This window comes from Chiloscyllium plagiosum, unplaced genomic scaffold (assembly GCF_037043375.1).
Source record: "Chiloscyllium plagiosum isolate Xiang-an unplaced genomic scaffold, Cpla_swu_hap1 HiC_scaffold_5, whole genome shotgun sequence".
In the NCBI taxonomy this organism is placed as follows: Eukaryota; Metazoa; Chordata; class Chondrichthyes; order Orectolobiformes; family Hemiscylliidae; genus Chiloscyllium; species Chiloscyllium plagiosum.
This window is the reverse complement of record NW_028270143.1, coordinates 9,571,035-9,643,123: the sequence shown is the minus strand read 5'-3', so window position 1 is coordinate 9,643,123 and position 72,089 is coordinate 9,571,035. Positions and strand designations below refer to the sequence as shown.

Sequence of the window (72,089 nt, the reverse complement as noted above, 5' to 3'; positions counted from 1 at the left end):
CACCATTACACAAGGGGACACCTTCCACCATGTACATGGCAGGTACTCATGTGACTCAGCCAATGTTGTCTATCTTATTTGCTGCAGGCAAGGATGCCCTGAGGCATGTATATTGATGAGGCCCTCCTTCCCTCTTTTTCTGTCTCTGCATCTATCTCACTCTATATCCCCCCTCTAACTCACTCTCCCACTCTCTTTCGGTCTCCGTCTAACTGTATCTCCACCTATCCCTCTCTCTCTCCCTCTATCCCAAAACCGTTTCTCTCCCTCCATCATTGTTGGTCTGTTTTGCTCTCTGTCAAACTCTATTCCTCTTGTTGTCTCTTTCCCTCTCTGTCCCACTCTGTCTATCTCCCTCCATCTCTTTACCTTTCTCTATTCCCCACAATCAATCCCTCTCTATCACTCCCTATTTATCCCCCTCTTTATCTTCTCCCTTTCTCTATCTCCTCTTTTTATCCCTCTCTATTTCTCTTTATCTACCCCCTCTATCTCCCTCTATACCTCTCTCTCTATATTCCTCACCCCCAACTCTTTTTATTGTTCTACCTCTCTCTGCTCCTCACCCTCTCTGTATTTCTTTCCCGCCTCTATCTCTCTCTATCCCCTCTTTCTATTCATCTCTACCTTCCTCCCTCTCTCTATTCCTCTATCTTCCTCTTTATTTATCCCACTCTCTCTATCCCTGTCTGTCTCTAACTCTCTAACTTCTTTTATCACTTATTCTATCCCTTTCTACCCCATCACTTTCACTCCCTCTATCACCCTATCTTGCACTCTCTTTCCTCCTCTCTTACCCTGTATCACACTCTGCCCCTTGCTTTCCCTTTGTCTCTTTCTTTCTCCCTCTCTTTCCACCTATCCCTATCTTTCTACCTCACTTTATCCCTGTCTTGTAAATATTCCTCTCCCTCTTTCTCTCTATCCCCCTCTCTCCGTCGACCACTCCTCACTCTCTATAACCCTCTTTCCCTCTAACTCCCTCTACCCCCTTTCTCCCTTGATCTGTCTCCATCTATTTCTAGCTCTCTCTTCCTTAACACTCCTTCCCTCTGTCTATATAAATCTCTTCCTCTATTCTCCTCCATCCTTCTATTCCCCTCAATCCCTCTATTCCTGCCTTATCTCTCTCTCCCACTATCTCCCTCTCTCCATCTCACTCTTCCTTTATCCCCCTCTCTCTCCCTTTATCTCTCCCTCTCTGTCCCTCCTTCAATCCTTCTCTGTCTCACCTTCTATCATTCTCTCTCCCTCTATCATTCTGTCTGCATCGTGCTCTTCTCCCTCTCTTTATCCCTATCTCACCCTCTGTCTATCCCAGTCTTCCTGTCCTCCTTTCTCTTTCTGTCCCTTCATTCCCATTTCTATTCCTCTCTCTCCCCCATATCCTTCTCTTTTCATTCCCCTCCCATCCCCATACTTCTATCCCTCCCCCTCTCTATGCCTCTCCCTCTCTCTACCCCTCTTTCTATCCCTCTCTCCCTATCCCCCACTTTCTATCTCCCTCTCTATATCTCTTTCTCTACCCCTCTGTCTCTCCATCTTTCTACCCACCTCTCCATTTCTACCTCCCCCTCTATCCTCCTCTCCGTTTTTCTCTCCCTCGATCTGTCTCCCTCAATGCCTGTCTTCCTCCCTCTCCCTCAATCACTCTCACTGTCCCTATATCCCTCCCTCCATCCCTTTCTCTCTGTCCTCTCTACCTCTGTCTCTGTCCCGTGCCTCTCTCTCTGTTCCCCTGCCCCCCCTTATTCTGCATTTATCCCCCCCTCCCTCCCCCTCTATCCCACACTGTTTCTCCCTCTATCATTCCCTGTTTGTGTCACTCTCTCCAGCTCTCTCTTCTTCCCTTTCTATCCTTCTTTCTCCCAACGCTCTCACTCTCCCTGTCTTTTCCTCTGTTACTCTGTTTTTCTTCGCTCCTTCTATCATTCTCTTTCCCCTTCTGTCCCTCTTTCTCTCACTCCCTTTTACTCTATCTAACCTACTTTCTCTATTCCTCTCTCTCTCTCTCTGCTCCTCCTTCTATCCTTTTATCTAAATCTCTCTGTCTCCCTCTCCCTCTATCCATCTCTCTCCTTCTACCTGTCTCTTCCTCCCTCTATCCTCCCTCTACTGCAAAAAATACGGAGGTATGGCATTGAGGGTGAGTTGGAGGTTTGGATTAGGGGTTGGCTGGCTGGAAGAAGACAGAGGGTAGTAGTTGATGGCAAAGGTTCATCTTGGAGTACCGTCACTAGCGGTGTTCCGCAAGGATCTGTTTTGGGACCATTGCTGTTTGTCATTTTTATAAATGACCTGGAGGAGGGGTTAGAAGGTTGGGTGAGCAAGTTTGCGGATGATACGAAAGTCGGAGGAGTTGTAGACAGTGAGGAAGGATGTGGTAGGTTACAGTGGGAAAAAGATAAGCTGCAGAACTGGGCAGAAAGGTGGCAAATGGAGTTCAATGTAGCTAAGTGTGAGGTGATTCACTTTGGTAAGAGTAATAAAAAGATGGGGTACTGGGCTAATGGACGGATACTTGGTAGTGTGGATGAGCAGAATGATCTTGGTGTCCATGTACACAGATCTTTGAAAGTTGCCACCCAGGTAAATAGTGCGGTGAAGAAGGCAATTGGCGTACTGGCTTTTATTGGTAGAGGAATTGAGTTCCGGAGTACGGAGGTCATGTTGCAGTTGTATAAGACTCTGGTGTGGCCGCATCTGGAGTATTGTGTGCAGTTTTGGTCGCCATACTATAGGAAGGATGTGGAGGCACTGGAACGGGTGCAGAGGAGGTTTACCAGGATGTTGCCTGGTATGGTAGAAAGATCGTATGAGGAAAGGCTGAGGCACTTGGGGTTGTTTTCATTGGAGAAAAGAAGGTTTAGGGGTGACTTGATAGAGGTGTACAAGATGATTAGGGGTTTAGATAGGGTCGACAGTGAGAATCTTTTTCCTCGTATGGAGTCAGCTATTACAAGGGGGCATAGCTTTAAATTTAGGGGGGGTAGGTATAGGACAGATGTTAGGGGTAGATTCTTTACTCAGCGAGTCGTGAGTTCATGGAATGCCCTGCCAGTAGCAGTGGTGGACTCTCCCTCATTATGGGCATTTAAGCGGGCATTGGATAGGCATATGGAGGATAGTGGGCTAATGTAGGTTAGGTGGGCTTGGATCGGCGCAACATCGAGGGCCGAAGGGCCTGTACTGCGCTGTATTCTTCTATGTTCTATGTTCTATCCCTCTGTCCATCTCTCTCCTTCTACCTGTCTCTTCCTCCCTCTATCCCTTTCTCTATGCCCAACCCTTTCTCTTCCTCTCCATACCTCTTTCCCTTTCTTTCCACCTATCCATGTCTCTTTATCTTTTTCCCTCTTGCTATCCGTGTGTGTATGGAATGAGCTGCCAGAGGACGTGGTGGAGGCTGTACAATTTCAACATTTAAAAGGCATCTGGATGGATATATGAATAGGAAGGGTTTGGAAGGATATGGGCCAGGTGCTGGCAGGTGGGACTAGATTGGGTTAGGATATCTGGTCGGCATGGACGAGTTGGACTGAAGGGTCTGTTTCCGTGTTGTACATCTCTATGACTCTATGTGTCATTGTTTACACATTAGATGCTTTCAAGTAGTCTTGCATTTATCATCTTCCCTGAACACCCGTGCTATATTGCAAAGATTGTACTCAGCACTTTTGCTCAGGAGTAACAGACCACTGCTGTTAACTTTATCATTGCTACGTTTATCCAGAATTCCTTTCTACTGTGGTGAAAGATGCATTATATTTTGGGATTCTGAAATAAAGACAGGTTACTGTGGGTCAGTTCTTTTTTTTTTAGTAATTAAAAACAGATCAAGTTATTTGGACAGCAACATAACTGCATCAATTCCAAGATAGCAATGTAACGGTGGTCAAGTGCCTTACGAGGCCTCAGTGTTAATGGGTGGTATGTTTCTACTACTAAGTTTATATGTAACCAAAGAAGATATTAGTTTCAGCTTGGAGTTTAGTTCAGAAGGGAGAACAGTTGGAGACCTGTCAGCTACCCTCACCTACCTGTTGACACAGTTAGCGTTATGTGGTTGTGGCCACATTCAAGCGCCTTCTAGAAGCCACAGGTAAGAGTTGAGCGTTGGGTAGGTACCAAAGCAGGCAATCCACCCAACGCATGACAAGCTCTACCTGTCAGAGATGATTGAAGAGACAAAGTCACTCCTTTCTGATAGTTGCAAGCAATCTAATCATATTAGATATGAGCATCTAAACCTATATTGGTGCAAGGAGAAAGTGAGGTCTGCAGATGCTGGAGATCAGAGCTGAAAATATGTTGCTGGAAAAGCGCAGCAGGTCAGGCAGCATCCAAGGAGCAGGAGAATCGACGTTTCGGGCATAAGCCCTTCTTCAGGTGCAAGACCACTTAGCAAAATGGATCACACCACAACAAAGATGGCCCACAAGCCCATGTAAAATGTGGATTACATTTTTTGTCATCATTCTCTTGTGGGATCTGGGCATGGCTGGCCATGTAGCATTTATTTCCCATCCCGAATTGTCCTTGAGAAGTTGATGATGAGCTGCTTCCTTGAACCACTGCAGTCAATGTAGGTTGACCCATGAAGCCATTCAGGAGAGAATTCCAGCATTCTGATCCACCAACAGGGAAATATATTTCCAAGTCATGATGGTGAGTGGTTTGTAGGTGGTGGCATTCTCATCCAACTGCTGCCCTTGTCCTTTGATATGGAAGTGGTTGCGGGTTTGTAACGTGCTGTCCAAAGAGCCTTGGGGAATTTCTGCAGTGCATCTTGTACGTAGTACACGCTGCTGCTACTGAGCACCGGTGGTGGAGTGGATGCTACTAGATGTGGTGCTAAACAAGTAGGCTGCTTTGTACCTGGATGGTGTTCAAGCTTCATGAGTGTTACTGGAGCTGCACCCATCCAGGCAAGTTGGGAATATTCCATCACGCTCCTGAATTGTGTCTTGTGGCTGGTGGCCAGGCTTTGGGGAGTCAGGCAGTGAGATCCTTGGGGAGGCATTATCGTCTGTGACCTGGTCTTGTAGCCAGTGTTTATGTGGCAAGTCCAGTTGAGTTTCTGGTCAATAGTAAACCCTCAGGATGATGATAGTGGGGATTCAGTGATGATAACACCATTGAATGTTGAGTAGTGATTAGCCTGTCTCTTGGAGCTGGTCATTGTCTGCCATTTGTGTGACATGACTGTTACTTGCTACTTGCCAGCTCAAACTTAAATATAATCCATTGTATTTGAACATGGGCTGTAAATGGTGAGTTGCAAATAATGCTGAATATTGTGTAATCATCAACATCCCCACTTTTGACCTTAGGATGAAGGGAACATTGTCATAATGGCTCATATCCGTGGAAATGTCTAGTTTGATATCTACTTAAGTCCCCAAATATTCTCCAACTTCAAAGGATCCAGATGCTCCATATGACTGGCTCTTTATAACTATGCAAAATTAGATGTAATGATCTAGAAAACAGGGTTGTTTTGATTTGCTCGCTGCTGTTTTTCTGGGTTTTGCTAATATTCTGACAAGTTACCCCGGAAGCAAAATCACTGAAGCAGATTAATTTGCAATGCATCTCATTGGTCGTTTTGGTATCTTTCTGTGAACATTGTCAAATTGGAAACCGTGACAGTCAATCATTACTGAGCGCATGTAAATAAATGGTGGCTTCGTACTGGAACTGGTTTCTTCAAAGTTATTTCATCTAAAAAAAAACTTTTTCCTCCTCCTATTTCTGTTGGACACTGTACCACAACTGTAACAACTTCATAATTTATTAGACAAAAGCACAATATAAAAGGCAATTCAATTAATTATTAAAACAAAGTGGTCAGAAGCAGATGTAAAAATGCCTCGGCAAATACCAAATACAATATAAAGAAAACAAAAATGCTACTATTGTTGGCAGCGGAGTAAGACATTTTAGATGGAGCTCATCCGTTCCCTTTTCCTCTTTAGTGTTTTTTTCCACTCTTCTTCGCCTGGCCAGAGACTGTGCAAGCTTGACATGGCAGCCTCCTGGAGAAAGTGAGGGCTGCAGATGCTGGAGATCAGAGCTGAAAATGTGTTGCTGGAAAAGCGCAGCAGGTCAGGCAGCATCCAAGGAACAGGAGAATCAACGTTTCGGGCATAAGCCCTTCTTCATGCATCCTCCTGGCCCGGCATAGATTTCCAGTCTAAAGACTACAGCTTGAACTTTAAGTGTCATTTTTGACTTAAGAACAAAAAAAGGTGTCAGTGCAATGTTTAACTTTCAACTTTGTTTTTAAGATTCTGTACTTAAGTATACATTAGATGGCACTTTGTGTGGTGATATTATGCACTTTTCACTACTTTTGTACTTAAGTATTGTGACAAAATCAAAAACCAACCAATACAGTCCAAATGGTAAAAATGGATACCAGTCAATAAAGGTTATTTTATTTTTGGTATGCTTCTAGTGACAAGTGTTCTTTTCACAATCAGAGGTAGGAATCAAATTGCAGTGCTGAAGGATGGTTATTTCATCCTTATAGCACAAGATGTACATGCAGATGTTGGCCGTTCAGCCCATATAGTCTACACCAATCATCGTGGTTGGTCTGAACCCTCAACTCCACTTTCTTGCCCACTTCCCATAACCCTTTATTGCCCGATTAAAAATCTCTCAGCCTTGACTGTACTCCGGTTTCAGCCCTCTGCAGTAAAGAACTTCAGATTCACCAACTCAGATAAAACATTCTTCGTTATCTGTCTTAAAGGAGCAACTCCTTTCTGAGATTATACCCTCTGCTCCTGGACTTTCCCACAAGTGGAAACAACTTCACCACATCCACAATGCTAAGTCCCCTAAAATTCTTGTGCCTTTCAATTAGCTTCCCTCTCAATTTCTTACTCTCCAAATACAAGCTCCAACTACTCAACCTCAAAAACTTCCCTCCATACCCAAGACCAACCTATGGACTTTTCTCTGGCCTACCTACAATGCCAATATATAAGTTTACTTAGGTAAGTGAACCTGAACTACTAGCAGTACTTCAGTTGTGGCTTTCTTTATTTTAAAGCGAATGGAGGAAATAATAAAAGGTCTTGCCAAAACTAAAGGCCAAAATTCCATTTGTCCACTGAACTTGGATGCCAGATTTTTGACAATCATGTACAAGGACCTCAAATCCCTGTGCTGCAGCTTTTCCCACTTAAATATTCAGCTCTTCTTCCTGTCAAAGTGCAGAATGCCCTATTTCCTCACAATATATACCATCTACAAAGATTGTGCCCACTCGTTTACCCCTTCTATATGCCTGAATACACCACTTGCCTTTCCACCTATTTTGTCACCGAACTTGGTGATTATACATCCACTTTCACTATCCAAATCGTAGAGCTGTACAGCATAGAAACAGACCCTTTGGTCAAACTCATCTATGCCAACCAGATATCCTAAATTAATCTAGTCCCATCTGCCAGCATTTGGCCCAAAGCCCTTTAAACCCATCCTATTCATGTAGCCATCCAGATGCCTTTTAAATGTCGCAATTGTGCCAGCCTCCACCACTTCCTGCAGCAGCTCATTCCATACACACACATCACCCTGTGTAAAAAAGTTGTCCCTTAGGGCCCTTTTAAATCTTGTGCCTCTCACCTTAAATCTATGTTGTCCAGGTTAGGACTCCACTACTCTGGAGAAAAGATCTTGGCTATTCACCATATCCAAACCTCTATAAAGTCACCCCTCAGCCTCCGATGCACAAGAGAAAACAGGCCCAGCTCATTCAGCTATGGCTCAAAACCTCCAACCCTGGCAACATTCTTGCAAATCTGTTCTGAACCCTTCCAAGTTTCAAAACATCCTTCGTAAAGCAGGGGGACCAGAAATGAATGCGGTATTCCAAAAGTGGCCTACCCAATGACCTGTGCGGCCACAACATGACCTCCCAACTCCTGTACTCAAAGCACTGACCAATGAAGGCAAGCATACCAAAACACCTTTTTCACTATCCTGTGACTCCACTTTCAAGGAACTATGAACCTGCACTCCAAGGTCTCTTTGTTCAGCACTTCTGAACACCTTCCCATTAAATACAATTCCTCCCACCCCCCCGATTTGCCTGTCCAAAATGCAGCACCTCACATTTACAAAATTGAACTTCTCAGCCGACTGGTCCATCTGATTAAGGTCCTTTTGTAATCTAAAGTAATGTTCTTCACTGTCCACTATACTACCAACTTTGGTGTCATTGGCAAATGTATTAACCATACCTCCTATGTTCACACCCAAGTCATACCTTTGTGGCACATCACAGACCTCCAGTCTGAAAAGCAATCCTCCGTCACCCACCTTTGCCAGTTCTGTATCCAAATGGCTAGTTCTCCCTCTATTCCACGAGATCTAACCTTGCTCAACAGTCCTTGCTGAATGCCTTACTGAAGTCCATGTAGACCACATTTACCACTCTGTCATAAATCCTCTGTTACTTTTTTGTAAAGTTAGTGAGATACGATTCCCTAAACACAAAGCCACAGTGACTATCCCTAATCAGTTCTTGCCTTTCCAAAAACACATAAATGCTGTCCCTCAGGATTCCCTCCAACAACTTGTCCACCACTGATGTCAGGCTCACTGGTCAATAATTCCCTGGCTTTTCCTTACCACCTTAAATAGTGGCACCACATTAGCAAAGTCATTAACATATATTGTAAATGATTGAGTTCCACAAGGATCCATGATGGGTCACAGTTACAGGTTGGCATCCTGAAAATGCTCCCTTTATATCAACTATTGTCCTTTCGGGAAGGAAATCACCATCCTTACCTTGTCCTGTCTATATAGGACTCCAGACCAACAGCAAAGTAGTTGACTCTTAATTGCCCTCTGTGTAATTAAGAATGGGCAATGAATGCTGACCTCAGCAGCAATACTCTCATTGTGAGTTTGTTTAAAAAGTCTTATTGTTAGTCAATCCCCTATCCTTATTAAAATACTACCCCAACAGCATGGGTTCTTAAGTAATCTTATATGCAGCACCTGAATGACAAAATGATTAGTATGCAGATACAGTGTGCAATTTGGAAGGCTGATACACTAGCACATTAGGAATTAAATACCAAAGTACAATGTTACGCTTCAATCTACAAAACATTGGTGAGATTATGTCTGGGGTATTGCATTTAGTATCTGTCACCTTATTCCAGCAAGGATATAAACAAGCTGGAGGTAATTTGGGGAAGGTTTAAAGTGAAACCTGAATGGGAGGGTTAGCTTATGAGAAGAGTTTGGACAGACTACCCTGGACTCTGGAAGATGAAGAGGTTATTTGACGGAAACAAAAATCCTGAGGAGTTTTGACACAATAGATGTGGAGAGATTATTACTTTTGCGGAATAATCTAAAACAAATGGTCATTGTTTAAAAATCAGGGAGTGCCCATTTCAAACAGAGATGAGGCGATTTGTTTTTCCTTCTTCTGATAGTCATGAGTCTTTGAAACTGTTTCTGAAAAGGTGGAGATTCAAGTCCTTGGATACTATTAATAAAGAGTCAGAGTTGTACAGCATGGAAACAGACCTTTCAGTCCAACTTGCCCAAGCTGACAAGATATCAAATTAATCCAGTCCTATTTGCCAACGTTTAACCCACTCCTCTCTAAACCCTTCCTATAAATAGTTGTTGAACAAAGAGACCTCGGAGTGCAGATACATAACTCCTTAAAAGTAGCATCACACGTACAAAGTGGTGCTTGGCATGCCTGTCTTCATCAGTCAGAGCATATAGTATTGGAGTTGGGATGTCATGTCATGGCTGCACAGCACAGTAGTAAGGCCACATTTGGAATACTCTGTACAATTCTGGTCACCCTGCTATAAAGGAGGATGTTAGAAAACTGGAAAGGGTGCTAAAAGGATTTACAAGAATGTTACCAAGACTGGAAGGTTTGTGAAATAATGAGGCTGGACTGGCTGGGACCTTTGCCCCCTGGAGTGTAGGAAACTGGGGTTGATTTTAAGAGATTTATAAAATCATGAGGGCATAGATAAGGTGAATAGCCAAGCTCTTTTCCCCAGGAGAGTTTGGGAGACAAAAACTAGAGACACAGTTATAAGGTGAGAGGGGCAAAATTTAAGAAGGGACCCAAGGGGCAAATGTTTCCACACACAGTGGTACATGTATGGAATGCGCTAACAGAGGAGCTGGTTGAAACAGGTACAATTATAACATGTAAAAAACATTTGAGCAGGTACATGGATCACAAGGTTTTAGAGGGACATGTGCCAAATGCAGGCAAATGTCTGATGTGTTTGACTTCAAAGATCTCAAACCCAGCACATGGTCAACAGAGCAGCCATGACCCCACCCCACTGAACCACATACAGCAGACATCTCAAATCCCTGAAGAGTTATCAGTTCCTTTTATGCATTCAATCTATCCTCAGTCAGCTTGTCCATTATCCATATAATTTTGATAATGATGGGTGCACAGCAGGCCAAATGACTAGAATCAATAGTTTGTCAACTAACATTGCCCAACAAGTTTATGACAGTGAGACAGTCTGTCTTCAACACTAGACTGGGGTCAACCACACAGGGTGGAAGAATTGTAAATGGTACACTTATGTTCAAAAGGGTGGAGAGATAAACACAGCAACTCCAGTTCAGTCAATTGAACCTCAGTAGTGGGAAGGCTGTTGGGAAATGATAATGCAAGGCAAAATTACACCTGGCCAAAAACAGTTAAGGAAAACTAACAGAACTGTTAAAGTCATGTTGAACCAATTTGCTTGACTTTTAAAAATGGAGATCACAGACGGTTTATGAGGATCATGTGATTAAAATGGCTTTCATTGATTTAAGTGGCATTTGGGGCTTTTGCAACACAATGGTAGCGTCTCTACCTCCAAACCAGGAAGCTTGGTTTCAAGTCCTACGTACTTCACAGGGTGTAACAACATAGTTGGACAGTTTGATTAAAAAATATTTTCAACAGGCATTTGGGACTCCTGTGGTGCAATGGTAATATGTTCAGGTTCCACAGCTTGATTAGAATTTTATTTTCTCAAGAGGAAAAACAACCCTCCACCACCACCCTCTGTCTTCTACCTTTCAGCCAGTTCTGTATCCAAATAATTAGTTCTCCCTATATTCCATGAGATCTAACCTTGCTCATAAGTCTCTCATGGGGGAACCTTGTCAAATGCCTTACTGAAGTCCATATAGATCACATCTACCATCCTGCCCTCATCAATCCTCTTTGTTACTTCTTCAAAAAACTCAATCAAGTTTGAGACACTATCTCCCATGCACAAAGCCATGTTGACTATCACTAATCAGTTCTTGCCTTTCCCTCAGGATTCCCTCCAATAACTTGCCCACCACAGACGTCAGGCTCACTGGTCTATAGTTCCCTGGCTTGTCCTTACCACCTTTCTTTAACAGTGGCACCACATTAGCCAACCTCACCTGTGACTATTGATGATACAAATATCTCAAAAGGTAGAATACAGAGGGTGACGATGGAGGCCTGTGACCAGTGGAGTGCCACAAGGATCGGTGCTGGGTCCATTACTATTCATCATTTATATAAATGATTTGGATAGGAGCATAAAACGTATAGTTAGTAAGTTTGCAGATGACACCAAAATTGGAGGTGTAGTGGACAGTAAATAAGGTTACCTCAGATTACAACAGGATCTGGACTAGATGGGCTAATGGGCTGCGAAATGGCAGATTGAGTTTTAGATAAATGTGAGGTGCTGCTTTTTGGAAAAGCAAATCAGAGCAGAACTTATACACTTAATGCTAAGGTCCTAGGGAGCGTTGCTGAACAAGGAGACCTTGGAGTGCAGGTTCATAACTCCTTGAAAGTGTAATCGCAGGTAGATAGGATAGTGAAGGCGGCATTTGGTATGCTTTCTTTTATTGGTCAGAGTGTTGAGTACAGGAGTTGGGAGATCATGTTGCGGCGGTACAGGTCATTGGTTAGGCCACTGTCTGAATATTGCATGCATTTCTGGTCTCCTTCCTATCAGAAAGATGTTGTGAAACTTGAAAGGGTTCAGAAAAGGTTTACAAGAATGTTGCCTGGGTTGAAGGTTTCGAAGTAGAGGGAGAGATTGAACAGGCAGGGACTGTTTTCCCTGGAGCATCGGAGGCTGAGGGGTGACGTTAAATATGTTTACAAAATTATGAGGGGCATGGATATGATAAATAGACAAAGCCCTTTTCCCTCGGGTGGGGGAGTGCAGAACTAGAGAGCATAGATTTAGGGTGAGGGGAATGATATAAAAAGGACTTTAGGGGCAACGTTTTCATGGAGGGGATGGTACACTTGAGCTGCCAGAGGCAACATTTAAAAGGCATCTGGATGGGTATATGAATAGGAAGGGTTTGGAGGGATATGGGCCAGGTGCTGACAGGTGGGACTAGATTGGATTGGGATATCTGGTCAGCATGGACAAGTTGGATAGAAGGGCCTATTTCCGTGCTGTATATCTCTATGACAAATGTGTCCCATGTTTGTCAATCCATTTAGGGGGGCAATGACAGCATGGATAGGAAATTTTCTTATATAGCACCATTTCAAAATCTTCAGATAGCAAAATGTGGAAGTACTGTGAAGAGGATAGTTGTACAATTGAGGGGACTTTAGGTTGTTGAAATGGAGAAAAGCAGATGAAATTTAATGCAGAAAGGTCATTCATTTTGAAGGAAGAGAGAAGACAGTCTATATGAAGTGTAGGAGCAGAGGAACCTCAGTTATTTGTGCACAGATTATTCGCTGCTTTAAAGTTAACTGTCCCCATCCACCAGTGACAGCTGTGTGAACCACAATTCACCAAGGACCCTTTGTCAACACTATTCAAAAACAGCTTTCCTATGAAAAGAACAAGGACAGCAGATGCAAAGAAACCTAACTGAAAGCTCCATCCATTTTAACTTTGAGTTGTAATATTCTTCTTTCTGGAACCCCTCCCTAACAGACCAGTGAATATACTAATCTCAGATAGCAGTTCAAGAAGGTGGCTCACTGTTAGCTTTAAGGACAAAGAGGGAGCGGCATTAAATGCTGACCTAGCCAGAACACATCCCCTGAAACAATCTTAAAACATGTTAGCAACAAAAGTTATTCAGATCCCACAAGTCAGCATAACTAGCTCTCAGACAGGTACCCACCTTTTATTTGAAGAAAACGAGTGAAATTGAAGTTGCTCAATTTGAAAACTGGAGCAATTTCAGCTTTTTTTTTTCAAATTTCCAGCATCAACTACTGTCTGTCTGATCAGAAGGGAGCACTGGTGCATGGTATCTGCACGGGTCTCCGTTCAAGGAAAAATAAGAGAGCATTTAAGTGTGAAGAAATTGAACACCTGTGAAAACGACAGTTAGGACCAGGAAATTTGTAACAGAGGGCAGTTCCACAAGCCAGGAATAGGTCAGGAATAAGTCTACTGGAACAGTCCATTTTTGGGTCTTAAGATATAGATGCTTGGGAATGGAAACAACACCCCTTCTCCTTCCCAATGTACCTTTCCACAGAAATATTGTAAATGCAACACCTTCCCTTTTACTGCCCCACTCATGGAGAAAAGTATTGATTAATGGATAGGAAGCAAGACAGAGGAGAGATAAAGAGCATTTTCAATTTAGCAGGCTACAACTTCTGGAGTGTTGCAAGGCACTAGGACCAGAGCTATTTGAAATCTAGATTAATGACCGAATAAAGTGATTGTACCTAATTCCCCCAAATTTGTTGACAATACAAAGACAGATGAAAATTCAATGAAACTCCAATTAGATGGAGGCAGGTTAAGTGAATGGGCAACCATCCAGTTGATGAAACAATGAAGACAATCAAACTATTAACAATTAGACTGTACAAATTTGAACAATTTGTTTAGAATTGTATAGAAACTTTCAAACTGTTCCTGTAGGGTCTCAAACATTGTATATGGGAATCTTTTTGTAAATGAAAACTGATGGCCATCCACTTTGCTGATTTGAAATGAGTGCTGAGACAAGCAAATCTATAAATCACTCATACTTTAAAAATGGAGTGCATGCTATTCCAAAAGGAGTTACCTAAACAACATTTAATCCCTTTCTAAGCTTCCAGACAAAACGATCATGTCATTCTTACCATCAGAAATATTATGAAACTAGCTGCACTAGAATACCTGTCAGTAAGATAAGCATGTGAAACATTAAAAAGTGACCAGCTTAATGTCTGTAGTCACTTGTGAATTTAATTTCAACTTTTTAAAAACAAAACACAATGGTCTTTAGTAGGGAACATTTTAATGTAAGTACTTCACTCTAACACTTCAAAAATGGCATCCAGTCGTCTGGTTGCTTGCAGTAGTTCAATATTAATGACAACAGAAGACTTACAAAGAGAGGATGTAGGGGATTCTAATACATACATTTCAGAGTTATCACTATTAGCCTTGCATATAGATTAGATTCCCTACAGTGTGGAAACAGGCCCTTCAGCCCAAACAGTCCACACCAACCCTCCGAAGAGTAACCCACCCAGACCCATTACCTCTGACGAATGCATCTAACACTATGGGCAATTTAGCATGGCCAATTCACCTGACCCACACATGTTTGGACTGTGGGAGGAAACTGGAGTACCCGGGGAGAATGTGCAAACTCCACACAGTCGCCAGAGGCTGGAATCAAACATGGGACCCCGGTGCTGTGAGGCAGCAGTGCTAACCAGAGTCTCGGCCTTTTTGGCTAATAACATGTGTTGTTCTGTTCTTGTCAGTTTTGATACTTCAACAAAATCTGGATCTTTAAGCAGGATTTTTTTTTAATGTGCACATTCATCAAAAGTTATGTAAATTGAGAATTATTTTCCAATTCCCATTGATTAACCGCAGTACCTGTTGTCTGACATATGGAGCTGAAAACAAAATCAAGCTTTTAGAGAACACTACCTGCCAATCAACTAGCTTTTCATAAATAATTGCTTTATAAGGTTCCATGTCAAATTCTATTCCTGCCAATGTTACAATATTTTCTCAAATTCCAGCTGCCCATAACAAATGTAGTAAACTACTTCATGTATAATTACACTTTTTAAGTCAAACCTAGAGTAAACAGCACTTGTCTTAACTTTGTATTGTTCAACTTTAGTGCATCAAGCTATCGTTTTAACCAATCTGGTGTTATTGAAGTACATGCACCTACTGCACAGGTCAAAATTATGACTGCTACAATTTTTTTTCAGGTTCATTTATCCTCTTCCTCAGAGTTCATTTCAAAGTTCTGCTTCTATGGATGGTTTACTTCATAATTGAAGCATCTAATAAAAGTGCCCGAGACTCCTTAGCCCATTTTTGTTCTTTTGTTTCCAGTCACAATTGTTGACTTTTGTTTCCATCCCAATCCTCTTTAAGCCTTCTCCTGTATATTTGTGTTTCTAATATTTGGTTTGCTTCTAAATCATTAGCATCTATGCTGTGTGTCACCACAGAATGCCTTGTTTGTTCTACGATGAATTAAGGATACTCATGTTTTTCCTGACTCTTAAATAAAGCAACAGATCTGACCCAAAAGTCCCTTCTGTAAACACTGGACTCTAAGAAGAACCAGTTGTCAATCAGTATTAGATATCTTGGCATAATTTAGCAATATTAATGCTTGTACAATGCAAAGATCCCCAAATCAAATGTCAACTATGTATGCAATCATTTATGGTACAAGATGTTTTCATGAACTATGTCTTCTGAAATCTGTTGAACTCCGACCAGACCTCAATGGCATTCAACAAATCAGAGACTGGACATATATCCAATGTGTTGGGAAACTGCAAATGTTCACATATGGTAAACTTACAATGGAATTTTCTACTTCTGACAAGTAATGTCCTGCTCCCCAGGATGCTTCAGACAGTTCTGTGACATTTTCCTTAAGTTGCTCAGGAAATATAGAAATCCTAACCTGTTCCTGGCTTGAGGAACTGCCCTCTTCCAATAACGTATTTTGTCTAGTCTCTCCCACATACGTCCACGACTCTTCATATGCAATCCCCCAGTCATACTCACAAGCACTTGACCACAATAATCCATGACCTGAGAACTCCACTAACTGATTAGTTTCTGATCCAATTACCCCTTTGATTCTAAACAGTTCCCTCACATTAATTGTCTACTGCTTCATTCATTCATTCACCAACACGGATATTCACAATGGACATTTAAACTTGTGGCGAGTTGTTGAAATAGGGAGGTCTAGGATCTTGATTTCTATATTGAGGCAGTTTTCCAGGATGCTACAGGTGAGATTGGATGAATTTATAAATCAGGCAAATGTAGTTTTCAGTTTGATTAAAGTCTGACACAGCAGCCCTCATTTCACAACATAACTTTGATTTTACATCTCAGGAATTAACATGCCAATACCTTAGGTTAAATCCTTTAAAAAAAAACCCAAGTCCAAGTCCGTATAACCATCATCATAGAATCACTAGTGTGTGGAAGCAGGCCATTTGGTCCATCAAGCCCACACTAACACTCCATTCATCTATTAGTCATAAAATAGAAGTATAATGTACCCCAATTTTCACTTTTTTTTTGCCATATTCTACAGTAGATCACAAAGATTTTAGTACTTGAGCTCATCCTAAAACTCTTGCTGCCCAGAAAGGTCCAACCTCAACCATGACCGATTATCATCTCCTAGTATGACAATATTTAAAATTAGGTATCTCATCTTCACTTTTCAATTCTTCCAGGACTTAACATATCCCAGCTCTCAATGAATCCAGTCATTCATCCCTCAAGATCTCTATTCTGTTGCAATACCAGCCTTTTAAGGATTCCTTATTCTCATAGTTCCACTGCTGGCAACTTCCAGCTGCTTAGGACCTAAATCAATTTTTTCTCTTTAAACATCACAAAGCAACAGCAGTTGGTAAAATTGACACTGTAAAAGAGGAATTCATTTCCAAAAGACAATTCTACCTGTTCAGATTCAGAAAGATGCTTTTAAATGGGGCTTGATTCCCATCCAAACAGCAAAGGAGTGGTAGAAGTGTTTAAAACAATGAGATTGAGGAGGATCTACAAGAAATGCAAGCAGACTGAATGCAATCAGGAATAGAACATTTAAAAAAAGAGACAATTGACAGCATAGGTATACTTATTGAAGGGGTCTAAAAATAGGATTTCCTCAAACAAGAATGAAACCACTTGTATAGCAATGCATTTCTTCACCAGACCAAGGGAGGTGGTGACAATCATGCATTTAATGGAAACAGGAGATATTAAGGACAACTGCTAAATGGCAAAGAAAGAAAAAAAACAGGACTTGGGAACTAAACATTACAGCATGGATTTAGAAATAGCATAAAAAGGAAAGTCTGAATAGCTACATTCACTATGTAGAACATTATGACAGTATAAAACAAAAAAGGGGCATTAACTTTCAGCACGGCAAAATAGAATCCATATGTATAATAAAAAAATATATTCTGCAAAAAGAACAGATTAATGTAATTCCATGGGTGACTGATGTCATAAGGAAACAACTGAGGATGAGGAAACATTAAGTAGCCTGACATAAGAAAGCCTAAAGAGGACACAAAGAGAGATAAGGACCATGTCAAAAAGCAGAGGAACTATTGTTGATAAATATAAAAAGCATTGTAAAGAATATGGAACTTGATACCACAGGGAGCAGATGAAGTTAAACAACCATTTGGGAGAAAATACATGGTACAAGGTTCAGGTGGCATGTAAACACTAACATGGCCGGTTTTGGTTGCCAGCAGTGGAACTATGATTCTATGCTGTGTATTCTAACTTCTCTTTTAAAAAAATGTTTTAATCAAACTTCAGTAGGTTATGTGCCTTAATTTAAGATTAACATTTACTAATATTGGTTGATGGACCCAAGGATGTTTTTACTACATTAATACCACAACATAAATAGCTGTTTATTGGACCCTAAATTTCAAGGCCACCACTTTGTCTTGTACATTTCTTTATTTGAAAATATCTCACCTTGATAAATTACTCGGGATGGTGAATGCAAACTAAACAAACCACGTTGTGCCACAGCCCACTACTGATACCTGTAACATGGAATACCCGTATAATAACATTAAAGCTATACTCCATAAATTGTGTTCATCATAAGCAATAGTTGAAATACTACAATCATGGGTTGAAAAATAATGTAATCACAGGATTTGGATTCACAGTCTAGAACAGTATCATCCATCCTAATTGCAGTTGAAAGGTTGCAATACCTTCTTGAGTTGCTTCAGTCCCTATGGTGTAGTTAAGTGTCTTCCAGGATTTTGACCCAGTCACAGTAAAGAAAGTGAAGTGGATGACTTGGTGGAAAACCTGCAGTCATGGTCTGCCTAGGCATCGCCTGCCCTTCTGTGTAGAGACTGCAGATTTGAAAGCTATGTCTAAGAAATCTTAGTGAACTGCTGCAATGCATTTTATGAACAGTACACATTTCTGCCACTGTGCATTGGTGATTAACATATATCAAAGGTAGTTCATAGTGGTGAAAGCAAGCTTTTCTCTGGATGGTGTCTTTTGAGTGTTGTCAGAGCTGCACCTACCCAGCCAAGTGGAGATATGTAAATGGTGTACACACAATTCAGGCAAGGTTCAGAAAACCTCGTTTTTGCTGGCACCTTATGAATTCTCAAAAAACCAGCAAAAATTACGTAACTGAAATACTAGAACTTTATTTTCACAATGAAGTCGGTTGAGGGTGTGAATGAGAAGGTTCTCTGCCGTTAAGTTTTATTTAAGGCAAAGTTGCATTATTATTTAATTGATTTATGCTGGAAATAAAGTATAACATTTATACCTCTGCATTACCTGCTACTAGTGTATTTTTACATTATCTCCAGCATCTGCAGTCCTCAATTTCACCTGTTTTTACATTATGTAGACCTCTTGATCATCTGAAATATTTCATCTCATGGATGCCATTTTAGTTTGCTATACTCACTGTAGAATTTTCAACCTGCTCTTGTAGCCACAATATTTATACAGTTGGTTCAGTCAGTGTTCTGCTCAATAGCAACACCCATATCTTGGTAATGGGGTAATTACCCATAATATTCCACTGAACATCAGAGGACGATGGCTGGATTCCTTCTTGTTGAAGAGCGTCATTGCCTAGCAGTTGCACGGCTCAAATGTTAGTTACCAATTATCAATCTGAACGTTTTCGTTGAAAAAAAGCAAAACTAAGCAGTGAAGAGGTCATTTTTGAGTAAGCTGCTTGATAACAGTGCCAACAACGCCTTATTACTTAGTGATTGACATTAAACAGCTAGGCAGTAGGTGACCAACATAACTTCGCCCTTTTTGTGGATACGATTTCCACATTTCTGGATAGATGACACTTGATACTGTCCTACAACTGTATGGCTAGAGGTGCAAGTAATCCTACAGCACAAGTCTTCAGTACTATTGCTAGATATAGTCAGATCACACAGCCTTTGTAGTATTCATTCAGCTATTTCCTGACATAATCTGAATTAAACTTTTAGATTTCCTCTAAAATGTGACATGGATGAAAATAGTTTCTGCCCCACTCTCTAACTTTCCAACTCTCTCAGCATATTAAAAGGAACTCCAGGTGTGATGGAAGATGCAGCTGCATTTCCAGCTACAAAGCTTTCTTCCCCTCCTTCAGCCACAATGTACACAACAGTGGATTCTGGTAGTAGGAAACAAACTGGCTTTGACTCTAAAAACATGACCCAAAATAGACACCAATTCCATATCCTTCTGTACAATGCTTAATAATTTTGGCTCAGACTCTGCCTATCATAACCTCTCATCAGCTGCAAAGGAGTGAGAAATTTGCAATGCAGGTGTGATGAGGAGAAGCAAATTACGTCTCAAAAATATATAGAATTTCAGCATAGGAAAGGAGTTTCTTTTGAAGCAGTATTTAGTTAAGGATTCACTTGTATTATGATCAAAAATCACAAGGAACAAACTATTGGTCGAAGGATCGATTCCCCTTGGGTAAAAGGCACGTCCTTCTACTTTGACCCTTTGTCCCTCAACACTGAGCCACTCATCAATATTCCAATTCAATATATACTATAATGAGATTTTTACTTAAAAAAACAAACTGCAACTAACTTCAGAAAAAAAGAGATTTTAAAGCAAAGCCATTTGAAACCAGTTAACAGCTTGAAATGAAAGCCAGTGCTTATTGTCTTACCTCAAAACCAAGTACACGCAGTTGTATTGTTGAGATAAAGTCGGAGTCTAGATTTTGGTGGGACTGGCTGACTGATTTTGTCCAATTATAGAGTAGGTACTCCTCTTTGAATAATTTAAGAGAACTTGCTGGCAACTAAGATTTTATTAAACAACTTTGATCAGTTGCTTCTGTACTATACTGTGAAAGCATCAATTGCTACTGATAAATAAATCACCTAATCGGGCATACCATCGGGAGGATATTACAAGAGATTTTGTACTTCCTTGCAGAAGGCAAAATATATGTGAAGTTAATATAGTCGAAAGTGTTGTCTAGCAGGCAATGAAAATACTTTTTTAAAAAACCAGTGCACAATTCTCGGAACACAATTTTTCTCCTTTAATGGTTTTAACTACAAGCATAACTTCTCAACCTTGAACAGTAGGAGCTGTAATCAAAGTTGATCTAAAAGGTGTTTTTTTTAAAATTGATGGGAGATCAGCTAAACAGCACTTTAGGAAGGGAAAGAGATTGTTGAGCCACTCATGTATAGCTGAAAACAGCAGGGTAAAGTAATTGAGCTGTACAGCATGGAAACCAACCCGTCAGTCCATGCCAACTAGATATTCCAAATTAATCTAGTCCCATTTGCCAGCATTTGGCTCATATCCCTCTAAACCCTTCCTATTCACGTGGGTGGAAGTGAGGGAGAAATGAGCAAGAGGTCATTTTCAGATGAGAAGAATCAAATAGATCAGAAAATCCAGTTATGAAAGCATTTAAAACACAATAAGAATCTCAAATGAGGCACTGGTGAACCTGAAGGGATAGTAGTCAGTGTAGATAGAATGAACAGAATTTGTTGCAGAATAAAATGGCAAAATTTTACTGAGGGTGGAAAGCCAATTAGCAAAATTAGAATACTATGGAAGTGACAGTTAAAGGTTTCAATATCACACAAAACAATTAGAGACAGGTGGCATTCTGGAAATACATTGGAGCAAAAATTCAGGATTATAGAATATCATGGTTCATGATCGAACTTAGTCAAAAATAATGGCCCAGGTGCATAAAATTTTAACATGTCGTTTCTTGCAGGTATATAAGAAAGTAGCTTCTGACTTTTTAGTATTAACCATGGCACACTTAATATTTGAAGTTGGAGTGCTATCAGACAATGGTGCCAGTGGAGAGGAAGGGTTAGTGTTGGATCTAAAGTGTACAAGAAAAAGCTGGATTCAATATTTGCCAATCCATGCTTGAAGAAAAATTACTGAAGGTCCAATCAAAGGAGAGTGAAACCAAATTGCTATCAGCCCACTTAACTGGGCAAAGGTGGGCTGATGGTAAATTTGGGGAAGGATACTACAGATGTCAATAGTTGAAGTGGGAACAACAGGATTAATGCACCTCTGTTACCAAGGACAGCATTTTTGACTTTGACATTTTCAATGCAGGAAATTCCGAATCACAGCTCCAAATATGGAACTGCAATAAAGATAGCAGAGATTCCTGGATAAGTGTGGAGATGCACCCACCTGCAATCTCTAGCATTAATCCTAAAATTGAAAGAGCAAGAAATCCTTCAAAAAATAACAGAAAGGAATACATCTCAGTAGGTTCACATCTTTAATATCCATCCATTGAACAAGGATGCAAATACACCATGTTAAAAAAATGTTCCCTTGTCAGCTTTCATGACTGGATCCATTCCACTACAGGAACCTTGTTCATCGAAAGGACACGGATGGGGAGTATTTTGTTCCGTTAATCAAATGTTGGATAACAGTTAGCCATGCATTGGGATCTTGCAATCTTGTTCAGATCATCTGAAATTCGGTTATTCGAACGCTGGATAATCAAGGTTCCTCTGTACTTAGCAAGCTGCCACATATTGTCTCCCTCATGCACTCACTAGCCTGTCGACATTCTAGGAACTCTTGCTCAACTCCTACTCTGCAGGCAGCATTAAGGGTAAACAGTTCTGTTCTTTTACAGGAATATCAAATTCTGAACACTTCAGATTGAGATTTATATAATTTATCTAAAAATTACAACTCCAGCTAAATCATAGAAAGTCTGTAGTTTACACTAAGTGCTAATGTAGCAACAAAGTTTCTAATAAAACCCAGTCTTGCCTTTACCTAGTTGTATTAATTAGGTAGCTACTTAATAATAGCATATAAAAATATTTATATTTGTCTTGGCTGAACTCAGGCTCCTGAATGACATTTCAGATGCTACTTGTGTGACTAATCATATTTATGTCCATCTAAAGAATGGCAAGATCTTAATAACATAACACCTTTAGCTTGTTAAGACAGAACCTTACTCTCCAACATTTAGTTAAGCAAATTTAAGCAACAGCCAAGAATGTTGTCTGTTTCTGACTCCATAGTTAACTTAATATTTTACACGTAGTACATTTTGATGAAACCATGATTTTAAAGGAGGGTTGGAATACTTCTGTGTCTTGATCTTATGATTCCAGTCACAAGTTTGAAAGAACTGTTATTTATGGAATCAATGTACACACTGCACCCCAAACTTAGAACACAATTTTGTGCCCAAGTTGACAAAACACCTTCTACACCAGCCTCTAAGCTGGATCCTCTGCAATCCAAATATGAACCACTTCTGTTTACCATTCTGACTGAAAGCAATTTTATTTTGTTTCAGTGCAGTTTATGAACTTTAGCACTGCCTATAGAATCTATATGCAGCAGCATTAATCTACTAAAATCAGTAACACTTAAAACCAAGGTAAAGTAGAACTGACAAGTTACAATTTATTTTCACATGTGGCAATGGTCATTTCTGATTAAAAAACACCCACTTGTTTACCTTGTTTTATTTCTCAGATCCGTTGTTCTCCCTTATGCAATATAATGGCTTTAAAATTCACTATGCCTGTGCCATTGAACCCAGACAGCAGATTCTAAGATTTTCAAATAATGTGTAATGACCAACAATGGAAACTTTATGTATTTTACTGAATCATAGCACTAGCTCTTGAAACAAAGCCAAATGACATGGAAAACTGGACATTCAGCTTACGCATGAAAATATGCGTATCAAGGAAAATAAGCCAACAGAAATTAGTATCTGTAACAGGTGGCTTATTACACCAATCTCAATGCATGAGCAGTTTTTTTTTTAAAAATGTGCTTGGAGTCCATCACCAATAAAATATTGCATTTCCATCATTTAATTTTCTTTAAATATAGTTCTCAATTTCACATCAACTTCAGACTTTCTGTTGCTGTGATTAAATATTTGAGGTAGATTGCAACAGAAAAATTTCAATTCACTTTTAATAAATTTCTTTTGCTTAACTGAGGTTCTCAGAGTTCACATTCACACAACCCACTTTGAGTTGTGACTGTATAAGTAGGTTTTGTGTAAATTGCACACTAAAGCAAACTAATGGCATTCAACTGGCTCTTTGAGGCTGTTATCACCACTATTCTATTCAGGAGCTGAGCCCATTTGAAACACTGCCTGCTGCAAAGACTTCCTAACCTTAGTCTTAAGCTTACCTTTCAATCCTCAACATTATACTCTGGAAACGAAACATGCTATTTCCAATACTGCTTTCTTCACAAGGTTATAATGAATTCTGAACATTTTCATCCAAACAGGCTCCAAAAGTGCCAGTTAATAAATGAGCAGCAATAACAGTGAATTGAAACATCCTTTGGATTTTAGCATTAAGTAAACTGGAGCTCTGGTCAAAACTACCTTTTAAACCTGTCATGAATGAAAAACTATCAATTTACTGAACTCAGCATCCTTGGCAAAAAACATCCACAATCCAAAACATCCACAATCCATTGAATTCCGTATCAGCTCCTAGAAAGGGAGAAAAATATTATCACAATCCAAAACGTAAGCTTCACATTTCATAGAAATGAACAGAAATTAAGCAACTTCAGGGCGCAAAACTTGGATAACAAACATTAGAGAAATTTCTTCAGTCAGAAAGGTTGTGAATTATACGAATTCTCCAACCAGAGGAATGTGGATGGTTCAGTTATGGTGGAGATTGAGATTGCTCGGCTTTTGGATACAAAGCATAGTGGAATACAGGGAAATCAGGTGGGCAAGTGGATGCTGACGATTATGGCACAGCAGAACCATGAGTCGATACATCTATTCCTGTTATTAACTTCCTTCATGGAGATTAAAACACAAACTATCCTAATCAGGCCTGAATCTCTTACTCCAATATCCACTATTGGAACAGGTCCAACAGGGATCACTGGTTAACAAGATCAAGAGTCTCAGGCCATTCTTCAGTAAGCTAGCTGTGATCATGAAAATCTAGTCTAAGTTAGAAAATAAGGCAGGAGGGAATACTTTTACAACTGAATTTATTCGAACTCACTAGCCAGACATGTATGCTTTACAGCTCACTCCACTAAGTGCTGCTCCTCAAGTCATCAGCCAATCCTCAAAGTGAACATATCAAACTTGAATGCATAAAGATCATACTCTCTTTATAAGGCTTCACTACCCAAAATAAACTATGAAACATACAAACATGTAAATTAGGAGGAGCGGCCACTTAGCCACTTTGGCCTGCCCTTATTTAATAAGATCATGGAAGATCTGATTTCTCCACATTCTCACTCACTCTTCACTCCTTGCTTTTTAAAATTTGTTCATGACACATGGGCATTGCTGGCTAAAGATTTATTACCCACTAAGTTAACTTAACCACACTATTATGAGTATGGAGTGACATGTAGGCCAGGAGCATTTTTAACAAGCAACGATGACTTAGTTCACCATTAGGCTTTTTATTCCAGATTTGCATTAAATTCAAATTTCATCACCTGCTGTTTCAACCCATGAGCTCAGAACCTTAGCCACAGTTCTAGATTACTAGTTTGGTGAAATTACCACAAGACCACTGTCTCAAAGGTATCAAGGAACTTATCAAAGGGCCTATGAAACAAGAAATGGGGTTCAACAAGTTTCAAAAGATACTTGTAAACCTCAAACCACAATGCTATCGACTTCTTTTAGATTGAAGGATACCCTGTTTACAAAATTGCCATTTAGAAAACAAGCTATTTGCCATAACTGCTCATTTACTAGCTTAGATTGCCTCTGCACATTACTGCATATCCCATAACTGCAACTTTTAAATACCTAGCAATCAACCAGTAAAATTAAAAGTTTTACATAAATCAATTTATTAAATCAGATTACTTACAGATCCTCACATATTTTGTCCCTTAGAGCCTCATTTCTAGGCAACCATCTGCTAGATACATATAGGGAATATAGAAGCCTGGCACTTTGAAGTAGGAAAGTAGATAAAAAGGACAACTACTTCTGCAAAAGAACATATTAGAGAGAGGAGCAGAGGTTTGGAAACTACACAACTTTTGTTGGAGGAATTTGAGCGCTAACATTACTCAAAAATACAAATGAAAAGCACTGAAACCTGAAATATTCAGCACTTTTGCCAGCAATAAAGCAACTTGGGGGCTGTAAAGTTAACTGATCTGTATTTTGTTGACTGAACTAGGGTACTGCATTTGTTTCTACAGACATTTTCCGATCTGCTTAAATTTTATTAAAACTAACTATCCAGAACTAACCTCAATCAGGCACACATTATTAAATGCAGAATCCGAACAACATAACTGGTGAGAGCCAGTTTCTAAGGAGGGAATCTACTACTGAAAGACAGCTTAATATAAACATTCAATTATTTAGTCAATGATGTGAAATACGGTGTCTGCTTGACACCTGAGCTAATGGAGCAACAATGTGCATTTATTAAAGTTAAAATCAGACTTCTGAAAATTAACATGAACTAAAATTTGCTTAAGTAGCAGTCATCTATATTAAATGTCAACTTTTAAAACAAAAGCAATATTTTCATTACAAAGATTTTTTTCCATATACTTTGCCTGGTTAGTGATCTTCCAACTTTGTCTCATTAAATTGGCAAGTATTAATTAGATGTTTTCAATTCTGACATGCTGAACCCCTTCAGTGCCATGTTCATCAATTCACTGGTCACTGAATGCTACATTCAAATCACCACATATTGCTCAGAGCTCTGTACACTTACCTACTTCTGTAGCGAACAAAACTGATCATGTAGCTTATAGCTTAGATCACTGCCTTCTCCACTGTGATTTCAGTTCCAGTGCAGCTCAGACCAGTCGATAGAGGTCAGATGCTGGCTGAGGATGGTTCTGATCACATGTGGAATGAAGTCTGGCAGCTCTCAGTTTAAGATCCAATGGACAATCAACACCCAATCAACTTCAGATACTATAACCTTAAATAGCACAGAAAAGGTAAACAGTTAGGCACAAAGATACTACACGTTTTTAGCTTTGTGTCAGTTTTAACCTTGCACAAAAGAAATCTGGTGTATATAAATTCCTACACACCAAAGATGTGGTACTACAGAACATACTTAAAATATAAAAAACAAACAATCCACTATATTGCTTTGAGCTATTATTGTATTGACACCTCTTCACTTCTGTAAAAGTAAAAAACAATTAAATAATATCTTACCTACATGATGAGGTTTAACTGATGCTTAGCTCTATTCTGCTCTACAAGATAGATCTGTTTTCGTTGGCCTCCTCTTTAAATTTACTGCAGTTAAAGCTTTTGTTGCATGAATACCGCTCACTTTATAAGGATGCTGGCTGATATTAGGCTCCTTTGTCCAGACTTCTTGCGCTAGACCTGTTTTCTTGAAAGTGTAAACCATTTGCTGTTTAACGTCGGATCACGCCTTTCCTGGCCGATGAAGTAGCTGCTGTATCTACAGGATCTAAAGATTTTGATTCTTGTAGAAACAACTCAGTTCTAACAGTTTTTAAATTGAGGACTTGAAGATTCATCTCTGCACCTTTTGTCTGATTAGTAGTCCTTGCATTTTCCTAGCTGTGTCAAACACTGAATATTTCACCCACCCATAACAAATCTACCTAAGAAAACAATTACACACCCCCTTTTCTTTTTTTTGGGATTTTATTAAAGTTACTGTGGACATACAACATTTTCCAAACTCTACACACTGCAGATATTTAACATAGAAAGGCTGAATATTATAACTCCATGATCCTGGTTCATAGCTCTCAAAATTCTCAGTGCATCTAGGAATATTTAAAATGTCAAAAAATCCCCTCAAACTCATAACAATTCCACATTGCAACTTAAGAAGAACACTATAAAGATACTACAGCAAAGAATTTTTTTTTAAAAAACTAGAAATCTGTCTCCAAGGCATCTTTACAGTCCTTTCTCCACATCAAGAGTCCGCTCAATTAAACAATCCCAAGAATTGACAAAATGGTTTTCTCTGCCTGTGCTCTGGAGTCTTCCGTCATCTCACTGACTTATGTTCCGCTGAGATAATTTTTTCCTTAAAATTTTGCTGAGAGAATAACCTGCAGCTGTCCTGTAAACTCTGGGCTCTCATCCTCCCCTATTTATATAGTGATGCCTGTTACAATAAAATAGAGGTAAACAGTAAGCAGTTAATCATAAAAATCCAATTTTACCATCTATTTAACATTGAAATGGTACAAAACCCTTAAGAATGTATGTCAAATGAACCTTTATTTCCAGAAATAAAGTTACTTAATTAAACTGTGGCTATATTCTTCCCCAGACAACCTGCTACAATTATGAATAGTTGTGCATTGTGGAATAAGCATACAAAGGAGATAAAAGTTCAAATTACTTGAAACTTCAGGGTTTCAGGATTCAAACATGCAACAGATTTACAAAAAAAAATTTAAATCTTCGCTACCAGTACTATACACAGAGTTAAATTCAGTAGTAGTATAAACAGATCACATACTTACCCTTGGAATGGGTTTTGCTGAATTAATATCTGTTACGTCCACCAAATCCACCACCATAATTCCCTGGGATCAAGGTTATATAAAATTGGATCAATACAATTTCATTTCAGACAAAATGCAAAATTTTAAAATTATTCAATATTCCGCATTCATTTTGCCTTTGGTACAGTCAAAATTCAAAATCATTCATTCAATGATAAAAATCTCAATGGGATTTTGCTGACAATTACCTTGTGAAAGTCATTTGCCCCATGTAAAGAACACTAGCCTGGAATTCTTTACTTTCACTGTCATTTGCCCATTGGTACACAATAATATATTACGAATTATCAACAATGTTTAAATATGTTGGATTTAAAAAGCAATGCCTTCAATAGGCCCTTAAAAGAAAACCTAGGTCGGTCATAGCAGAATAATGTCTACTTTTGGTTTAGTTGCTAAGGAACTGAGTGACTTGAAATTTCACAAACATTTCAAGAATTTACAGTTGAATAGGATTAAACTCAAGCTTTACCAAAAAAACACAAGTCAAATACTTAATAATATCCAAGTCTTTTGAAAAGAACTCTAAATTATACATGGGCACACTCAGCTTTCAAGCAATACTTCTTTATAAAATAAAAATTTCAAGTTAAAGCCTGGCTGGTAAGTAACTTTAAGCATAAAATTCACTGTCTGTTGGGGAAAAAGACTTCAAATGGCAGAAATGCAAGGCAATCTAATTACCTCCTCTCAACAGGAGATTATATTTTTTGGTTATATTCTAGACTGGGAACACGAGTTGAAAAACATGAATTCACAAAGCCCAAGTTAAAAAACATGATTTATGTTATGTCACTGAACTAATTTGTTATGAAGGTCACAGCTCGAGGCCAGCAATTAAACACCAGCACACTCCACGTAAAAAGGAAACGTACTGTCTGATTGCTGTAAGCCAACAATCGAGAGAAAACAGTTTCAAAGAATTTCAGTTGAGATGTAAAGTCAAGTATCTCAATTATTCATGCCCCTACTGATATTTGCAAGACCAGTATCACCAAATGTAATGGCTGCAACATCCTATCATCTACTCTTCATGGAACTCTAGCCAATCCTTACATTTCTTTTTCATTTTTACCTTTATTAGATTCACCACTCATTTCTGATGCAAATTTGTTGCTTCTTTCTTTCTTCTCATACATAGTTACTAATAAACTAACCTTTTAATCAACGCCAGAGAATCTGGTTAAATTGGCTCCTCTAAACCATAACTTCATGTGGTCTTTTAGAAAGGAAGCCACAAGGGATGGCATTCCTAATTAAATTAACCTTTTTGCAACCAACTGTGGAGGTGGATGAATAAAGGACAGTTAGTTCGATGCTGCTCAATTGAGCATTTGATATTTAGGGTATCTCATCGGGAACCATAATAAATTCAGGGCCCTTGACCAGGGACTAGCCATAACAATGAACAAAATTCCAAAATATTTTAAACAATTTCAGACTGTCAAATGAATAACATCCATTGTTAAGATTTTAAGAAATTATGTTATCAAAAAGAAAGTGACAATGAGTAACCTGTATACAAGAAAACAATGAAAAAAACAAGTTTGGTGGCCATAGTTAAAGACAGCAACTGGAATATTAATGTTCAACTTCTCAGCCAATCTTAAAAGCATGTTCGGATCTATATGTACCATTCCTTTTTAAAAAAGAAAAACCCTTCCTCCCTTCAGTCTACAATATAGTCTACTTCAACCATTATTGCATTTATGGTTAAGTTGTGATCCTTAACTTTAATTAGCTCTAATGACTACATAGGCTTGATCCAATTTTAAAAAAAAATCTAGTTGCCCCCTACCTTGAGTAAATGTTATGGAAGTGGAGGTTTATCATTAACAAACTAGAAAACTCCGAATTGTTTCTATCAGAATACAATCACAAAATAAAATCAGCTCCTCCATAAAGGTTCCATTCTGAAAGGTCAAGACATCCCCAGAATACTAGTAGCTTTATTGATTACCTGGTATTTGTAAAGCACATGGAGTTGGAGCATTTTGATCATCTCGTATGCTTTGCCATTCAACAAGATTTGGAAGATCTGATCATAGCTTCCATCCCATATTCCTGCCTACGCCAATAACCATAGATGGTTGACCATCAAGACAGCCTTTGTAACAATATTTAGTGACCCCATTTCCATCATTTTCTGTAGTACTCCAAAACTCTCAACTCTGTAAAAATGTTAATCCTAAATGGGAGACCTTAACTTTAAAGAGTAGCCTCTTGACCTCATCACTTTCAAAAGGATAAATCAGAAGACCTGCCATGTCACTGTAGGATCTCTGTATCAACAAAATCCTATCCACTTTGCTAGGATTCTTCACTATACATGATTTCTTTATTTTAAAAATGAGAACATATTTGAGTTTTAAATGCAGATCACATTAACTTAATCATTTAGCCTAACATTTTTTCCCACTAAATAAAATGTTGGTGGAACAGAGGATTCCTTTTAAGTCATATTGCACTCAAAAAGCTAATTCTGTTTTTCTCTCCACATTTGCTGCCAAACCTGTCAGCATTTTCTGTTTGGTTCAGATTTCTAGCAACCAGAGTATTTTGTTTTGATTCCTTTTGCATTATGTTAGACAAGGAAAGAAGTGCACGTTCATCAATATGTTGTCCTGTAAGGACAAGAATAGAGTGGGACATGAAGAAAAACAGATCAATGATATTTTCATTCCTGATTGCTGTTTAGTGATGCCAATTGAATTGTGAACAATGGTTGACATCATGACTGCCTCAGCTGTAATCTCCCCATCAGACCAATTTTCTCCAGCCACTTAACTCTTCACATTCATCTGTCAAGAATCACTTCTCCCTCACGAAACTACCAATAATTTATGATGTCAGAAATATGGAGAGACAACAAGGAACATGAACAAACTAAACTTGTAAAATGATCAGACACATCTCTTCAACATAAAACTATTAACACTCCAGAGGTGGCAAAAGGAAATACTACAAATCCATAAATGGAGGCTGTTTCATCAGGTCCATGTTTGAATCGCAGCAAAATTCAAATATGCTTGTGGTTGGAATCAAAGCATGTTGCTCTAATAGAAGTCTTACCCTATCTGCCCAGGAATACTGACAATACTTAAAAGTCAAAAAAGTGTTCAAAGTTTTAGCTTCCTAACAGTAATACATTGCTGCTTGACTAGGGTGTAAGTTAAAGCAAGTACTCAATATTCTTAAGATAATGAATTATTTAAACCACCTCTACACTGATTTCTGCCATACATTAACTAAAAATATACCTCCATACGGTCCACCCATATTTCTTCCTCCATAGTTTCCACCTTTCATTGGTCCAAAATTAGAGTTCTGATGATGGTAGTTCCCAAAATCATTGTAGTTCCCACCTCCTCCAAAATTTCCTAGGACATAAAATACAGATCACCAGGTCAGTTATTTAAATCCTACATAATCTATGCCACCATAGGAACCCTTCGCTATTACTAAAATTTTAAATTTGACAACCACAAATCCAGTTTCACTTCTCCTCACATTAAAAGGGAATGATATTTTGCTGTTCTACTCAAAGTCCTGGAACCATAGACAGGTGTCCAAATTTCATTATAGCAGATGGGTAACTTAAGAGTGAATTAATTGAACGTGGAAAATTAACAAGTGACAAATGCATTGACCATGAGACTACGATTATTTTTTCCAACAATTTGCTTCCCTAAGAATTTATGGAAGAAATTATGGCACCCTTCCCAATCTGGCCTATATGAAACTCCAGATCCTTAAAATTGACTTGAATGGCCCTATAACATGACATACCCAACTCTGGAAAAAAAAGTCTAAGAATAAAAAACAGACCACTTTTTATCAATCTAAGCACCAAGCACAAAGGGTACACCAGGCACAAACTAACAGCCAGCTAACCTGATCCTGAAAATTCTAACATCAGAGAACATATGCCACAATGACTAAGCAAGTAAAAGCCTGACATGGTTTCCTTTCCAGACAGGTTTCCTCCATCATCATCTTGAAGTGCCTCCTATTCCACCAACAGGTCAGACCTACCAAAGGTCTATACTAGTTTGCAAATGATTGGACACACCATTAGCATCCTCAACATTGACTCCATGTTGAAGTGTCATGGCCTTGAGTCAAACAGTGGAAGAAACCTTTGATGTCAGGTATTATTGCCCCTCATTTAAGGAATCGATGTTCTTACATTTTGAGTGCCAACGGTAGCTAGAATGTACTCAAAGTGAGGACCTTCACTTGGAGTAAGCTGTTAACACTACTGCTGAATAAAATATTCGAGTCCTAAAGGGCACATAGTGGTCAGTGATTACTCAACAAACATACAGTTCACACAATATCTGACAAGATCATTTGGCTGAAGGCATCACTGCAGCCTTGTTACAAATAAATAATTGATGTCAGAGATGAAGTGAAGGTCCATTTGCAATGTTCAGAAAACGCAGTAGCATTTGCCTGCATGCAGCAAGACTGTGACGAGGTTGAAGCTTGGGTTGATAAGTGGTAATCAACATTTGCATGACACAAGTGCCAGATAATGAGTATTTCCAACAAGGGAATCTACTCTATGCAGAGGTTTGACATTCAATAGCATTAGCAACCAGAAACTTAACCAGATAGATCACAAATACTGTGCTGAAACTTAGGTCAGAGACTTGGAATTCTACAGGTAATAACATTTACTTGGAGAAATGTAGTACTAACACCACAAATTGCTCAGCACCAGAAAAGAAAAAAAACCCAGCCTACTTGACTTGCAATCAATCATCAGTGTTGCACTCAACTCTATGCATAGCATTTACAAGCAACCTGACAGTTTCTTTCGATTCACGAGAGCAACAGTATACATGTGCGCCATCTGCAAGACCCTCAAGTCACACACCATCCAACTTGGGAAAAATATCACTGTTTGTTTAATTCTGCTGCAAAAAAAAAATCACTAAATCGATATATGACACCACACAACTGCAAGGGAGCAGCTTACTAACTCCTTCCAACTAATTATCCATGGAAAATAATGCCTGCTTCACAGACATACACAAACAGAGTTTAAGATACACCAAAATACTTTTGACCAACTGAATAAATTATACAGCGATAAGCAAATCAAAACTCAAGCACCAATATGCGATTTTGTTTTGGCAAGCTTTCATGTATACAATTAGATCATTCCAAAAAAAAAACAAATTACATGGCACTCAGGATTGGTGGTTACAAAAATATTTGTTGTCCTTCTTCATCCCAGCCTCAACATCTGCAATCAACTATATCCCAGAAGTGCCATCCCACAACAGAAAGCTTTGGAGCAGAACTGCCCTGGATCACCCTCCAGCTAAATAAGTTTACAGATAAACGGATTTTTGATGGGAATAAGCAAGCATCTGACTTGTATTAATTCCAAGTAGTAAAGCTAGCCTTGTGTTTGCTTGGAGTTCAAAAATGTGCATTTGAATAGAGGTTCTTCAACTTTTGTTTCAGGACTATAATTTTACCTCCTTCAAATAATTTCATATCAGGTCCTTTTCCATCCATCTATAGGAATAAAGGTGACTCAAGTACAACCCTTTCTCCAACCACTCCTACATTTTTTCCTACCTTACATATCCTTCCTCAGATATGGCAATTTTTCAGCTTCAAGCAGCCAAATTAAATAGTTGACAATGCTATTTGAACAAACTAGAGAAACTGGCTTTCATTACCATTCTGTACAAAAATGTGTGCATTTCAATGCACTTAAGGCTGCAATAATTGTCATAATGTCTGCCCCAATACCATGTAATTCATAATAGTTTCATAAAGGTTTGTCGAATTTCTTAGCAGCAAGGTACTCACCACCATAATTTCCACCGCCATCATAGCCACCACCATGGTTACCAAATCCTCCACCGAATCCTGGACCTCCAAACCCCGGTCCTCCAAAGTTACCACCTGGAAACATAAAACACATACTGAATATCTCATTCAAATCAGTTCTAATTCTCACTGCATTGTGTGGAATCACAAGGCAAAACGATACAAAACTCACAGCCGAATCTGTTCGTTAAACATATTTCCAAAGGAAGTGAATGTAGGCTTGAAATCAAACAAAGACAAAGGCACAAACATGAAAAAATGCAATTATTTTACATTTAATTGTACATTTAACACTTACTGTAAACACCTTTGAAAATTCTACAATGTTTAAGTTTAAAGCCTCAAAGAATATGACCTGACGTTCTCATAAACTAGACTGACTAGATTAGATTACTTTCAGTGTGGAAACAGGCCCTTCGGCCCAACAAGTCCACACTGACCCGCCGAAGCGCACCCACCCAGACCCATTCTCCTACACCTAACACTATGGGCAATTTAGCATGGCTAATTTACCTAACCTGCATATCTTTGGACTGTGGGAGGAAACTGGAGCACCCGGAGGAAATCCACGCAGACATGGGGAGCATGTGCAAATTCCAGATAGACAGTCGCCTGAGATGGGAACTGAACCTAGGTCTCTGAAAAATTATTTTTCTACACATCACGAAGGCACAATGGTTAGCACTTCTGCCTCACAGCGCCAGGGGCCCAGGTTCAATTCCAGCCTTGGGAGACTGTTTGTGTGGAGTTTGCACATTCTCCCCATGTTTGCGTGGGTTTCCTCTAGGTGCTCAGTTTTCCTTCCACGATCCAAAGATGTGCAGGTTAGGTGAATTGGCCATGCTAAATTGCCCATACGGTTAGGTGCATTAGGTAGAGGGAAATGGGTCTGGGCGAGTTACTCTTCGGAGGGTCTGTGTGGACTGGTTGGGCCGAAGGGCCCGTTTCCACACTGTAGGGAATCTAATCTAAATCACAAATATGGATGTGAACCAAACATAGGACTTCCACTTTGACAATTTGCTGTTCAGATGACAACATGACCAGATGCTCAATTGACATAGGCCTGTTCTGATATTCAATAACATGACTATCTTCCTATCCTGCACTTAGTGAGCAAAAATGAACTGATTCTTAACTTGAATATACTCAAACTGAGCATTCACAGAACTGTGAAGTGGGACTCCCAAGATTCACAACCCTTTGACCAAGAAGGATTTCTCTTCATTTCAGTCTTGAATAGACAGCACCTAGAATATTCTAAGATGATCCTTCTAGTGGGGCAAATATACTCTCAGCATTTACCCCTATCAAGTCCTTTAAAGATTTCCTGTGTTTCACCTTTCATTCTTCTAAAATCTTAAGGAGCTTATAACAATATCGTTACAAAATAATCCTTCAACTTCAGGATTCAAACTGGTCATCTTTTTGTGCCACTCTTTTTTAGGTAGAACAACCTACTATTTCCTGTTTCCTCCCCCCCCATCTTAAATTCCACCTGTCCATTCACAAACTTCACAGCTTACTTCTATATGTAGCTTTGCAATAACATAACCCTGGATACATTACAACCAGACTAATTTAAGTGAGTGAAAAGTTGTAAACAGCTGAGGCCGAAACATTTGAGGTACTCCACTAGGTATTCTGTTAAAACAAAAGACTAATCTATTTCCTGTTAACCAATCCCAATCCAAGTGAATGGATTATTTTCAAGATTTTTGATCCAGAAATTCTTGTTGAGCACCTTAACAGAAGTCTTACAATCTGTTACGAATCCAACTAGTTTAACACATTATTTTTATAGGCATTATACAAATATAAGTAGAAGTAAGTCATGCAATATAATGTCACGATGTGCTTCATAAGAGCATTATACAATACACAATAGATGTCATGTCAGACAATACTTTTATACATCTTAAAAAGGAAGCATGCAGAGCAGCTAGGCAGCAAAAATGATATGAGGAGTGTACTCTGGAGCTTATGACCTGTCTACTGAAGACACAGCTAGCAAAGATCGAGCAACTTAAGATGGGGGAGATGATAAGTCAAAATTTGTACGGACAGAGCATATAGAGATAAAGTGGGCTCTGGGACAGGATTTTGAAATCCCCGAAGATAAGCATTTTAAAAATAAAGATCTTGCACAACCAATGAAGGTCACTGAACACAAGGGAGGGGAGACATCAAAAGTATTTTGGCTGACCTTAATTTTATCAAATTTATCTAAATTTTATGAGAGAGGACTAGTAAAGAAATTATTGGAATAGTCAAGCCTAAAAAGTGCAAGGCAGGAATGAGTGTTTTAACAGATGAGCTGAAATATGTAGCAAAGTTAGAGGCCAACATAGACAATGCTGTGACGTGCCTGGAAACTCATCTTGGGACAAAACGTAACATCAAGTTGCAAACAGACTGGTTTAGCCTATTACCAGGGAGAACAAGACAGTCAGAAGCTAGGAAACAGTCCAGAGCTGCAACAGCGACTTCCTTTGCCCGAAAATTTGACTGGGGAACATTTCCACTCATTCAATACTGAATGTCACACTAGCAGAGGGATTAAAGGAAGGTGAAGTAGAGCTGGGTGTGAACAGTACATACAAAAGCTAAAGCTGTGCTTTTGAATATCAATGAAAAACTGTTTTACGAAAACTAGCAGTTTCTTAGCAATTAATTGCCACATCCCATTTTCAGTATTTCTGCCAGCCATACAAGTTGCTTCCTTTAGACAAATGGTGCCTTCAGCCACGTTTGAACAACTTTTCCAATTGGACTTCTAATTTTTTTTTGCTATCAATATTGCCAATTTAAGTTTTTCTAATTCAAGACATTTCAAAATTGCAAAAACCCTAGAAATCACAAAGTAGACAAAAGTGGTGTCCTTTTGACAATTCAATTTGAACAGAATTTGAGAAAGTGAGAATGTATTTTAACATGAGGAATCTCTGCTTTTCAAATTTCCCAACCAAGAAATGATAAAGCTAAATTAAATATTTTATGTCTTAATGATTAGAAATGTCTAATTTCTCCAGTTTTCACTTTATATGCAACACTGTATATTCCTGGAATTTAAATGGTCTTCATTTCTGCCTCAACTAAAAAACATATGGGTCAGTAGGTTGATCCACAGAATAACGGCCTTAAAAAGAGTTAGGTTTTCCACAGTCAGTGCCAAAGTACCCAATCTGAGTTGGCAGTAATTGAACTGTCACAACTGACAACAAAAAGTAAGTCTTTTTGTGGGGAATGTGGACAGAAGATGGCAAAACAGCACAAGTTTATAATACAAAGGACTATTTAGGTGATCATTCTGCAATTGTTTTTCATTATTGTCCTTGTTCCTCTATATTTTCCTTTTTCCAATATTGATCTAATTCTCCTATAAAGGATTCCATGTTTTAAAGCCTTATCTAGCTGTTGGAATGAAACACTGACCTGATAAATTTTAAAAATAAAACAAATTCTCCCAATATCTCACTACCATCACAGATGTTTGCAAGATTTCTTTCCCCACTTGCACATCCATGGAATCATGTACCTAAACCCTAAAAGTTTCTACTTGATCACAACAGTATCTATCCACTCAGACATATACACCCCAGCCTTTCAACCCATAGTTCACATCTTCTGGAGTCTCCATCTCTGGAGCTCATTTTATTAAGCTACTTCATTAAATTATAATTCTCCTAACTGCCTTTGTTAGAATATTCACAAGTATTTCACTGGCGGTATAGCACTGAGGTTGAAAAAGAGATTCAAGTCCATCTTTAAATGCAAAGAATTTTGCAGTGATTCTGTGAAAATGATACTCAAGCCCAAACTATGTACAAATATAAAAGCGTAAGTTAACCCAACATTAAAACTCTGCAAAACATCTCAGTCAAATATTGACCAGAACACCAGTTATGTTTTTTGAAAATATTGCCACGGAATATTTTACATCAACCCAAGTAGGCATATGGGGTCTCAGTTCAAGTGTCTCATCTGAAAGATGAAACAGTCGGTTCTGCTAAAATGTGTTTCTTCAATGTGAATAGGCTTTAACATGATTGAAGAATTTAGACCAGGATCTGTAAAATACAAACATTCCTTACCTCTACTGGCCATAATGCATATTTGGCACCATTAGTTTGAATGGCTTAGCTATTGCGCTATTTTCTTTAGCGCAAGATGGCACTAGAACAAAACTACATAAGAACTGACTGTACCTCCAACAACATCGCACTCACTGAATACTGCAGAGTTGTTATTACAGGTTTTTATTCTCAAACCCCAGAGTGTAATTTGGAACATGTGACTCAGGCAAAGGTGCTTGCTGAGCTTCCCACAACAGAACTACAGTTCAGAAATGTGCTTTACAGTCTTTCGGTGGTATAAAACGCACTAAATACAGATCTTTATTTTGTTTTGTTGGTTTCTTTCCAGAAGTAACACAGGGTTTTTCCCCAATCTACGAATGTTTGACTTACGATAATGATCCAGTATAGGAGTGCAATTTTAAAGATTGGACATGCGAACATTTCCCAAGCTTATGAATGGCTACTTTATGATGTCCAGCATTCTATTCCAATTTGTGTATAAGTTGACTTGCAAACAGACTCAAGAACAAAACTCATTCATAATCCAATGACTCCCTGTATGCCCAAAGTTACAGTGGAGGAAGGTTGAAAAATTGAGATTATAGCCCCCTTCACAGCTTAGGGAGCACACCTTCAGGGCCTGATGACAAACTTGAGATCTGTTCTTATTTTCCTAATAATTTCTAATATCTATTTCACATCTTCTGGTACACCTACTTTCTCACTAATGTTGCATGCAGATATTACACATTTTCGTCCCACTCATTTAGTGGTTATTTTCCTGTCATTATTTCATAATTGACCATCTCTCATATTATCCTTTGTTTTTGCTATCTATCCACCTCTCTCACATACACTATTCTCTAAAAGAGATGATATATCTCAGCTAAGTTTTCACCAAATAGCCAACCAACACCGCAATGCAAGTGCTCCTAACAGACATGGATGAGTGCAGAAGGTGCATTCTTTCAACACCTTGCTTACATAATCCCTGAAGGGCTTTTGCCCGAAACATCGATTTTACTGCTCCTCGGATGCTGCCTGAATTGCTGTGCTTTTCCAGCACCACTCTAATCTAGACTCTGCTTACATAATCAAACAGCTCATGAGTAGGACACAGGCAAAATGCAAGAGGAATCCATGGTTAGCCAGTTAGAAAGCAACATATTCAAAAGATGGAGGGCCTAAGAGGAGAGAAGTAATGGGAAGAGAAACAATGAGAAAGTTTTAAAAAAATACCTCCTCCACCAAAGCCATTGAAACCAGGGCCATCGCCAAAACCACGGCCACCACCAAATCCATCTGTTAGGGAAATAGACAGTTTTAACAATCTTAAAATAAAGAAATATTTGCTCATTAAAATACACAATTATATCTCCAAAGCTTACTTGGGCCACCTCCGAAGTTACCTCCACGCCCCATAGGAAAATTGCCACTTCCACGAGGGTCACCTCTAAAGCCACCACCTGTCAATAACAATATTATGTCAATTTTATTTTAAACTAATGTTACTGAATGTTCACAAAATCAGTAGAGTTAATTGAACAAGCCTTATCACAAGGTCAAAAGGTTATATCTGAAATTTTAACAATTGCTTTGCTATTTTGATCAAATACTTTAGGAAAAAGTTTTCTGCAAGTTTAAATGTACAAGTTGACATAGTCCAAGTAGACCATAGGGCTGTGTCTCATATGTGAGGGAGAGAGAGAGGGAGAGAGAAGACTGATGGCAATTTAACCTGAGAGTCATCAGACCTAAGAAGGGGAAATTTTGGGGAGAATCCTTCATGGTAACTTCAGCCAATGTGAGAATTGAACCCACTCTCCATTGCAAACCAGTCACCCAGACAACTGAACTAATTGATCCCCACAAAGTTTGACCAGACCATTCTAAACGTTAAATGATTAAGATGTCTCAACATGGTCAAAATACATACCTCCTCGTCCTGACCTGTTACTTTGTGCCTCCAATATTTCTTGACGGGACAAAGCTTTTCTTACTTCTGCATTATGTCCATTAACGTAATGATATTTTTGAACTGGAACAGAAGTTTACAACAGTAGTTACACGTTTACAGCTATATGGTACTGTGGCAAATTTCACGTTGACATGAGTATGCAATTGCAAATACAAGCTACCAATATGTCAAATAAAATCATCTGATTATACAGTTTCAAATACCGCTATTTACAGAGCTCTCCTGCATATTCTATTTTGAGCAGATGTGCTGATTATCACAATCTAAAAACTGAACTCAGACCACACATTATTTACAATCATGCCTGTGTTGTGTGCCATTCTCCAAAACTATTAATTTAAGACTCCAAGTTTTGTATTTAACTTTCAAAGTCTCACCTCTAAATTGTGGAAATCCCCTTATTACCTTTGCCATATCACGACAATCTTAGCATTCTAACCTCTGATATTCTGTCTCAAAATATCTCCATTTCTTTCTTCCTTTCATTCAATTAAAGTACTCCTTAGTATCTCAAAGACTGACCAAACTTTACCTTTTATTATTAATTTCACTTATGTATGCCTTGATATATTGCCTTATTTGCTAACCAAGCTCAAAGCACAAAATGTTATTCTTTCAGACCAAACAATCTTTTCTCAGTTTCCAATTAAATTTCAGTAGAGACTGCTGCTGTGTTTGTGTGTGTGTGCGCGTGTAGATACTTACGGACTACTTTGTCCACTGGATCATGGTCATCAAAAGATACAAACGCAAAACCTCTCTTCTTCCCACTTTGGCGGTCTGTTATTACTTCAATGCTTTCAATTTTTCCATAGTTCTTAAAGTATGCTCTGAGGTGATGTTCATCAGTGTCATCTTTTATTCCACCAACAAATAGTTTCTTCACAGTCAGGTGTGCTCCTGGTTTCCCAGATTCCTAAAAAATAGTGCAAGCACTGTCAAATACATTCTCAAACTTAATCCAAAGCAACCACAGCATCAATAAATGTCATTTTTCTGAAAATCCAAAATCTTCAATTCTTCCAACTGTAATTGGATATTCAAGTTACCTAATCAAGAACAGGAATCATTTCTATTGTGAGGCACTCTTAGGCATTACTTTGGAGAAACTAGGAAATGAAAAGCAACAAACAATCATCACCTTAAAAGAAAAGCAGAGAACCACCTCTGAGCTTTGAACTTCAAAGGGCATTTCACCACAGTCACTTAAGATTTACATATGTCCTAACTACTGTCAGTATCTGGTTAAATGACAGCATGCTAAAGTTTTTTTTAAATGGGAAGGTGTAAGCAAGTACAAGTCTGAAACAAATAATGTAGAAAAAGCGGTTTGGAGATTCTTGAATAAATTTTGTCTAATTAAGAAGGAAGACCACACTTAAATAATCAAACATCCTTGTTCATCAATAGTCCAATTCAAAAAGCAGGAATACACAAACATGACAAACTCTACAACTCTGACAGAATACAATATGAAATTCTATATTTTAGTAGGGAGTTGGTGTTTTAGTAGCACATGATACCCTTGTGGCATGTAAAACTACAGAAAGCAACTGGCCCAAAGAAAGTACTTTGGAAATACTTAAATGAAGAGACTGCAACATTAGCATTTCTCTCATGGACACAACATAAGCATCTCTATCGTGGCCAACCTTCCTCAATCAGCCAACATAAAACAAAACAACCAGAATTAACAATGGTAGTTGTGCTTGCTCCAATACACAATGCAGATATGAGATTTCTGGTCTCAGATAATCAAGTTATGTGGAGAGCAGGAGGAAAAGATGGAATCCAAGATCAGCCACGATCACAGAGAATACCAGGGCAAGGTCGATGGACTATGATAGGGCCCACACCTGTTCCTGTTGAAAGCTCTTTCAGTGGGGAACTTGTAATTCATTCTATTCTTTTCAACCAGAGATTCAGGAATAAGAAAATTATTTTAGCTGCAAACATGAAATGCATATTTGGCAAGTTTCACTTATTGATGCACTGCACAGGAAAATGTACAAGATGTCCCTTGTTGCTTTTTAAATTTGAAACATTGAAATAATAATGCTATTATTACTAAAAATTTACTTCTCTTGCAACTGCTCGTTTAGGCTCCACAACACGACCATCGATTTTATGAGGCCGAGCAGCCATTGCATCATCAACTTCTTCAGCTGTAGAGAATGTCACAAATCCAAACCCTCTTGATCGCTTGGACTGAGGATCCCTCATGACCTGCAAAGTTGATTACTTGTAATTTCATACTGGAACACTTGAATAAAATTATAAAAACAAGTATTTTTTATCTTTTAGAATCATTGAATCTCTATGGTGTAGAAGCAGGCCATTTGGCTAATCGGGTCCACGCCAACTCTCCAAATGATCCCACCCAGACTTGCCCCCTACTCTATCTCTCCATTTCCCATGGCTAATCCACCTATCCTACACATCCCTGGTCATTATAGGCAATTTAGCATGGCCAAACCACCTTACATGCACACCCAGCAGAAACACAGGAAGAATGTGCAAACTCCACAAAGACATCGGCCAAGGTTAGAATAAAACCTGGTGCTGGAGGCAGCAGTGCTAACCACTAAGCCAGTTTTGAACACCAGTATATTAACTAAATCCAGGATCATCATCTAATCTAGACACAGTTCAAGAGCTTCCTTTTAAGCAAGTCATCAATTGCTGACTTCTACGTATCAGAACTTTTTCCACCAGGGCAACTGCTTGGCAAAAGCAGCTGAATATTAGGAAAACAGTAGAAACAGATGTTTCTGGCCTTTTGTGTATTTCTTAAAAAGCAGTTTTTCAGTACTGAATAATCAATAATGTTAAGTACAAACACAAGTTTGAAACTGAATTTACTTCCATATAATTTCTTGACTATTATAGTTGGCAATCTATTGTTCTTGCGCAAAATCACATGCTCAGAATGAAGACATTACTAAGTTTAAGAAAGGAGTTTTATCATCACCACTTGTCTAAACAAGGTAAACTGGTCATTTTCCTTCTTTTGCACCAATGATTTAGTCTCAATAATCCGATTTGAACAAACTATATATGCATTTCCAAAACTTACCACACAATCTGTGAGCTTTCCCCATTGCTCAAAATGGCTTCTCAAATTTTCTTCAGTTGTGTTAAAGCTGAGACCGCCTATAAACAGCTTGCGATACTGCTCCTTATCCCTATTCTGGAGAAATAAATATTTTTAATTGTGCTTAATTTGACATGGCATTCGTCCCCTTTTAATACCAAGGCAACCGCACATTTAGCAAGCTCAATGGAAATTGTATTGTACAGCAAAGGACAGTATGTCTGGGGCAAAAGCACTTGGAAGCATTTCAGGATGACTGACAAAAGTACAATCATTCTGTCATCAGTGAGAGAACAGTGAGTGCTAAAAATTACCTTTCAAGGTAAACATTTCAATATTTACTTTATAAAATAGAGTCACAAGCTTCTCAGTGCTGTCAAAATCCTTCCAAATCACCCACACAAGACCACAGAATGAGAGGTAGGAAGACAAATTCCTATGGAGTCAACCCTTTTGACAAATCCTTTATGAAGGGCAACCCTTGATATCTTAAAAGCAATTTTCTAATAGTGGGGAAAAATAACGAGATTTTTAAAAGCAGGTTTAAAACAGAAGACTTCAGGGATTTTACAAATACTCCAGCACTTCTATCTTTCAGGGATCAAAATGAGAACACAGAGCTCTCCCTCAATTATGTGTAGTCAAACTGCTTCCTTGAGACATGGAGTTCTGGATGAGTTTTAATTGTCTGAAATCAAAGACTGCCGAACAAGTTGAAGCCCAAAGCTTTGGTCCCTGCAAAAATAAAACTCAGTTCCCTCACCAATTATCCACCCCAGCCATTGCAAGGTGGAACAGAATTTATTTCTATTTAACACCAAACTGAACTTCCATCCTCAATCCAACACTGTACACTTTCAAATCTGTATTGCCCTAATCCCTTTTTATAAAATCCCAAGAACATTATTTCTCACACAGGAAATAAATGCAAACGGTTATTGTTGATAATCCAGTATATTTTTAAATTCATACATGCATATGAATTAAAATTATATAATTCTGGATTACAAGGGATATTACTATTATGTCTGTGGGCTATCATAAACCACCATCTTAGCATTAGTGAATTTAAATTATCCCATTCTTTACATGGCATGTGTCTGCCTTCCCCTCTTCACATCGACAGATTGCAAGGTGACCCCCTCCTTCCACAATACGAGGGAAACTCTCTCCGCCATTCTTGTTCTCTCTCATGACTGTAAAAGCTCATATCTTACTCTCAGGGCCACAAATACATCTGCAGCTTAATATACAGTACCCTCCAAAAAACAAATGGAAAGCACCCAGACTCTTTACAAACAGAGGAGAATTTGCATTTATATCATGTTATTCAAGATTGCCAGATCTCCCAAAACGTTTTAGTCCATGATGTAAAAAGTAAACACTATTATAATGCAGGAAATTTGATCATCAACTTACAGACAAAATTCTCAAAATGTGATGACCAGGTGTTTATGATTTTGACAGAATGCATTTTAACCAGGAGTAACTCCATGGTTGTGTCAGAATACCAGATTTTGTTTCCAAACACCTGACAGGGCAGACAGCACCTCAGTTTAAAATCTCATTCAAAAAGGTAGTTCTTCTGGCAGTGTAATACTGGAGCACCAGTCTAATGTGATGTACTCAAGTCCTACATTGGGACTTGAAGCAGGCATGTGACTCAGTAAATACACATCCATCTCTACTTTTGGTCTTCTACACAGTTCAATGAAACAACAGTAAGAGAATAGTGTTGTAATTCTACACACCTCAGCCCTCTGGCCATATGGATTTAACAACTTCAGTAGGAATTGTTGTTCATGTTGGGTGAATGTTGTCAGCACTTCTCAGGGATCAGTGAGGAGTGCATCATGGAGGCTGATACTTGATGCAAAAAACCCTCCAATTTACTTTTTTTTTCTTCTCCTAGTCTCTCGCAGTTTATTCTCTTTTGGTAGTTTTTTGATGATGTTGATGCTTTTAATCCTATCAAGTGACATTCCCAAGATGTTTCTGAAATCATCCTTCCTCTGCAAGGCAACCATTACCCACACTCTCCTGTCACCCTCCAGCAAGGCTTTTTAAAAGCCTCTAGAATGACTTACAACTGCGTAGAACATGAAATGCTCATTCTGTACTTGCCTTCCACCGACTCCCCTGCTCAGAGAATTGCGTGTGCTGAAACTTTTTGGTAGTGGAAAGATTAAAACCTCCTGGATAGTTCAGTGAACTCATCACAAATTACAGAAAAGTTTGAGATTACCGTTTATTAGAAGATTGGGTTCAACCCTGAAATGTTAATGAGCGTTCAAACTTCTTAAGGAGGAGGAGGACAAGTCTTTCTCGGGATATCAACTGGCAAGCTGACAACAAAAGTGTTGTAAAATAACAACAGAGACCCGAGAAGCGCAGATATCAGTGATCTAAATTCAACCCCTAATATATGTCACCTACACTCGACTCGTGTTTCCCAACAGAAAGGGTTACGTCCGCGAACGGGCTCCGATTAACCACCGTTATTAGCGCGGCATCCCCGTTTTCTTCTATCGCCACAGGATTTCAGATCAACCTTTCAAAATAGTACACTGAAAAAAAAATACGCTACGCCACCTCCCGACCCTCATTTCTTCTATCCCTTACCTCCATCCTGCTCGAAAAAATAATTTTTAAATAAAAACGCTATACTTCAACTCAAGCGCTTCGTAAATAACGTTATATCGATTAAAAATGGCGTTATAGCTAAAGAAAAACGATTAAAGAGACAAGCTGCAATCCACAGCCTCCTCGACGCTGCCGCCACCGACGCCGCTCAACACTTTCTAGAACCTTCTCTCAGCCACACAAAATGGCCGAACGGTTATCACGTGACGCCAAGTCGCCAACGGCAAAGTTGGTGACGAAACCGGGCGGGAACCGAAAAAAATTCCAGAAAATACAAGAAAATTTGTTTATACTACGGTTCTGAAAAAATATTTCTAAAACAAATATCGCCCTTAATTGAACACAATAATTACGCCACATAGGGCTTCTGACGGAAAAAGCCGAAACGGCTTCGGGTATGACGCAACTTATTTTTTAAAATCGAATTTAAAAAAAAATTCACAGACATTTGTGTTTCGTAACACGTTGTATATTTTCCACTCAAAATCCCGCTCAATAGTTTGATATAATTTGCGATAATAATTACCAAAGGGGGATTATTCTTGGTCACGTGACGGGCGCGAGCCCTCGCAAATGTTTAGTCTTTCGATAAGGATTTTTATTCGATTTCAAAGGTTTCATTCTCTGTCCAGCCAACGCATATTCGTGAATAGCTGATGTCAGGTTATTTGATAAATTTTACAAAAAAAGGAGGGTGTGCCGGTCGGAGGTGTGCGCAAGCGCGCTATGTCAGAGCGTGTTTTTGGCGGGACTGAGTGAAGCGGAGAGAGAGGGAGTGAGAGAAAGAAAGGAAGGAAGGAAGAGAGAGTGAGAAAGGGAAAAAAAAGGGAGAGAGAGAGAGAGAGAGAGGGAGGGCAGTCTGGAACAGCCTTCGGAGCACATCAGGACTGAATTGGGCAGGTAGGGCAGGCAGTAGGTAGCTCGCCAGCCGATTAGTGCTTCACTGTTTTACTCCCATCCGGTGACTCCTCTTCAGCGCGGAGTGTGGGCCTGGCAGCTCTGCAGAGCAGCCCGAGATTAATTACCCAACAAGCTGATTTTTTTTTTAAAACTTCCATCTCAATCGAGTGGAGCACACCAAGATTGCGTAGGCCGCAAACTCGCGGCCAGTGTCTGGAGCTAACGGAAGTTAATTTAATTATTAGAGGAGGCCGTGGTTCATTTGTTTTGGTCGTGGAGTAAAGGTTTCTCGGACTTGTGAACTCTCTGCGTGTTCTTTTGGCTTGGGGGAAGGGTGGGTATAGCGAGGTTGGGTTTCAACCTGGAGACTGAAAAAAAAATTGCACCTTCTTTGGTTCAGGATCTAAGGGATTTACGTCAATTTTTTTGTTAACTCAACAACTGCTTTGGATTTTATCTTTTGTCGATGTTTCTGTGTGGGGTTATTTATAAAAGGTTATGAGGTAGATGAGTTAAAAGGCAATTTAGATGAGATTGTAATTCCTTAATTGCGGAAGTCTTTTTTTTAATACTGTAAATATCGGTGATTTGTTATGTTTGTAACTAGCACTTTTTGTGATTTAACAGAATCATTGTGGAAAATCAGGACTTGAAGCTTAGAATTCTTACGAACTGCGCATTCTTTATTTTTCATTGAGAAGATTATTTGCCACTGTCAGTTTCTTTTAGTTTGGTCGTTGACTTGAGGGGAAATATAACTAGGAAGAAGTAAAATGGTGAATTAGTGGATCTTAATGTTAGATGTTCTTTATATGTTAGATAATTTTGAATTCAAAGATTAAGAGCAGTAAGCCATAACACACTTTTTCAATTGACATGGTAGTTGTAATAATGCTTACAAGTTTAAATAAGGGGATCAACAAAAAGTTTAATGTTTTCTCTACTTTTTTATTATTGCAGTAGTTTTAATTTTAAAAAAAAAAATTGGCTTAGAAGTTTGAGATTTTTAAAACAGTTAAGCTTTATTAGACACTTCTGTATTTTGAACCAAATGCTACATGACAGGAGCAAGTAATTACATTGGGAATTGGTTTGTGTTTTTTACTTTTGCAATGTTTGTATTCAATTGATTGATCAGAGATTAGGTTGCTATAACCTTTGCCATCTTGCACTATGTATCCCTTTTCTATTACTTTATATTTACAATTTAAACAAGTTTTAAAATAGTTGCTATCATCTTTACTCCAAAATGTAAATGTTTGACATGCTGACTTTATACATATGAGCAATTGCTGATTATTTTTTCCTAGGGGCTTGTGTAGGCGGATACAAAGTAGAAGATGACCACGGTTGAAGATTCCTTTTTTTCTCCTATTAGCCTTGTTTCTACTAGTGAGTTAATCCATGTTTACAAATAATAAAAAGAAAATGCATCATGTTATATCCCATTTACAGTACTTAACCATTAACTATATTTAAATTAATGAATAAAATTTGTTCATAAACTCCCAGGCCCCAAACAATGAAAATCAGAGTTCCTGTTCTGGTCCCAGGTCTGCCATTCTGATCACAGAATGAGGTTAACTATTTATCTTGGGACACTGACTTTTCAACACACAATTGATACTATTCAGAAGATAGTTATTGTGCCACTTGTGATGTTGATTGATTTTTTTAAATTACAAAATGGCAGATTTTTATATTTGTGAATTAAGGATCTGCTGAAATTAAACAAAAAAAACTTCAAATTCTCATAGTCAGCAGCTGATTCAGGACCCTGCATAGAGCTAGTAAGTGGGGAATATCATGGATGTGTTTAGTGGAGCTAGGAAAAAAAATGCTCAATTATGTACTAGATTTGTTATTGGAGCCTAAATATGCTTGGTGTGGTTCCTTGTAGCAATATGTGTGTAACAAAAACATCTTGTGAAATGATTATCTGAAGTTGCAAGCTTCTGCAGATATGCTCTCAGAACTTCTATCTTGATAGAGCAACTTCTGGAATGTGGTGGTACATTACAGTTCTCTCCACGTTTGGGCTGTTATGATAAAGTGCACTTCCATGTGCATGTTTTAGTTTGGAGGTGTGGATGATAGACATGATGGTAGAGGCTCCAAAGTTCTTGCCATCACATGGCTGACTAGGAATCTTTGCCATTCTTACTGATATTGGTGTACGCTTACTGGGATTTCAGCACGTAAAGCTGCCAATGTCCCAGAGGACCATAGGGCCGCTTCCTCATTAGAGAAAGATGACTGGTGAGTTTAGCTTGAGAGTCACCATGCCTCTGACCTCAACTGATGTGGAAATACAACAATGGTGTCACTGTATCGCAAACCAGCTATCCAACCAACTGAGCTAATATACCCTCTGGAGTAATTTTACAGGTTGACACTCGACCCGTTTGGCCATTTTATGATGACAGTACTCCTTTCTTAGTCATTTAAATTCTGGTGAGAGCATTGAAGCTAAGGTTTCTGGCTTAGAGATGCCACCCATTCCTCTGTTATCTCCTTTGAAAAGTGTATCTTTGGATCATTTTAAACAGATACAGCTCTGAATTCAGAACTGCAACTCTTCTCCACTTTCCCATTTTAATCTCCATTTTATTGTACTGTGAAGTTCCAAATTGTAGTCAAAAAGAACGCTTTGTGCTTAATGGAAGCCTGAAGTTTTAGATTTGTGTATTTTATAAGTTGTATGTTTCACAGGAAGATTAGATTCGATCTCCTCTTTTCCCCCCAAGTGTGATTAATAATTTAAATTTTTTTTACTGTAACTTTGTAAAATGGGAATGGCAGTTGAATAATCATACTTTTTGATATGAATCAACTGTTGACAAGCCAGCACTAAACATTTTTCCATTGTCACACTTTTTGCTAGTTAGAGGGCAAATAAACTTATTTTATTTCCAATTCTTTTACAACCCAGTTTAAATTAATTTTAAAACTGAAGCATTTCAACAACAGTGATACCTTCTGTAGGGTTTAATCATTAGTGACAATGTGACGCCTCTTAATAGCACTGTAGTGATACTTTGATTTCAGGGTAGCCTGCAAGAGTATAAATTCTGACACAATTTTTACATTTTCTCCCCTCTTCCCAATCCCTGTATTGCTGGATTTCAGATTCTAAAATGCTTTCCGATGTCTTGCCCAGACATTTGTGTGATCCTTATTGTTTTGTAGCCAAACTTTATTATTAACAAAGAACAAAATTATATGCACATGTATCCCTTTTAGGTAGTTAAGGCCTTGTGCTTTTTTTTCCCTCTTAAGCCAAAGGCATTGAAACCAGTCATGTCTTCTTGTTTCCAAATTAGTGTTGGCTGTCTGAATGCACTTTTATCCTTGGGCATCTGATTTGTCTGGCTCAGCAATTTGATTGTATTGAGATAGTGAAGAAATCTCTTGGCCATTTTCAAAAAGTTAACTGGTCGCCAAGATTATTTTCACTCATTGTGTGTGTGATACTTGAGCAGTAATAGGACATTTAGTGTTTTATCCATTTGATTTTTAAACGGTAAGGAGAGGACCAGGCTTTTTAACTATTGAAAGGTAAAATGCAGCAAGTTCTTTCTTAGTCACTTTTATACTGAGTTTGCAAAATAAGTTTTAACTTTTAAAACTGGTTGGGATATCCTAGAAAAAGGAAAACTCTTCAGTGAGAATGTCTTTAAATGTCTCTATGCATTCCTACTAGCAGCAGGAGTTTAAAAAAAATCAGTATTTGACACTATGATCAGATTTTCCCCTTAGCCCAGGGACACTACCTGGAAACTTGCAATACTTAGCACAAGAGAGTTTGAATTTGAAGGGTCGTCTTTCCTGTTTGCGTAGTTCTTAACCAAGCAAATGTGCTAACATAGTGGCTTAAACATAAAACGAAATTGCATTTGGAATCTTAGTTCAGTAGGTTAGACAATCTCCTTTGCTTATGAGAGTTTGGTAAATCTAAGAAAGATTGTTTAGATGAAAATGCCACTTAGTATCAAAAAGTGTGAAATCAAAGTGTGGGTAGTATCTCTGAACTGGCTGAAATCTGCATACATTAGCTCAGTTTTTGATAGTAACTGCTGTGAGAGTAACTGTGGACTCTTGACTTTTCACCCCGCTCTAATTCTTGTCTTTTTTTCCATTAGTAATTTTAACTACCTCAGGTGATATAGAATGGATGTAATAGATTTACAAAGCAATAAAATTGTTCAACAATCTTTTTGTTTTAAAAGCTCGCGAAAGGTCATATCTAACAGTCTTTCCCTGATTTAAAGCTGAATTTCCCTAAGAAAGCAATATCTCCCACTTTCCTTTTGCTCCATAAATGGGCTTGTCTTAAAATCTGTCAAAATGGTAAGTTTGAGGCTGGCACTGGCACTTTTCAAGAGCCAGCACATATATTTCACAGCCTTTGATTTTCCAATATTTTATTCTAGCTTTAGCTTTATAATCAAAGCTAGCCAGCAAAGCGCATCTGCAAGTTGACTGTTTTCTGTTATCCGTGTCTTTGTGCGTAGAACTTTGGGGCAGCACGGTGACTTGGTGTTTAGCACTGTTGCCTCACAGCATTGGGACTCAGGTTCGATTCCGCATTGGGTGACTACCTGTGTGGAGTTTGCATATTCTCCCCATGTCTCCATGGGTTTCCTTCTACAATCAAGATGTACTGGTTGGGTGAACTGGCAATGCTAAATTGCTCATGGTGTTCAGGGATGTGCAGATTAGGTGCATTAGTCTGGTGCATAGAGTAGTAGGGGAATGGGTCTAGATGGGCCTCTCTTCGGAGGTCGGTATGGACTTGTTGGGCTGAAGAGTCTGTTTCCACACTGTAGGGATTCTATGAACTGTTAACTGTGACAGATTGGATTTTGCTCATCTGTAGGGAGGTTTTCAAACTTTCCCCTTCAGTTTCCCATCTCCAGAAGAGTTCAAAGTTGCCATTGGGTCTGGATTTTTCAAGAAGTTCTGAAATAATTACAAGGATGACATTTCCATTTTTGGTGCAGAAGCTCAAAAGAAATCGACATTTAAAGAAACTTGGGCTTTACATCCAAACTTTTGTGCCATTTCACTAAAATTTCTGTTGGAACACTCTTTAGGTCACTAACAGCTCCATGGTGTTCATATGAAAACATCTGACTTGCTGCATTGATGGTGAATCTGAACTAGTTGTACATTTTTGCCTCCAATTTTTAAACCCAGCAGCAACTAACACAAGTCATTGCTCTTTTCTTGTTCTGACAGTATTCCTTTTCCACTCGACTTGCATTCTGAATATTTGAATGCATGTTATGATTTCTGAGCCACACTGGGACGCTTCCAATATTACATTAATCTATTTGTTAGATATACATTCAAGATTTGATAACTTCACATTTCAATTTTCATAGTGTTTAATTTTTGCTGTCTGACCTCCACTCACTTGTTTTGCATTCTGTTTTAAATAAGCCTTCTGAAATTTTGACATGGTGATGGTTAGCATAGAAAGTGGTACAGACTTTGGTGTAACTTAACCAGTTATGCAGTTTCAGAAAATTCTCAAATTGGTTTTTCCATTTGAAGTGTTTCAAAAAAAAAGTTGAAAGTGAGCCTTGAATGTCAGTCCTTCTGGGGAACTGTTAGAAACCAACGTCTTTGAGGATCCGTGTTCTCTTCTGTTCACCTTGTGTTTCAGTTTATAATTTATGTGGATGAGTGAAAGGAGAAGATTTGGCAGTAGAGTAACTTACTGGTTAAGTACTCAACTGCTAAGCCAAAAGTTGAATTCAAATTCCACCATGACAAATAGGGAAATTGAATTCAATAAATTTGGTTCTTGGCCAGCACAATTTTTGTTTTAAAAATTGAACTGATTCATTATCTTTTATGGAGTTGACTCAGCACTTAATTCTGGACTCTCTTGCATATCATTGGCATTTCATGGTAAGTAGTAGTAAGGATAAGTAATGACTTGTTAGTGGTGTATCCCAAGATATTTTGCAAAGAGCACCAGTAACCCAAGGTATACATATAATATGTATCTTTTCTTAAAAAAAAACTATAAAATTGGTAGGAGTTCTGCACTTCTAATTTGAGCCTTTATTAGAAAGATTGATTGCAATTTTTTAAAATCAGGTTATGCAGCTTTTTTTAAAGCCTCCACATTACCATGCTCCATATGGCTTTTAATACAGCATTTTTTTAAAGCCTCCAAATTACAATGCTCCACAGACTTTAATTGTTTGCAATTTAAGGTATTAGCTTTTAAATATTTTAGTTTTATTGCCATATTGTAATAGTGCACTTTTCATTTGAGGCACTTAATTGGGTAATTGGTAAAGAGGGGTATGGTATTGATGCCACTTTAAAATTACTCAGGTACCTTGTGATTACTTCAATTTCAATTGGCCATATTTCACTTTGGGTTGGAGAAAAGACTTTTGTTAAGAATTTTATTTGGAAAAACAACAACATTTATAAACATGGACACGTTTTGAGGATAGCAGACTTTGGTTGCAATATTTAGTGTGTCAAGGCAGTGCAGTTGAAAATGATGCATCATCCCAATCAGATCAATTGAGGAAGAAAACCTCAACATTTCAAAAGTACATGAAAATGCATTTGAGGGCTGTAACCTGCAGGAGTGTGAACCCATAGTTGGAAAGTGGGATTAGAATGGATGGACATATTTGGAAGAAAGGCTTCTTTTTGTGCCACAGATTTCTGATTTTTGTGAAGCCATATGAATATTTAGAAATACCTTGGAAAAGATGGATGTAAAAATCTATAGTGTCAAATTTCAATTAACGGATGCTTTGAATGAAAAGGACATCTTAGCTTAGTTGGCCTTTTTTGCCAACTACAAAATCTCCTTGTACAGCCTCTTCAATTGATGTGTGCCTTGATCATGTTCTTGGAGATGCGTGTACTGCAATATACCTGCAAGCCTGTATTTGCATTTAAACATGTAAAAGCATTTGGCTATAGGACTTAACAACTGCAATGCGTGAACTTGGGTTCTGGTGCTGGTCAACCCTACATCAAGGATATATCAAATTTTGGCTGGTCCACTAAATGAAACATTTCAAACTTGTATTATTGGCTCACTTTTGTACCAGTAGCCATCATGAATAGCACATGATTCATTCAGTGGAACATCTGATAATGGGGGAAAACCAGTTTGTTTTGAAACTGAAATGCTGGCCTTAACTTGGACTTGATTGTAAGATACGAAGTGAGCATGGGGAATTGAGACTAATCAGGTATTACTTGTTTTGATTTATCATTTATTTCTAAATTTCATTGTTAGTTCTCAAATCAATTTGTAAATACTATTTTGTGCTTTATCATGTCTTATTTTTTTCAGCCAAAATGGGAAAGAAGCAAGGTAGCAAGACAAAAAAATCTGAAGATGTTCAACCTGAAGAATATATTGTCGAAAGAGTGTTAGACAGACGAGTTGTACAAGGAAGGGTTGAATACCTTTTGAAATGGAAAGGTTTTACAGAGTAAGAAGTTTTACTGCACAGGCAGCCTATTTCGTGACTTTTCTCACTCGTTTCTGTTTGTGTTAGATGGTGCATTTATTTTTCTGTTGAAATGTAATTGTCCGCCAAATCCTGATTTTAAAATCAAAGTGTATTCAATAACACAGTTAAATGGCTGCCATAATGTTGCTGATATTCTACAGGCACCATTAAATTTGGTGAAATCGCTTCTATTTGGCTTCAGACTCCCCATCTGAATCAATGGGCATAGAAGTGTGTATGTCATTTGTTTTATGTGAAAGAAATTTTACTATATGCTGTAGCATCTGGTGCTGTGAAATCCATTCCTTTTGTGTTGGGGCAGAGTCCACGGTGCTGAGAACAACAAGGAAGTGCTCACAAAAGTTATGATTTGCTACTTCTCAAAAGTTATTTTTAATTTCTTGCGTTGTTTTAAACATCCATCAGTTGTCAAAAGTTAAGTATTTGGTTTGAGTTGTGCACATAATCCAGTTACAACAGTTAACAGGTATCATGTTTGTGTTGGTAGCATTGAATAATTGAGCTGATTGCGTTGACACTTAAGTTGCAGCACTGTGCTCAAAGACTGCTCAGCCATTCCTTCTCATCTGCTAACGTGATACCAGAGCTGTATCATCTAATCTTGAGACTGACTCTTAGCTTGTATTCCTCAACTCTCAGCAAATACTGGGTATATGTATATTTGGTGTGTTGGTATGCAGCATGATTCATGCTTGATCAGTTCTTGTGCTGTATTTACAGTATAGCATGGAGAATACTGTGATCCAAACCACCTAGCAGCATAATTCCTGCTGTGGGTTGAATTTGAGTAATCCTAAATTTCAGTAGAGATTAATGTTGACAAACTTGAGCTTTGCTTGTAAATTTGTTCATCTGTACGTTGTTAAATGAATTTCCATTGCAGTTCCATAAATAACATCTTATAAAGACTAAGGAAAGAAAGCAAGATCATGCTGTAAACCCATGCCGTCTAACAAATAAACTACTTTATTTGGAACATTACAGAATTTGTTATTGACTCCGGAATGCTATTTCAATTTTTAAAAATTGAATTGGCATTTGGTCAGCTCCTTTTTGCGGTATTATTCAATAAGAAGTTTAACATTTTGTGCTGTGATTGCTGAGGATAAGGGTTATTGCCAGTTAGTTGTAAAGTTCATATAATTCAAACTAGTGATTTTATTCATTAAAAACATGTGCAATGAATAGGATTTACTTCTTGCCTTTTTCTTGTATCCACTTTTTACATTGCCTACTTAGGAAGAGCTAGTGTCACGTGTCAAGAAAAGATTTGCTCGTGTGTAAATATTCTCATGCTATGTGTAGTCATGTGTTTAGTGCTTTCCTTCTTGGGCTGATTTTTATTAGGATGGGTCCTGGTTATGTTAAATGGAGTATTCTGACTAAACACTGATTTAATTCCGTTTTGATATGAACTTATTTCAGTGCTGACAATACGTGGGAGCCGGAGGACAATTTAGATTGCCCAGAGTTGATTCAGGAGTTTCTGGATTCCCAAAAGGCTACCAAGGAGCGTACCGATGGATTCAAAAGAAAGTCTGTCTCTGAAAATGAGGGTGAAGAAAACAAGTCAAAAAAGAAAAAGGATCCAGTAAGCCATTGTCTTCAGGTTGATGTTTCCGGCACTATTTCAGCTGAAGCAGCTTTTATTTACTTTACAACAAGGCTGTGCAAAACAAAAGTCTAGCAAAACAACAGAAACCAAAGATGATATCTGATTTTTGCTGCACTATTTCTCGCATTAGAAGTCAAGCAAGAGCATTGTTCCCTGGCCGCTAGTTGTGTGCAGTTGCTTCACATGTTAAAAGTAGCTTGTCTCAATGCTTTTGGGGCTTTAATCATTTGCTTATTCCCATTCCACCTGAGCAATGAGAATGAGTCAATTAGGAAGGATGTAGCAGATGGTGTAAATTCAGGTCATGAGTCTACTGTCAATTTAAATCAAATTGCCACCTGCCTGACACCTTAACCTAGCAATAAATTTGATATATTGCAAATGGAAGTAACTTGGTGAGTAGAATTTTCAGGGGCTGCTAGCATTTTCACATTTGAGATTCCAAAAAAAACACTTAGGGAGGCAATTCAATTGTTATTCTGAACTATGATAACCTTTTAAAAATTGTCACATTTTATTTAATTTCCTACATTAGTCCAGGTGCTTTTAATAAATTTGATTGTCAGTGGATATGTTTAGGACTGCCTTGTAGCACACGCCAGTGTCCCTACCCTGGACCAGGTGGCCTGAGTTTACGTCTCACCTGTTCCAGAGGTGTGTAATAACATCTATGAACAGGTTGATTAGAAAAATAAGTTCATTTCTGGAAAAAAAACATGCAATTATAAGGATTCTTCTGGCACAATGATTAAATCCCTATTCTGGCTCAGGAGACCCAGGTTCAAGTTCCATCCATTGCATATGTGTAGTAGGACATCTGAACAGCTTGGTTTGAAAATATCTATATGCATTTATGGAGAACCTCTTCATTTTTTTAAAATTAATTTTAAATAAAAGGCATAAAGAGGTGGAAACAATTAAAGTGCTCTAAGCCTGCAGAGGAGGTGGTCTTTGGGAAGGTTTATAAGGTCTGAGGAAGAATATAATGCTGTGATTGGGAGATAGAGGGAAGTTTGAGGACTGGTTAAGATAATGGGATTACCTGAGAGTACCAGTTTTCAGCTTGATGTGTTGGGGCTGGACTCCCAATTGGTGAAGACGATTATGATCACATGGTAAAATTTTATAATTTATTTCATAATGACTGTCTCAGTTGCTTACACAATGAGGTGCTACTAGTGCTGAGATGGAAATAAGCATATGCAGTGATGGATGTGATAAATGGCTTTATAGTTAAGGATCAAAGATGCCAAAGTTTTGCCAGGACTGGTTCAGTTTGAGTATGTACTCCAGGTGGCTTAATGTTTATGAATGCCAAGTTAGAAGTTTAGTTTTCCTGATTTTTGGAAGGAAAAGCCAATGGCTTTTCCACAAGAAATTTCCACAAGAAATTATTGTGGAATATGGCTGGACATCTTAAGAGAATATCTAGAAATGGGTCATATTCCTATGATTGCTAATAGGATGTGTCTTTTGAAACTTAATTTCTGTTGCCGAGTTCTTGGATCCCACACTCTAAAATTTCCTCTCTAGACTGCTCTGCTTTCCCACATCCTTCATTTATGACCTTCCCAGTTTTTGATCAAGCTTGTTAACTACTCAATATATCCTCCTCTTGTAGAGGGCCAGTTTTTGCTCCCCACCTAAAAAGAAAATCAGTGCAAGTTCTTTGGATGTTCCTTTGTTAGAAGGGGCTAGTGCACTTACACAGATGTGGGCAGCACGGTGGCACAGTAGTTAGCACTGCTGCCTCACAGCACCAGAGACCCGGGTTCAGTTCCCGCCTCAGGCAACTGTCTGTGTGAGTTTGCACATTCTCCCCGTGTCTGCGTGGGTTTCCTCCGGGTGCTCCGGTTTCCTCGCACAGTCCAAAAATGTGCAGGTTAGGTGAATTGGCCATGCTAAATTGCCCACAGTGTTAGGTGAAGGGGAAAATGAATGGGTCTGGGTGGGTTGCTCTTCAGAGGGTAGGTTGGGCCGAAGGGCCTGTTTCCACACTAAGTAATCTAGTCTAAAAATTCAGGAAGAGGATGGATTATTGAGATTCCTATATTGTGGTCATTTGGAGATGAAAAGAATCTGTTTGCTTTGTTTATATAGTAGGAAGTGAGTCATGAGGGTAGTCTACAGAATGCAAGTAGAGACGTATATTCGGTGTACGAAATGACAAAATCTCAGCAAAAGTTGAAAATTTTAAGGACAAATCATTAGCTCCTAACGTATATAGAAAATCCCAGGAAGCTGACTGCATCCAACATTTCATTGGGGAATGAAATTACATAATATGTTATACTTAAAGTATTGCAAAAATGATATGCAGATCTGCTTGGTCAACATATTTCCCTTACTATAGCATCCAGAATACTCCCTTGCTCTTTTAAAGGTGATTTGATAAGAAGATCACATATGTTAGTGACCCCACAGTCAAGGGAATGGCAGCTGAATGGGATGGAATTCAAGTAATTGTGGATGTGGACAGGTTTAACGTTTGAACATGGTAGGCAACAGTGAAATTAAATGAAAGTCATAGTAATTGAAGATTCAGTAGAAGTGGATGAGCAGAGGAGGAATGATTATTGAGTGGTTGATCTTAGTAACAAAATCCATGGAACCTTTTCTGTCTGAAGGTGAGGGAAGAATGAAAAGGAATTTTGGGAGGTGTACAGTCAATTAAAAGGTATGTGTCCCTTTTAATTCTGATCCTAATGCACCACTCAACATGGTAAAAGCAGATTGGGTGATAATGGACTAGTTGATTGGTTGTTTGCTCCAGTTTGAAAAACTCCAGAGGGAAGAAAAGAAAGGAATACCACAGAAGAATATTAGATCTTTGTTCATCTTTTGCTTTTGAAGATCTTCTCTCATATTTTTCTCTGGTGTTTCTCTTTTCTTCCCTCAGTCTGGGGTTTTCAAACTGGAGCACACAACCGATCTAGTCCATGATCACCTGATCTGCTTTCGCCATATTGAATGGTGCAATAGGCCATATACCTTCTTTTAATTGACTGTACGCCTCCCAAGGAGGAGAAATTGAGGACTGCAGATGCTGGAGTTCAGGAAGAAAGGCTTATGCCCGAAGCATCGATTCTCCTGTTCCTTTGCTGCCTGACCTGCTGCGCTTTTCCAGCAACACATTTTTAAGCTCTGTACACCTCCCAAAATTGCTTTCCTGTTCTTCCCTCACCTTTGAACAGAAAGGCCAATGGATTTTGCTATTGAGATCAACCATGCAATAATCATCCCTCTTCTGCTCACCCACTTTTACTGAATCCTCGTTTACTGTGATTTTCATTTCACTGTTGCCTACGATGTCCAAACTTAACCTGTCCATAGCCACAATTTAATTAGTTTAATTCCACCCCATTCAGCTGCTATTCCCTTGACTATAAGATCACGAACACTTGATAAGATCTCATGACACCTTTTTAAAGGTACAAGGAAGTACTACTGGTGTCATCGTCAACATGTGGGAAGAAGATGGAGTTTAATTTAGATAAATGTGAAGTGCTGTATTTTGGAAAGGCACATCAGGGCAGGACGTAATGGTAAGGTCCTAGGGAGTGTTGCTGAACAAAGAGACCTTGGAGTGCAGGTTCATTGCTCCTTGAAAGTAGAGTCGCAGGTAGATAGGATAGTGAAGAAGGCGTTTGATATGCTTTCCTTTATTGTTCAGTGCATTGACTATAGGATTTGGGACATCATGTGGCCATACAGGACATTGATTTGGTCACTTTTGGTTTCCTATTGGAAGGATGTTGTGAAGCTTGAAAGGGTTCAGAAAAGATTTACAAGAATGTTGCCTAAATAGGCTGGGACTGTTTTCCTGGAGCATCGGAGGCTGAGGGGTGACTTTTTATAGAGGTTTATAAAATCATATGGGGCATGGAGAGGGTAAATGGACAAGCTCTTTTCCCTGAGGTGGGGAGAGTCCAGAACTAGAGGGTATAGGTTTAGATGGGAAAAATATAAAAGAGATCCAAGGGGCAACCTTTTCACATAGTGGGTGGTTGTGGATAGAATGAGCTGCCAGAGGAAGTGTTGGAGGCTGGTACACTCTTACAACATTTAAGACATCTGGATGGGTATATGAAGTGGAAAGGTTGAGGGATGTGGTTCAACTGTTGGAAAATAGGACTAGATTAGGTGAGGATATCTGATCGGCATGGACAAGTTGTGGATCGAGGCATCTTTTCCCATTGCTGTGCATGTCTATGACTCTAATGTCACAGACTATTTAAAAAGTGCAGCCAAATGTTCTTCCAACAAATATACACCCCCTACTGCTACTAAGGATGAATGGTATCATTCTGGGAATGGGGTAGTAAAGAACACCTGGTCAGAAATGGCTGTGGTCTGTTTGAGATCATGGAAGTGGAGATCTCTTGCGATAGCAAGGTCTGTGTGTTTAGGAGTTGCCTGGCAAGATTAAGTATGGTTAGAAGTTTTCTTAAATTTGAAGGTGTAGATTAAAGAATTGATTGGCACTTGATACATAAAAACTAATTGAAATGTTTGAGAAAGGTGGCATGGATTTCAGTTGATGCATGATAAGAAATGCTGAAGTGAATGGTTATAAGGATCATATTCAAGTAGAAAAATGCAATGTCTAGCCAGGTGGAAAGTTAATTAACAGTATAAGCACTTCTTGGAAATTTTCCAATTTTAGTTTGTCTGTGAATGTGCTATTGAAGAGAGAATTTTCTTCATAGTTGATGTTTAAATGTTTTCTTATGGCTTAATGGCAATAGGACATTTTTGAATTATTATAAAAACAGATTTTTAAAGCAGTGGACATGTAGAGGGCAGTTTGCCATTGGGGCTGTTGGATAAACTTGGTCCCTATAAGCCCTTTAATAGCGTAATCAGCCAAATGTCAGGAAGTCATCTGTAAGTATGAGGGTCTGCTGCAGCAGCAATGTCCTCCTGCTTGGTGTCACGTTAGTAATTAAGGTTGTAGACTTTGGGCATAATTACTTTAATAAAGGGAAGGTAAGAAGTTGTGCAGTTTTGCTGAAGGGGAAGATTAAATATGGTGAGTAAAAGTGAGGTCGGAGGTTGAAATCAGAATGATTAGTGTCTCCAGTATTTTGATGTCCTTTTACAACTGTTGGCAGTTTTCAAAATTGGTGAAATCAAGGGGAACTGAAATACATTGCCTTTTGTGAGCCACTTAAAAACCTAAATCTGCAATCCAGGTCAGCATAGCATTGAATCAATCTCTGCTACTGCTCGCTCACTCTCTTATTCAATCCATTGTATCACTACCTCGTGTGCCAGCTATCCAAATATCTCTTAGTGACAAATTCACTTGATTTTAAAGTGTATGCCATTGTAGGATCCTTATCTGCATAACATAACTGTGTATACATGTTTTCTATAACTTTAATGTTTGCATTATAAAATAACATTTTTTTTAAAAGAATGACAACCAACCAAGAGGTTTTGCACGGGGATTAGAACCAGAACGTATCATTGGTGCAACTGACTCGAGCGGAGAATTGATGTTTCTAATGAAATGGTAAAGATTTTTATTTTAAATTATGCTAGAGTTCCAGTGTAGATTAATCTGCAGTTACAAGAATAGTTTACTACAGTTAGTGTTAATGGTATGTTCCATTCAGTATTACAAGAGCATCTCAAATTTACTTGAATAGAATGCTAAACTTGCAAGAAAACTCAGTTCAGGAGAATGAAGAAATTTAGTGCTTGTCCTTACTTAGTGACTTACAGCCTAAGAAATACTTTTGTTTATGAAGCATGGCAAGCAATTTGCACAGTATAGCCCCAGCAATGTAGTGATTCAATTTTCCCTGTATTGGTTAAAGGATATGTATTTGCTGAGATGGAATAGATACAGGGTTATGTCCTACTCCTGTTGCTATGTTTCTTCAGCTTCTCCCTGTCAATTACTTTTATTGTCCAACCCACCGATATCCTATTTTGGTCTCTTCTTTGGATGCTGGCTCCTCAACAGTTTCCCATTTGATCTAATGATGGTTTCTTAGTTTAGAGGATCTTTATTAAATTTTCCAATAACATTTTGGGGTCTAAGAACAACAACTTTTCTAGACTTGGCATGTAACTGCAGTCCTACTTCTCTCATAATGTTTCAGTAAATCATCTCTGCGTTTTCTCAACATTCTCCCTAAACTTAAACTGTGCTGACCACTACTTCTTGTTTTTATACTGCCTGCCTCTCTCTTTATTAAGCCACAGTCCTAAATGTTGTTTTAAGATCCTTCACTGAAGTCCAAAGATTGTTCGGGTTGGGCAGGAATGTGGAATGGAGGCTGCAAGATCATCTTTTTGAAAAGCAGAGCAGGCTGCTGGGCCAAATGACCTCCTCTTACTCCTAATTCATACGTCCATGTGTTCTTTATGTAATTCAATCTTCAAAAACTTTATGCAATCCCCAGATTTCTCTTCCTACTTGTCCAGTATTGTATAATTTAGTTTCTATTGTCACAGTTCATTTATTCTACCAAAGTGTTTCACTCCATTTCTGTTAAATTGTATCAGCCCATTTCACCAATCTGCCAATGTTTTCTTAAGTCTGTTACTCTCACCTTGCTCCTTTCAAAGGTTTCACCTTTATCTCCCCATCCTCTGTTAATTTATATTCAAGCCGACAGTATTAATTGACATCTCCACAGGGATATAGGTTATTCCTAATCAGGGCTGGGGCCCTCTCTGCCCCTGCCTGTCTTGTTTGGGGTGCAGGGAGAATTGTACCAAATAAAAAAAATTTGAATTTATAACATTCCTTGTTAAATAGGAAGCTAACCCAAGGCACTTTAGGGAATTGTATTTTTGTACAGTGTGCGAAAACAGTGGGAACCTGGGTTATTTTGACTGGACAAGGCAGGAGGAATGTAGCAAAGGGAAATGAACAAATGATCTCCATCTTAAAAAATCATGAAGCGCCTTGCAATTCATAGACATGTTGAAGAAGGCATTTTGGCCCAACATATTCATGGCAGTTGATTATAGGACCAATTTGGCCAGGCCCATATCTCTGCAAATTTCATCTCTTCAAGTGTGTCCATTTCCTTTTTCAACATCGCAATTCAGTCTACCTGTATGCCACGCTTTGGACAATGCATTCCAAGTTAAACCATTTTGCATAAAATACAAACATACAAATGAGGAATAGGAGTAGGCCATTCAGCCCCTTGATGGCCTACTCCTATTCCCTACATTATGCACTAAGATTATGGCTAATCTGATTGTAACATCAAATCCACATTCCCACCTGGCCCTGATAAGCTTCAGCCTTTTCTGAACCAGAATCCCATCTACCATCTCTTAAAAAAATATAAGGGTTTAGTTTCTGCCACAGTTTTCAGTAAGCACCACCTCTGTTTTAAATGAGTGGCCCCTGACTTTTAAATAGTGACTCCTAGTTCTAGATTCTCCCATGAAAGGAAACCTCCACTTGACATTTTTCCTGTCAAGACCCCTCTGGATCTAGTAAAATTCAATCAAGGTGCCTGTTATTCTTCTAAATTCCAGAAGACACAAATATAGCCTATGCAATTATTTCTCAATGACAACCCTCTCATTCCAGGTCATAGTCGAGCAAATCTTCTCTGAAGTGCCTCAAACTTATTTACGTCCTTAAATAATGTGACCAGTATTGTGCACATGTGGTCTCACCAATAACTTGTGTAACTGAAACATAATCTACCTACTGTTATATTTCTTCTCGTGATAAATGGTAACATTCTATTTGTTTCCCTAATTACTTGTACTTGCACCATGTGTGATCCATGAACAAGGAGACTCCGAACCTTCCGCAAGCCAGCGATCCAGAATCTCTCAGCATTTAAATGTTCTTGTATTCATCCTGCCAAATGGGCACTTTCACATTTTCCTACATTGTGATCCATTTGCCAAACCTTTGCACATTGTCTCAACCTATCAGTGACTCTTTGTAGACTCCTTATATCATCTTCACAACTGTCATTCTTACCTATTTATGTCATCAGCAAATTTAGCTACCATACCATTGGTCACTCCAATAAACATGATAAATGATTTCCCTTTGACAAAATCCTTTTAGCTTAGTTTAATTGTATCAAGTTTATCCTCCTGTTCTATTATAATGCCTTTACTAATAGTTTCTAGCATTTCTCTATCATAGATAAGTTAACTGGGCTGCATTTGCTTGCTTTCTACCTCCTTCCTTTTTGATCAAAGCTAGTTTTCGACTTAAAGGAAGCTTTTCTAAATCTAATTGGTTTTAATTCTCCAAAACATATGTATCATCCATTTCATTGGTTATTGATAAAACACAAGGATGAAATCCATCACGACTTGGGGACTTGTCAACTCTGTTCCAACAGTTTACTCAGTAATACTTCCCTGGTGATTGTAGTCTACATTCCTCCTCCTTCTTCTTTCTTGCAATTTTCTAATTCATAGCTATTTTCTGGATGTCATTCATACATCCTCCTCTAGTGAAGACCAACACGATGGGGTCAGTGCTTGCTTTAACTTTAAATAGAATTATACCCCGGTACTGATGTCAGTGCCTCATGAACTGAAACCCATTCCACCTATACCAATCTTTAACTCCTTGACATTTTTTTAAACCCTATGCTAGTTTGCCCAAGGCTGATGGTAATCTGGAGATTGTTGCATTGGAGATTCTGCCTTCCAATTTAGGTCATAAGTGTTCCAAGTCTTTCAGCAAAATCTCCTTTTTAGTTCTAACTATGTTGTAGGTAACACCAGACAGTCATCTGTACACCTGCTCATGGCTGCAGAAAACAGTATATATTCGCTAACTATTGTGTCACCTACCACAACCACACATCTATTTCCTTCTCCCGCTTGTATGGCTCCTCTTGATGTTGGTGAGGCCTCTTCTGGAATACTGTCACCCTGTTTTAGGATATTATTAAGCTGGAGAGGGTTCAGCAGAGATTTACCAGGATGTTGCTTGGAGCATCAACAACTTCTCCTTCCACTCCTCCCACTTCCTCTAAACCAAAGCTGTAGCCATGGACACCTGCATGGGACCCAGCTATGCCTGCCAGTTTATTGGATATGTAGAACAGTCCATCTTTCGTAGTGACACCAGCACCACCTCCTCCCCCCCACCACCTGTTCCTCTGCTACATCGATGACTGACTGTATTGGTGCAGCTTTGTGCTCCCATGAGGAGGTTGAACAGTTTATCAACTTTACCAACACCTTTCACCCTGACCTCAAATTCACCTGGCCCATCTCAGCAACCTCCCTCTCCTTCCTGGATCTCTCCGTCACAGTCTCTAGCGACCGACTAACCACAGACATATGCTACAAGCCTACCGACTCCCACAGCTACCTAGACTACATCCTCCCACCCTACTTCCTGTAAAAATGCTATCCTTTATTCCCAATTCCTCTGCTGCATCTGTTCCCAGGGTGACTCCCTGCCACAGCAGGAAGCGCAAACCCTGCACCCGCACAACTCCCCTTGCCTCCGTTCAAGGCCCAAGGGATCCTTTCACATCTGTCAGAAATTCATCTGCACCTCTATCCAATGTCATCTGTTGCACCCAGTGTTCAGCATGGACTGGTTTGACTGAAGGACCTGTTTCCATGCTTCTTGATTCTATGACTATGAAAAGAAACATTTCCTATCTGTTGGTTTGTTTTTGCTAACTGGATTTTCTAATTAAGTATTCTAATTTTCCTTTCATATCAACAGCTCAGTAATTCTTTGATTTTTATTTTAAATTCTATCTAATCTTCCGACCTCGTGTGTTGCTGGGAAAACACAGCAGGTCAGGCAGCAGCCAAGGAGCAGGAGAATCGACATTTCGGGCATAAGCCCTTCATCAGGCTTATGCCCGAAATGTTGATTCTCCTCCTCTTATGTTGCCTGATTTGCTGTGCTTTCCCAGCAACACACTCTCGACTCTGATCTCCAGCATCTGCAGTCCTCACTTTCCCCTTCCAATCTTTTAACCTGCCACCTACCTTTATACAATTGTCTTTGAGTTTGATATTATCCTTGACTTTTATTTAACCACAGGTGGCAGTTGTGACTTTGAATTTTTTCTATTTGCTGGAACATATCTATTCAATGCTTTGTGAAATGTCCCATTAAATGTTTACCACTACACCTCTATTTTACCTATCCTTAACCTAAATTGCCTGTTCACTTTTCTGAGCTCTGATCTCATTTCCTTTTAATTGTTCTTAAATACAAAGTCGTGGTCTTGGATGCACACTTGTCTCCCATGAACTGTATTTGAAATTCAATTGCATTGGGGTGCTTTCACTATTGAGTCAGTAATTCATTAGTTTGGTGTTGGTCAACAACATTTAGTGTCTGTAGCCCCTCTTTTCCCTGTCATTGTTAGGACCCCGGTGTCTGTGGCTTTGCTCCTGAACCTGCAGCCCCAATCACTCCAGCCTCAACCTTGCTAACTCCTGCTCACCTTACTCCTCCAGTCACAGGTTACTTTTCTCCTAACATTTCTGCTGATGGTCTATCTGTAGCAAATATAGGAGAAAAGCAACCTGTGATTGTCCATTCTTCACCTTTGTGATTCAATTTTTCTTGTGTGTCTAGCAAGATTTTAGTGAGCTTATCTGATGCCTTCACATGAATGCATCCTTCTCCTGTTTTGTTGTGTTTTTATCTGTTTGACATTTAACAGGCAGCTTTGTGTTCAAGGCCTTATGCTCACCTGGTGTTATGCCATGACAAAATTTCAAGTAGACTTAAAGGTTCTTTTTTGCATTTATTATAACCTAATAGGTGATCATTTTATAAATGAGCCTTTTATGGATTCATGATTTTAAGGCAAAATGACTAAAAGTACTGAATTAGCATGATGGTGATTTGTTTCTAACTTCCTGTTTGTGAAACAACTTTGTAATATAAAGAGCATCTTTGAATGCTTTGTGTTTTGAATTGGCCATCAAAGTATAAATGCAATTTGCTTTCTGAAACAGTCACATTGTATTCAATACTAACTATTGTTCCATTTTAAAATGGTGCTAGAACTGTTAAATTACTCCAGCACTTAGTTCTTTATTTGGGTAGCTTGTGCCATTACAGTTGCCAATTTATGCTGGGAACCTGAGCTCTGTCAGAGTCTGGGTATTCATGCAGCCAGGATAAAAGTGACATTGTGAATTCAATCTCAGTGATGAGAAAGGGATTCTGAGGGAACTGTCAGATATTAACAGTTTGCAACTTAGTTTAGTGTATGAATAGCTCAATTAAATGGAGCTTGATTTCAGAAAGTTGCCTTTAGATGTTTTGTTTCACCGATTTTATGTAAACCTTTCTTATTTGCCCCCTTTTTAGGAAGGATTCAGATGATGCAGACCTGGTTCCATCCAAGGAAGCAAATGTTAAATGTCCGCAGGTTGTGATTGCGTTCTATGAGGAGAGGCTGACATGGCATTCCTATTCCACGGATGATGATGAAAATTAACTCTGTGCAGTAAATTTAAAGGAAGTTCTGGCAAGGTTTTGCATATTCATGTTCAGAAGTACTGTTATTGTCAAATTTTAAAATCTGCACCCGAAATATCAAGTTCACCATCTGTTTAATGCCCTTTGACTGCAAGGTGAATTTCAGCTGGCTGGTTTATGCATTGAGAACATTTGTTACATTTACTTGGGATATATTGATTAAATGCATAAATATCACATGTATTTTTGGTCCTTTTATTGACAGTAATAAGGTTACCTTGACTGTTTTGCCAGAAAAATTGTGCACGTTAATGGACAGTTTGTTTGCGATCTGTCATTCAAATCCACGATTAAACTGCAGTCACCCCGATTTGAATCGCTTTGATATGAACCTGTTTGCTTATATTGTTGACATTTAAGAAAGCTGAACTGCAAGTGGACACATGACACATTAAGACTACATCTGGACAAATGATCAGTCAGTTTCCAACTTGCAGAATATTTGGCTTAGCAACATATTATGGCTATTTTAATTATTTTAATTATATCCTATTTCTAATGTTACTGTAATGTTTTGTTGGCAGTTTATGGAAATGTGGTTTCAAAGTATCATTAGCCATGTACTATTGCTCTGGAGTTACTATTAACTCAGGTTTTTTTGAATGGATTAAACAACCAAGAAACTGATCAGGCACTTCATATTCAATAAATTTGCTGTTGTAATGCTGAATTGAAACTTAGGTACTTGATCAAGTTGCTAAGTGCCATTTGACAGTCACTAGTGTATTACAGCCTGTAACTATTGTGAAGTTGACTCTGTTCAAGCTTATAAATGATATGATCATGAAGTAGCTAATCAGTCAAAACAATTCTGCTCGAATATTGAGCTAATGCAGCAGTTTGTTCTCCAATGTGACCAGTTCTGCAAGATTGGTTTTGAAATCTGAGTTATTTTATTTATAAATTTAGACTTAAGCAATGTTTTTGTTGAATACTTGTACTGCCCAGTTTCTTCTGTAATGTTTTCACTTTCTTGTTGACTGCTGAGGGAAAATGTTTAATAAAACTATTTTTGTCTTTTTGAGTATAAATTTTGGTCTTTTTACCCTGTGACATATAATCAAGTATCCCAAGCTGAAGATGAAAGTACTGATTAGACCAAAGTACTGATTTGTACAAGGATAGATTATTGGCGCTGCCTAATATTTTACACTTTCCAGATATGCATTTCATTTCAATTGGCATTAACATGAAGGTAGCTGGTGAAATTCTGCACCAGCATGCTCTCTTGCACTTTGCTAATCTGCAAGAAAGTTGCAGGTGATGTGTTATATTAGTGATCCTGAATAAATGGTCCCTGTCATATAAGGAATGGTAAAGTAGAATGGACAAGCATGAAATGGCAAAAGTTTGTTGGATTGTGACTAACTACTTATTTTTCCCAAAAAAAACGAACACACTTTGATAGAAGTTTTCAGGATGATTAGACTGTCTCAAAGGGCTTTGTCAAATCACTTTGCTGTGATTTGACTTTGATATTGACCAGATTATCATTTTGTAATGTTAATTGAAGAATAAATGTTGACTAGGGGGGGCAACTCTTAACTGTCTTCAAAATCATCTCTCAAGATCATAGCAACTCCATTTAATGTCTCATGCATTAAAAACTCTAATGCAATATTATTTCCCATACTAGAATATGCCTTTTTTTTTGTGCTAGAGCCCAGAAGTGAACTGTCAACCCAGAAACTAATTCACAAACCAGTATAGTGCAAGCTGAGGCACAATTGCCACTTGAGTAGCAAGGTGCCCCGGTGCAAAAAAGCAAATTTATTTTTCACAAAAAGAATTGAGAGTAAAACAAAATCCTTTGAAGCGATGGCCTTTAAGCAAAGGTTTTCTGTGATTCAGATTGTCAGCTTGGTGAATTTTTGAATATCTTTGGCCCTGTAGGCATGGAGGGCAGAGGGAAGATGATTTGAAGCGATAGAAGGTCTTAGGAGTAGAAATAAGTATTTCACAATGATGCAAAGTGGAAATCAAGCCACCTTAGTTTGTAGTTTGGTAATGATTTGTAGCTTGGTCACAGCTCAAAAGTTAAGATGCAGTAAATTTGTAAAGTAGTTTAGTATTAATGATGTCTGTTGTGAGCACAGGCCCCAAAACAATGCCTGCAAACATTCAGAATCAAGAAGATCAATTTTGTGGCTCTAACCCATGATAGTTTTGTCTCCACCAGGTGCATCAAATCGGCTTGGCTGTCCTGTTTGAAAGATTATTTTTCAAAAATTAATTTTCCTTGAAATGACTTAATTCAGACCTTCTCACATTAAATATCAGAATCTTGAGCCTTCATGTCTATTGGGGCCCTATCCCACGTTACAGAGTCACATGAGGTATCCAGTGGAAATGCCTCCTCTAGTTGAGGAAAGCAGATGGGCTCTCAAAGCTGGTCACTTAGAGATTTGCTCTAATAGTCACCAGTGTTTCCAATGACCTTTTTTCAGATTTTTTTTTCTAATCAACCAGTTAAGAGATGGTATTAGACACTCTGGAGCAGATGGGACTTGAATCCAGGTGTCTTCATCTGAGGTAGGGACACTACCAATACATCACAGAAACCTTCCTAACTGTCTATACCAGTGCACATATCACTAATCGTGATCGTTTCCAGTGTAGGAAGGGATGGGCAGATTTGTTACCAAGCACTTGGATAGGAGCAAGGGCTACACTAAATAAATCAACTGGATAGACTGTATGAGTTATTGGTAGGAAGGGCAAATGAGATTGCATGGGGGTGTTGTGATCATAAGTGAGAACTAGCTCCCACAAGTGAAAGTTCAAAGATTTGACAGAAAGCAGTACAAGGAGCTGCACAAACTGAGAAAGGTTTGGGATCTGCCACAATGGGAAAGTAGGTGCAGGAACGAACAGGTTGAGATACCCACTGTAGAAAACAAGATCTATAGTAATATTGCCCCGACAGTTACACAGTGTACCCTAGGTCCTATCCAGATAACAAATCTGACCAGCCCTTCAAGATCTCCTGGATGGCATTATTAAGCATTATTCAACCAAAATTTGTCATTCAACTGTCTCTTGTTGGAAAGACTTCCAGCCACATTGATTGGGCATTATTGACCAATTTACAATGTTTTTTTCCTGACTTGCTAGGAGAAGTGCTGTGAAATTAACTATAACTGCTTGTTTGGTCATTTGGTCAAGGTTGGGACCTTGACTGGTCTTTGTGTTATTTTAGCATTGCTGCAGTTCTGAGCAAGGGTGACTGGACCTGAAACGGTAATTCTGATTTCTCTCCACAGATCCTGCCAGACCTGCTGAGCTTTTCCTGCAATCTCTAGTTTTATTACTGACAAATGTTTTGTTTTGCCTTGTCCCATTCCTTGCCACCAGCATCTGCCAATATTCCTGAACATATCTTCCTTCCCACGGAGGTGAGCATATTGGTGGTATATTTCAATGAACTTATGCATTCAGCATAAGTAACCAACCCTTCAAAGAGTAGGCCACCCAGACCCACCCCATCCCTGTAACCTTGCATTTCCTGTCGCCAATCCAGCTAGCATGCATATCCCTGGACACGATGGGCAATTTAGCACGGCCAGTCCATCTAACCTGCACAATTTTGGACTATGGGAAGAAACTGAAGCACTAAGAGGAAATCCACACAGACATGGGGAGAATGTGCGAACTCTACACTCATCCGTGGATGGAAATAAACCCAGGTCCCTGGTGCTGTGAGGCAGCAGTGCTAACCACTGAGCCATCGTACTGTCCAAATGATTTACATCATTGTCAGAGTAGTCTTCAGGATTACACATGCAGTGCAGGGTATAGATTATTGGACAGATCACAGATTAACCAAAGAAATTCTCAACCTGCTATTGGCTCCAACTCAGTACAAGTGACCAAAATTTATTCGAGTTCCTTTCAAAAGATCTGATTAATGTCACTTAGTGCTGAAGGTGACATGGTGGCTCAGTGATTCTGGTTGGAATGCTGTTTGTAGGGTTGGTGCAGACTCGATGGACCAAATGGCCTCTTTCTGTACTGTAGGGATTCTATGACTACTCTAGTTTTCACCTGCAAGGGCTAGGATTCTCTTTAGACTAAACCCAAACCTTTAATATGGAAGTGGACAGCAGTGAATCAGCTGTATTGCACCTCCACTAATCCCCCAGTATAACTGAAGAACTTAATAATTGAAAATCACAGTTCATGGCTAATGCAGTGAGATACCAGAAAGACCTTGTTAACTAAGGAATCCAATCATAAGCAAGGAGTCAGGCGAGGAGAGAATTTGATAAAAGGGATTTTTAAAATTAAGTTCAGTCAAAGAATGTGCAGGTTGTCGATTTCTGTGATAGATTTCAACTTGTTTTTAATGGATATTTATAAGCAACAGCTCTTAGAATTGCTTAATATTGGCTCAAAGTTCCCAAAAGAGTTGCCTTTCCTTCCAACAATGGAGATACACACGAAAAGGTGACACTGTTTTACTTTTAAATGATAGTAGCTGTTTATGTCTACAGCATTGATGCAGTATATATATTTTTCACTTTTCACTGGTAACATCTTTTGTTGCTCAGCAAGACAAGGAGCGGCAATTGTAAATTAGTCATGGTTGGAAAAAAGGCCTGACCTGTCCTCTCCATCCACCAGCTGGTCAAGCTTTTCCTCGGTCTGAACAACCTCTCTTTTAACTCCACTCACTTTCATTAGGCCAAAGAGCTGGCCATGGGCATCTGCATGGGCCCCAATAATGCCTGACTCTTTGTGGGGTACATGGAACCTTCCCTGTTCCAGTCCTACTTTAGTCCTCACCTACAACTCTTTCTCTGATACACTGATGAATCATTGGTGCTGCTTC

The 72,089-nt window shown here is 38.7% G+C and overlaps 2 protein-coding genes across 19 annotated transcripts; one reads left to right on the top strand and one right to left on the bottom strand.

Annotated features, from left to right (window-relative positions):
* Nucleotides 1-21,808: 21,808 nt before the first annotated feature.
* LOC122549706 (heterogeneous nuclear ribonucleoproteins A2/B1-like) lies at nucleotides 21,809-45,891 on the bottom strand. 11 transcript variants are annotated; one of them, XM_087986983.1, is made up of 12 exons: nucleotides 45,715-45,891; nucleotides 44,844-45,060; nucleotides 43,075-43,188; nucleotides 42,078-42,224; nucleotides 40,704-40,914; nucleotides 39,957-40,058; nucleotides 39,409-39,486; nucleotides 39,260-39,322; nucleotides 33,921-34,016; nucleotides 31,349-31,468; nucleotides 26,285-28,109; nucleotides 21,809-24,045 (listed from the first exon to the last, which is right to left on the bottom strand). In XM_087986983.1, exons 4-11 carry the CDS (start codon nucleotides 42,219-42,221, stop codon nucleotides 28,069-28,071), a joined length of 855 nt encoding a protein of 284 aa, XP_087843109.1. In that variant the 5' UTR covers nucleotides 42,222-42,224; nucleotides 43,075-43,188; nucleotides 44,844-45,060; nucleotides 45,715-45,891; the 3' UTR covers nucleotides 21,809-24,045; nucleotides 26,285-28,068. The 11 variants fall into 11 exon arrangements, with proteins under 11 accessions (XP_087843109.1, XP_087843102.1, XP_087843104.1 ...); XM_087986976.1 differs by lacking the exon at nucleotides 44,844-45,060 and adding an exon at nucleotides 25,415-25,536; XM_087986978.1 differs by lacking the exon at nucleotides 44,844-45,060 and adding an exon at nucleotides 25,415-25,498.
* Nucleotides 45,892-46,489: 598 nt separating this feature from the next.
* On the top strand, nucleotides 46,490-68,289 carry LOC122549707 (chromobox protein homolog 3-like). 8 transcript variants are annotated; one of them, XM_043689580.2, is made up of 6 exons: nucleotides 46,490-46,635; nucleotides 47,946-48,027; nucleotides 53,978-54,119; nucleotides 55,587-55,752; nucleotides 61,197-61,294; nucleotides 67,088-68,289. In XM_043689580.2, the coding sequence occupies exons 2-6, from the start codon at nucleotides 47,976-47,978 to the stop codon at nucleotides 67,215-67,217; spliced, it is 588 nt and encodes a 195-aa protein (XP_043545515.1). In that variant the 5' UTR covers nucleotides 46,490-46,635; nucleotides 47,946-47,975; the 3' UTR covers nucleotides 67,218-68,289. The 8 variants fall into 8 exon arrangements, with proteins under 8 accessions (XP_043545515.1, XP_043545518.1, XP_043545516.1 ...); XM_043689581.2 differs by lacking the exon at nucleotides 46,490-46,635 and adding an exon at nucleotides 46,652-46,919; XM_043689582.2 differs by lacking the exon at nucleotides 46,490-46,635 and adding an exon at nucleotides 46,985-47,482.
* Nucleotides 68,290-72,089: the final 3,800 nt, after the last annotated feature.

Bases quoted from the DNA above. Each gene is read 5' to 3' on its own strand.
- LOC122549706 (XM_087986975.1), bottom strand. The intron at 39,487-39,956 runs GTATGTATTTTG...TGTTATTGACAG, and splicing joins TAACAGGTCAGGACGAGGAG to GTGGTGGCTTTAGAGGTGAC. The intron at 31,469-33,920 runs GTGAGTACCTTG...TTTATGTCCTAG, and splicing joins TGGCGGTGGAAATTATGGTG to GAAATTTTGGAGGAGGTGGG.
- LOC122549707 (XM_043689580.2), top strand. From the start codon at position 47,976: ATGACCACGGTTGAAGATTCCTTTTTTTCTCCTATTAGCCTTGTTTCT. The intron at 48,028-53,977 runs GTGAGTTAATCC...TATTTTTTTCAG, and splicing joins TATTAGCCTTGTTTCTACTA to CCAAAATGGGAAAGAAGCAA. The intron at 55,753-61,196 runs GTAAGCCATTGT...TTTTTTTAAAAG, and splicing joins CAAAAAAGAAAAAGGATCCA to AATGACAACCAACCAAGAGG.